The 67138-nt window shown below is 61.6% G+C and overlaps 3 protein-coding genes across 4 annotated transcripts in view; 2 read left to right on the top strand and 1 right to left on the bottom strand.

Annotated features, from left to right (window-relative positions):
• The window catches only part of CGN (cingulin), an 18836-nt gene extending 8924 nt beyond the window's left edge, over positions 1 to 9912 (top strand). For both annotated transcript variants that reach the window (XM_032713164.1, XM_032713166.1), the window contains exons 4-21: positions 233 to 302; positions 475 to 570; positions 821 to 942; positions 1139 to 1280; positions 1357 to 1569; positions 2439 to 2587; positions 2848 to 2989; positions 3089 to 3268; positions 4528 to 4734; positions 4813 to 5070; positions 5430 to 5600; positions 5860 to 6021; positions 6500 to 6589; positions 7670 to 7753; positions 8985 to 9103; positions 9189 to 9297; positions 9381 to 9544; positions 9648 to 9912. In XM_032713164.1, coding sequence (XP_032569055.1) covers positions 233 to 302; positions 475 to 570; positions 821 to 942; positions 1139 to 1280; positions 1357 to 1569; positions 2439 to 2587; positions 2848 to 2989; positions 3089 to 3268; positions 4528 to 4734; positions 4813 to 5070; positions 5430 to 5600; positions 5860 to 6021; positions 6500 to 6589; positions 7670 to 7753; positions 8985 to 9103; positions 9189 to 9297; positions 9381 to 9544; positions 9648 to 9792 — 2623 coding nt within the window. In that variant the 3' untranslated portion in view covers positions 9793 to 9912. The remainder of the gene's footprint in view (positions 1 to 232; positions 303 to 474; positions 571 to 820; positions 943 to 1138; positions 1281 to 1356; positions 1570 to 2438; positions 2588 to 2847; positions 2990 to 3088; positions 3269 to 4527; positions 4735 to 4812; positions 5071 to 5429; positions 5601 to 5859; positions 6022 to 6499; positions 6590 to 7669; positions 7754 to 8984; positions 9104 to 9188; positions 9298 to 9380; positions 9545 to 9647) is intronic.
• A 3187-nt stretch (positions 9913 to 13099) lies between these two features.
• TUFT1 (tuftelin 1) lies at positions 13100 to 32434 on the top strand. Its single transcript, XM_032713163.1, has 13 exons — positions 13100 to 13242; positions 17575 to 17649; positions 17732 to 17836; positions 18624 to 18710; positions 22503 to 22583; positions 22817 to 22888; positions 23940 to 24056; positions 25705 to 25833; positions 27620 to 27714; positions 29193 to 29298; positions 29438 to 29521; positions 30461 to 30561; positions 31491 to 32434. The coding sequence occupies exons 1-13, from the start codon at positions 13183 to 13185 to the stop codon at positions 31543 to 31545; spliced, it is 1167 nt and encodes a 388-aa protein (XP_032569054.1). The 5' UTR covers positions 13100 to 13182; the 3' UTR covers positions 31546 to 32434.
• A 2611-nt stretch (positions 32435 to 35045) lies between these two features.
• On the bottom strand, positions 35046 to 64302 carry KIRREL1 (kirre like nephrin family adhesion molecule 1). The gene is made up of 15 exons (XM_032713162.1): positions 64149 to 64302; positions 43546 to 43695; positions 42647 to 42796; positions 41827 to 41984; positions 41598 to 41748; positions 40429 to 40534; positions 39888 to 40036; positions 39683 to 39810; positions 39472 to 39598; positions 39124 to 39224; positions 38819 to 39017; positions 37944 to 38051; positions 37693 to 37832; positions 37138 to 37215; positions 35046 to 36126 (listed from the first exon to the last, which is right to left on the bottom strand). Exons 1-15 carry the CDS (start codon positions 64207 to 64209, stop codon positions 35629 to 35631), a joined length of 2304 nt encoding a protein of 767 aa, XP_032569053.1. The 5' UTR covers positions 64210 to 64302; the 3' UTR covers positions 35046 to 35628.
• Between the last annotated feature and the right edge of the window lie 2836 nt (positions 64303 to 67138).

Here is a 67138-nt window from a genome sequence, read left to right as displayed (position 1 = left end):
CCCCGAGCTTAGGATTTTGGGGGGGTGGTTTGGGAGCAGGGATGGATTTTGGGGGTGGTGGTTTGGGAGCAGGGATGTCCCCAAGCTCAGGATTTTGGGGAGGGTGGTTTGGGAGCAGCTCAGGATTTTGGGGGGGGGGGGGTGAGCAGCAAAGCACCGGGGTGTTCACACCCCTCATTCTGTGCCCCCCCCCCCCATTCCCAACTGCTTCCCACAAATCCCACACCCCCAGGAGCAGTGAGAGTGAGATCTCCCTGAAGAGGAAAACCTCCCGGCTGCTGGAGAAGATGCAGGAGCTGGTGGTGAGTCGAGGCCCTCCCGGTGCTGCCCCATTCCCAAGGATCCCCCAATCCCCCCTGGGGGCTCCTGCCTTCCCAGCACCGTGTCCTGACATCCCAGGGGTGGGATCCAGGTGGTTCTGGAGGGGTTGCAGGACCCCAAACCCACCCAGTGAACCTCGGGGTGTCTCTCCAGGTGCCCCCCAAGGATGGGGCGTGTTCCCAACCCCAGCACAGGGAACTGGCCAGGAAGGTGGAGGAGCTGCAGGAGAAGCTTGATGAGGAGACCAAGGTGAGGCCGAGCAGGTTGAGGGGGGGGCTTTGGGGTCCCCAAATTACACCCCTGGGGGAGGGGGGAGGCACAGCAGGTCCCTGCTCTGACCCTCCTTCACTTGGGTGCCGGGTGAGGCCGAGTCTGATTTCCCTGCTGGGTACTCTGGGGGATGTTGGGGTGCAGGTGTCCTTCCCGGGGTGGGGAGGGGGGTCAGGAGCCCCCCAAGGAGGGGGTGTCACCAGTGTCCCCTTGTCCCCTCGTCCCACAGCTCCGCCAGAAGCTGGAGCTGCCCGGGGGCCCCGCCCGGCTCCGCGAGGCCGAAGCGGAGACCCAGCAGCTCCGGGGGGCTCTGGAGAAGAAAAACCAGGAGCTGCAGAGGAGCCAGCAGGAGTAAGAGCTGCCCCAGGGTGCTGGGACATCTGTCTGTCCCCGGGGTGGAGGGGTCTGTCCGTCCCAGGGGTGGGAGCTCCGACGGTGGGAGGTCCGTGGGGTCATCCCGGGATGAGCTGCCCGCGGATGTCGGTGCCCGTGGACGGGGTCCGGAGCAGGGAGCGGGTTCCTGAGGGATCCCCACGCCTCTTCCCAGGCTGAAGGAGGTGAAATCCTCCAAGGAGCAGCTGGAGAGCCGGCTGGGGGACTGCGAGGAGCAGCTCCTGGCCACGCGCCGGGAGCTCGAGCGGCTGCGCCAGAGCTCCGGAGCTTCCCCGGACGCCGAGTCCCTCTACAAGGTACGGGCCCGGTGGTGGCCCCAGGGGGTGACTGTCCCATTGTGCCACCACCCTGGGCCTCATCCCACCCCTGCAGGAGCTGCTGGAGGCCCGGGAGGAGCTGGAGGAGGCCCTGAGCTCGCGGCAGAGGCAGGAGGAGCAGCTGCGGCTGCGGGAGCGGGAGCTGACGGCGCTCAAGGGGGCCCTCAAGGAGGAGGTGGCCACCCACGACAAGGAGCTGGAGAGGGTCAGGCAGCAGTGCCAGAGCGACATGGACCAGCTGAGGAGGAGCATGGAGGGCATCTCGCAGGTCTGGGGGGCTGGGGGGCGGCTGGGGAGGGGGGCTGGGGGTCCCCAAATCCCCCCTTTCAATGAGTCAGGAACGGGGTTTGTGTCCTGCCCCAAACTCACCCCATCAGAGAGTCCACCTGCTCCAGGGTGGAGGTGCTGGGGAGGGTCTGGGAGCCCCTAAATTCCCCCTTTTAAGTGGCCCAGAACTGGAAACAGGGTCTGTGTCCCACCCCAAACTCATCCCATCAGAGAATCCACCTGCCCTGGCTGGAGGTGCTGGGAGGGGGATCTGAGACAGTTTGTGGAGTTTTTGGGGCTCCCCAGACTGCTTTGTGGGCTCCCCTGGGTGGAGGTGCTGGGGAGGGTCTGGGAGCCCCTGAATTCCTCCTTTTAAACAGTTTGGGGTCTGTGTCCCACCCCAAACTCATCCCATCAGAGAATCCACCTGCTCCAGGATGGAGGTGCTGGGGACGGTGTGGGAGCCCCTGAATTCCCCCTTTTAAATGATCCAGAGCTGGAAACAGGGTCTGTGTCCCATCCTAAACTCATCCCATCAGAGAATCCACCTGCTCCGGGGTGGAGGTGCTGGGGAGGGGGATCTGAGGTGGTTTGTGGAGTTTTTGGGGCTCCCCAGACTCCTTTGTGGGCTCCCCTGGCTGGAGGTGCTGGGGAGGGTCTGGGAGCCCCTAAATTCCCCCTTTTAAACAGTTTGGGGTCTGTGTCCCACCCCAAACTCACCCATCAGAGAATCCACCTGCCCCAGCTGGAGGTGCCGGGGGGGGATGATCCCAGATGGTTTGTGGAGTTTTTGGGGCTCCCCCAGGTCCTGTCCCTGCCGGGTGGGACCTCAGCATGGCCTGAGCATCCCGTGGTGGTTCTTCCCTGCAGGATAAAGCCAACCTGGAGTCGGAGAGGCAGAAGGTGGGCGCCGTGGTGAGGAACCTGCAGCGGGAGCTGGAGGAGAGCGCGGAGGAGACGGGGCACTGGAGGGAGATGTTCCAGAAGAACAAGGAGGAGCTCAGGAACACCAAGCAGGAGTAAGTGGGGGAGCTGTGGCTGAGCCAGAGGCCGCCAGGAACCTTTGGGAAGGTCCAGCTGCTTGGGATTGTCCAGTGATTTCACTCCAAATCCCGTTAAAACGGGTCGGGAGTGTCAGGTTCGGAGCCTTCCCGGTGCCATTCCCGGTGCCATTCCCGGTGCCATTCCTGGTGCCATTCCCGGTGCCATTCCTGGGAGCTGGGGGGGGGGGTTTGGGACACGGGGCTGGCTTTGGTGGCCCCATCCTGCCCCTCCCCAGGCTGCTGCAGGCGAAGCTGGAGCGGGAGGAGTTCGAGGAGGAGCTGCGGGAGCTCCGGGAGCGCTTCCAGGCCGCCCGGGAAGAGGCGGATCAGGCCCGGAGCAGCGCCGTGGATCCCGGGGAGCTGGAGGCCCTCAGGAAGGTGAGGGATGAAGGGATGAGGTCCCCCCACCCGTGCCCAGTGTCCCTGAGCCCCCCGTGCCCCCCTGATCTCCCCTGATCCCCCCGTTTCCCGTGGCAGGAGCTGCGGGAGGCGCGGCAGGAACGGCAGGAACGGGAGGAGCGGCTCCGGGAACGGGAGCGGGAGCTGCTGGAGCTGAGGGGGGCCCTGAGGGACACGGAATCCAGCCGGGCTGGGGAGCTGGAGCAGCTCCGAAGGGACCTGCAGCGGCTCCGGGAGGAGCGGGACGAGGCCGCCGAGGTGAGCGCCGGGAAGAGCCGCCCGTTCCCGAGGGAGCGATTCCCGAGGGGGGATTCCCTCCGTCCTGCCCGGGTCTCGTGGCCACGGGATGCTGGGACAAAGCTGCAGCCCCCAGACCTGCCATGGATGATCCCAGGCACCAGGGGAGGGGAAGGTTTGGGAAGGGAAGGTTTGGGAACTGTTGGCTTATCCCAGTGGATGCAGCCCAAACGAACTCCCTGGATGATCCCAGGCACCAGGGAAGGGGAAGGTTTGGGAATTGTTGGTTTGTCCCAGTGGATGCAGCCCAAATGAACCCCTGGATGATCCCAGGCACCAGGGAAGGGAATCTTTGGGAACTTGGCTTATCCCAGTGGATGCAGCCCAAGTGAACCCCCTGGATGATCCCAGGCACCAGGGAAGGGGAAAGTTTGGGAAGGGGAAGGTTTGGGAACTATTGGCTTATCCTGGTGGATGCAGCCCACATCAAGCCCCTGGATGATCCCAGGCACCAGGGAGGGGGAAGGTTTGGGAAGGGAATCTTTGGGAACTTGGCTTATCCCAGTGGATGCAGCCCAAATGAACCCCCTGGATGATCCCAGGCACCAGAGAAGGGGAAGGTTTGGGAAGGGAAACTTTGGGAACTGTTGGCTTATCCCGGTGGATGCAGCCCCAGTGAACCCCCTGGATGACCCCAGGCACCAGGAGAGGGGAAGGTTTGGGAAGGGAATCTTTGGGAGCTGTTGGCTTATCCTGGTGGACCCTCTGGATGATCCCAGGCACCAGGGAAGGGGAAGGTTTGGGAAGGGGAAACTTTGGGAACTATTGGCTTATCCCAGTGGATGCAGCCCAAATGAACCCCCTGGATGATCCCAGGCACCAGGGAAGGGAATGTTTGGGAACTGTTGGTTTATCCCAGTGGATGCAGCCCAAATGAACCCCCTGGATGATCCCAGGCACCAGGGGAGGGGAAGGTTTGGGAAGGGAATCTTTGGGAGCTGTTGGCTTATCCTGGTGGACCCCCTGGATGATCCCAGGCACCAGGGAAGGGAATGTTTGGGAATTGTTGGTTTGTCCCAGTGGATGCAGCCCAAACGAACCCCCTGGATGATCCCAGGCACCAGGGAAGGGAATCTTTGGGAACTTGGCTTGTCCTGCTGGATGCAGCCCAAATCAAGCCCCTGGATGATCCCAGGCACCAGGGGAGGGGAAGCTTTGGGAACTGTTGCCTTATCCCAGTGGATGCAGCCCAAATGAACCCCCTGGATGATCCCATCCAGGCAAAGGCATCCCTGGAGAGCGCCCGGGAGGCGTCGGAGCAGGCGAGGAAGGCGGTGGAGTCCAGCCTGAGGGAGGTGCAGGAGCAGAACGACGACCTGAGGAGGAAATTCCTGGGCCTGGAGACGAAGCTGAAGGAGTACGAGCGCCTGGGGGAGAACTGGGAGGGCTCCCAGGCGCGGCTCAAGGACAAGGTCGCCAAACTGGAGGTACCTGGGGCGTTCCCAGAGATTCCCTGAGCTGTTCCCGAGCTCGGGGAAGGGGTTGGAAGAGCTCCTTCCCCGCAGGCCGAGCGCAGGCTCGTGGAGGAGTCGCTGGGAGAGGCCACGGAGCGGGAGCAGGAGCTGCTCTTGGCCAAGAGGTCCCTGGAGACGCGGCTGGAAGAGGCCGAGAGGGGCCTGGCCCGGCTGGCCCAGGAGCAGCAGGACCTGAGCCTGTCCCTGCAGGAGGAGCAGCGGCAGAAGGAGCAGCTCAAGCGCTCCAAGAACGAGCTGGAGGAGCAGAAACGGCTCCTGGACCGAACCACCGAGAAGCTCAACAGAGAGGTCGGGGCTGGGAACCCCCTTCCCAAACCTTCCCAAACCTTCCCAAACCTTCCCAACCCTTCCCTTCCCAACCCTTCCCTTCCCAACCCTTCCCTTCCCAACCTTTCCCTTCCCAACCTTTCCCTTCCCAACCCTTCCCTTCCCAACCCTTCCCTTCCCAACCCTTCCCTTCCCAACCCTTCCCTTCCCAAACCTTCCCTTCCCACTCCCAGTTCCTGGGATCATCCACTCCACTCCAGCCGGGTTTTCACCCCATGCTGTGACATTCCCAAGCCCTTGCCCCATTCCCACGGGATTCGTCTCCCCCCTGGAGCCTCCCACCAGCTCAGGATTCCCGATCCGCCTCCCCTCTCCCGCAGCTGGAGCAGATGACGGCGGAATCCCAGAGCTCCCTGAGCTCCCTGAGGTCGCAGCTGGAGGAATTCAAGGAGAAATCCCGGCGGGAGATCACGGATTCCCAAAAGCAGGCCAAGGACCGCGGGGCCGAGGTGGAGAAGATGCAGTTCAGCGTCGGGAGGCTGCAGGACGAGGTTCGGCTTCCAGAGGGACACTTCCCACCTGGAAAAGCCCCTTCCCTGCTTCCATAGGGACACTTCCCACCTGGAAAGGCCCCTTCCCTTCTTCCCTGGGGACAAATCCCACCTGGAAAGGCCCCTTCCCTTCTTCCCTGGGGACAAATCCCACCTGGAAAGGCCCCTTCCCTTCTTCCCTGGGGACAAATCCCACCTGGAAACGCCCCTTCCCGGCTTCCCTGGGGCCAAATCCCACCTGGAAAGGCCCTTCCCGCAGGTGTCCCGGCTGAAGCAGGCTCTGCAGGAGAGCCAGGCCGAGCGGGAGAACGTCCTGCTGGATAAGGAGGTGCTGCTCCAGCGCCTGCACAACCTGGAGCAGGAGATGGATTCCCGGAAGCGCTCCCAGGACGATCGATCCCGGCACGTCAAGGCGCTGGAGGTGGGAGCGCCATCCCAAAAAAAACTCCCAAAAAAATCCCTCCCTCTCCCCGGCCCTGCAGTGCCCGGTGCTGACAGCGAGGGGCAGAGCAGGCCTGCCTGCCATTCCATCATTCCTGCTGCCTGGAAGTGCTGGGATGGGATCCTATTCCCGATTTTATTGGTTGCCGGCGCGGCCGCTCTTCCCGGCTTTTCCCGGCTTTTCCCGGCTCTTCCCGACTTTTCCCGGTGCCTCTCCAGGGCTCAGTGGGGGATTCTCCCCCCCGGGGTGGTGGGTCATATCCCAGCATATCCATGTCTCATATCCCAGCGTTTCCCCCTCTCCCAAATCCCGGGATGCGTCGGAGCTTCCCCGGCTTTGCGTTTTCGGAGCGGATCCGTTTCCTCTGGAATTCCCGCGCCTTTCCTGCTTCCCATCGTTCATCCCACACCCCCCCCCGTGGCTCGAACCGACCTTTCTCATCCCGAATCTTTCTCAGGAGAAGTCCAAGCGGCTGGAAGTGGAGCTGGATGAGGAGAGGAGCACGGTGGAGCTGCTGACGGAGCGGGTCAACCGGAGCAGGGACCAGGTGGGATCCGGGATAACTCGGGATAACTTGGGAATCCTGGAATTAACACCACACTAACGACTCCTCAACGAGCAGCTCCGTCACTAAATTCGATGGGAATGACGATGGGAATGAAATGTTGGGAAAAGTTTGGGCATGAATGGGAGTTATATGAGTTTAGGGAAAAAAGAAAAAAAATCCAAAAGAAATTCCCAGGAATTTACGGGGCAAGATTTGGGGTTGGGGTGGGAATTTGGGGGCTTAAATCCTCTTAAATCCCGGACTCTTCCCTCTCTCTGACCCCACCTGGTTATTCCCTCAAAGCTGGAGCTGTTGGAGCCTCCTGGGATTCACCAGGATCCCAATGGAGCCTCCTGGGATTCACTGGGATCCCAATGGAGCCTCCTGGGATTCACCGGGATCCCAATGGAGCCTCCTGGGATTCACCGGGATCCCAATGGAGCCTCCTGGGATTCACCAGGATCCCAGTGGAGCCTCCTGGGATTCACCAGGATCCCAATGGAGCTTCCTGGGATTCACCAGGATCCCAATGGAGCCTCCTGGGATTCACCAGGATCCCAGTGGAGCCTCCTGGGATTCACCAGGATCCCGGGATTGGCCTCCTACCCCACAGGGATCCAGCCTGGGGCTTGGAAAGGGAATTCCCTCCCCTCAGGCTCTGACAAGGGGTGGGTTTCCCGCTTTTCCATCTGGGAAACATCCCAGGGGATGCTTTTCCCACAAACCCTGGAGGTGCCCGGGGCAGTTCTGGTTTGTTCCATCCGTGGATCGAACCCATTCCCGCCCCCGAGTCCCCAAATCCCGGTTCAACCAGTTAAAACCCCGCAGTGGGAAACTCCAGCCCCGGAGCTCCGGGCTGCTCGTGGAATTTAGTTTGGGAAGGACCCAAAAATCCTCTTAAGATTTGGAGTTTTTGGGTGTCCCGTGGGATGGGGCACCCGAGCCCGCCCGGGCTCTGCGGCACTGCTTTCCCGGCGGGAATTCCGGCGGGAATTCTGGTGGGAATTCCGGCGGCTCCCGCTGTCCCACCTGGCAAAGGAGGTGGCAAATCCCAACCCGGAGCCGTGTCCTCCTTCCCAGATCGACCAGCTGCGGGCGGAGCTGCTCCAGGAACGCTCCAGCCGCCAGGACCTGGAATGTGACAAGGTGTCCCTGGAGCGGCAGGTAGGGATGAGCCCCGGGAGGGATGGATCCAGCTGGATCCAGCACCAAATCCCTGGATCCCAGGGGCAGCTGGATGGACCCTTTGCCCAGCGAGGCACTCAGGGAAAAGCCTCTTGGAGCATCCTTTGGGAGAGAGGCCGCATTCCCAAGGAGCTCTTCCTGCTGTCAAATCATTCCTCCTCCGTGCTCCGGATCCATCCCATCATTCCCATTCCCCATCCCTGGAGCTCTCTGCCACCTCCCAGAGCACCTTTCCCCACGGAATTCCCCCTTTTCCCTCGTGATTCCCACCTGTCCTGCCGGGACTTGCTCTCCCAGCCCTTGGTTACTTAACGAGCTGGCTCCTAACGAGCTGGCTCCTAACGAGCCGCATCGATGGGAACCGACCTCCCCGAGCTGGGCTCGTTCCCACTCTGGAATTGCCACTTCCAAGGAAAACTCGGGGCTCCTGTTGACGCCCGGGAGGAGGATTTGGGGGAATTTTTTGGCCGACAAAGGGGTTCAGGAGCAGGAATTGGGGAGGTGAAGGGGGACGAGCGTCGCGGGGTTGTCGCACTCGGTGTTCCCAGTGTATCCCAGTGTATGCCAGTATATCCCAGTATATCCCAGCACATCCCAGTCCCCTCCGGCCTCTCCTCGTGCCCAGGCCGGTGCCAACACGTTAATTGGTGTTATATAACCCGGCTCCTCCTTGGAAAAGGGTTTCTGGGCCCTGACTCACCCCGGGCTTTACATAAGCCAGGCCTGGGAGCTTCCCCGCCCAGCCCGGAGCCCTGGGGGGGGTGACAGGGATAAAATTTTGGGGGGATTTTGTAGAAGTGTTTGGGGTGACAGGGATAAAATTTGGGGGGATTTTGCAGAAGTATTTGGGGGGTGACAGGGATAAAATTTGGGGAGGGGATTTTGCAGAAGTGGGGGAGTGGCAGGGATAAAATTTGAGGGGGGGATTTTGTAGAAGTGGGAGGGTGAGAGGGATAAAATTTTGGGGGGATTTTGCAGAAGTGGGGGGGGACAGGGATAAAATTTTGGGGGATTTTGCAAAAGTGTTTGGGGGGTGACAGGGATAAAATTTTGGGGAGGGGATTTTGCAGAAGTGGGGGAGTGACAGGGATAAAATTTGGGGAGGGGATTTTGTAGAAGTGGGGGAGTGACAGGGATAAAATTTTGGGGAGGGGATTTTGCAGAAGTGTGGGGGTGTGACAGGGATATAATTTTGGGGTGGATTTTGCAGAACAAGGAGCTGAAGAACCGCCTGGCCAGTTCCGAGGGGCAGCACCGGCCCAGCAGCAACGTGTCCCAGCTGGAAGCGCGGCTGGAGGAGCTGCAGGACCAGCTGCAGGCCGAGGAGAGGTACCAGGAGTATTCCCCCAGGTTTTAGGGGTGCCTTCCCTGCCCGGGGTGGGGTCCCACGATCCCCTCTGTGGCTCTTCCCCAGGGAGAAGAACGTCCTGCTCTCCTCCAACCGCAAGCTGGAGAGGAAGGTGAAGGAACTCACCATCCAGATCGACGACGAGCGGCAGAACGTCAGCAACCAGAAGGACCAGGTTGGGTGGGGACGGGACCCTCGGGGGCGTCCAGGGGGGGCTCTGGGGGACCCTTCCCGGCCCTAATCCCACGGGATTCGCAGCTGAGCCTGAGGGTGAAGGCCCTGAAGCGGCAGGTGGACGAGGCAGAGGAGGAGATCGAGCGCTTGGAGGGGGCGCGGAAGAAGGCGCAGCGGGAGCTGGAGGAGCAGCACGAGCTCAACGAGCAGCTGCAGAACCGTGTCAAGGCGCTGGAGAAGGAGGCCTGGTAGGGAATCCTGGGGGGGTCCAGGGGGGTCCTGGATCAAGTTCAGGGGGTCCTGGATCCGTGACAGGGCGAGGGCTGAGCCGGAGTTTTCCATGTCCCCCAGGCGCAAAGCCGCGCGCTCGGCGGCCGCCGACTCGTCGCTGCAGGACGAGCAGCTGAGCTCGGACGAGGAGTTCGACAGCGCCTACGGCCCGTCCTCCATCGCCTCCCTGCTCAACGAGCCCAACCTCCAGACCAGCTCCTGCTGACACGCAGGAGTGGGGCCAGTTCCCCCTTCGGATGCTGCTGCTGCTGCTGCTCGAGGGGAAAAAAAAAACTCTTCCGAGGACATGAAGGAAGGAGGGGTGGGAACCCCTTGGGAATCTCCTGGGAACCTCCTGGGGACCCCCCAAGGACCTCCTGGGGACCTCCTGGGAACCCTTGGGACCTCCTGGGGACCTCCTGGGGACCTCCTGGGATCCCCCTGGGAACCCCCTGGGAACCTTCTGGGGACCCCCTGGGAACCCTTGGGAACCTCCTGGGGACCTCCTGGGAACCTCCAGGGGACCCTTGGGGACCCCCTGGGAATCCCCTGGGAACCTCCTGAGAACCCTTGGGAACCTCCTGGGAACCCCCTGGGAACCTCCTGGGGACCTCCTGGGAACCCTTGGGGCCCCCCTGGGAACCTCCTGGGGACCTCCTGGGAACCCTTGGGGACCCCTTGGGAACCCCCTGGGAACCTCCTGGGAACCCCCTGGGAACCCTTGGGGACCCCCCTGGACTCTGTTCTCAGCTCTGTATCTTCACACGGGTCTCAGGGTGTGTTCTGGGGGTCTCAGGGTGTGTTTTGGGGGTCTCAGGGTGTGTTTTGGGGCCGGGGGGACCTGCTGGCCACGCTGGTGTCCCCCGGGGGAGGGACCCACTCGCCGTCCCCGCTGTCCCCTCGGTGGCCACGGGGGGTTCAGGGTCCCCGTGGGGGTGTCTGTGGACCCCCCCCCGGTTTATTTTTCTATGCAGCCCCTCCTTGCCCCCTCCAAGCGCTGTTTTAAATAAACCCTCCCATTTTAGCGCCGGGGGTGGGGGGGAACATCGCGTGTTCCGCTGCCTCTGGCCTGGAGATAAACCTTTGTTATCGCTAATTAACGAGCGCGGGAGCCCTGCCAGTCGCTAATTAGCGGCTGATTGGCAGGTTCTTCCCGCAGTTCCCCTCGCGGGGCCGAGCTGGCACCGTCCCCAAACCCCGGGGGGGGGACACCCCACCCTGCCAAACCCGGCGTTTCTGCCTCAGTCTCCCTTCCCAAAATCCCGGTGCTGTTCCACCCGGGATGCATCCGGCGGGGAAGGACACGGTGCCACCGGTGCCACCCCCCCAGCGCTGCCCGTGTCACCGCGTGTCCCCCCACACCCCGCCCAGGGCCGTGCCCGCGGCGGCCCCGTTGTGGTTCTGCCAGGACCTGCACGACCGGTCCTGCCCTCGGTCCTGCCCTCGGTCCTGCCCTCGGCTCCTCCGGGTCCTGCCCTCGGCTCCTCCCGGTCCTGCCCTTGGTCCTGCCCTCGGTCCTGCCCTCGGCTCGCGTGGCCAGGGTCACCTGCGGGCCACACCCTCTGCCTCGGGGTCCTCCCGTGCCTCAGTTTCCCCCCGTGCCTCAGTTTCCCCCCGTGGGTGCTGCAGAGCTCTGGGGGGGCTCAGGGGGGTGCCCACGGTGCCAACTCCCACCGTGGCCCTGACTTTGGGGGAGCCACATCCTCCATCCTGCAGGGAATCCATCCTCAATCCCGCTTCCCAAACCCCTCTGGGTCAGCCCACGATGTCCCCAGTGGCTGCTTGACCCCTTCTGTGCCTCAGTTTCCCCCCCGGGTGCTGCAGAGGTTTGGGAGGCTCCGGGGTACCCGCAGGGAGGAGGTGGCACAGTTTCAGCACTCCCAGTGCTGGAGTTTGCCAAGTTCTGGACTTTACCGGCCCCGAGGGAGCCACATCCTCCATCCCACAGGGAATCCCACTGCCCAAACCCCTCCAGGTCAGCCCTCGGTGTCCCCACTGTGCCTCAGTGTCCCCCCAGGCACTGCAGAGGTTTGGGGGGCTCTGGGGTGCCCGCAGGGAGGAGGTGGCACAGTTTCAGCCCTCCCAGGGCCGGAATTTGCCAAGTTCTGGACTTTACCGGCCCCGAGGGAGCCACATCCTCCACCCCACAGGGAATCCCGCTTCCCAAACCCCGCCGGGCCCGGGGTGTCCCGGCCCCGGGGCTCCGGAGCGTGGCCCCGGTGACCGCACGGGGCTGGAACGTGGCCCCGGCCCGGGCCGAGCCCGGGGCGAGCTGAGCTCATCCCGCGGGAATGCGGCAATTAGGGACGGAGGTGACACTCCCGGGCCACCCGCGGCAATTAGGGACGGAGGTGACACTCCCGGGCCACCCGCACACGGTGCAGGAGCAAGGGCGGGGACACGGGCAGGGATGTGGCCACCGACCCCACCGGGCCGGCCCCCCGGTGCCAAACGGCCCCTGGGCGCGGGGGGCCGGTCCCTGGCGCGGTTTGGGGCACCCTGGCACGGCTCGGTGTGGTTTGGCACGGCGTTGGCATCACCACGGCCCCCACGGCTCGGTTTGGTGAGGCTGGACGGGGGGGGGGTGGAGGGGCTTGGGGTGGGTTGGCACAGCTTTGGCACAGCTGGGTACATCTGGGTTTGGCTTGGCACGGCTTTGGCACGGCTGGGTGTGTCTCTGAGCATGGCTTGGCACAGCTTGGCACGGCCGGGCATGGCTTTGACGTGGCTCAGCGTGGCTTTGGCACATCTGGGTTGGGCTTGGCATGGCTTTGGCATGACTGGGCACGGCTTTGACCCGGCTCAACACAGCTTTGTCACGGCTCTGGAATGGCTGGAACAGCTTTGGCATGGCTCAGCACAGCTTTGGAACGACCGGACAGGGCTTTGGCACGGCTCTGGAATGGCTGGCACAGCACTGGCACGGCCAGACAGGGCTTTGGCACGGCTCAGCACGGGTTTGGAACAGCTGGACAGGGCTTTGTCATGGCTCTGGAATGGCTGGCACAGCACTGGCACGGCCGGACAGGGCTTTGGCACGGCTCAGCATGGGTTTGGAACAGCCAGACAGGGCTTTGGCACGGCTCTGGAATGGCTGGCACAGCACTGGCACGGCCGGGCACGGCTTTGGCACGGCTCAGCACAGCTTTGGAACGGCCGGACAGGGCTTTGGCACAGCTTTGACGTGGCTCGAGACGAATTTGGCACGTCTGGGCCTGGCTAAACGTGGCTTTGGCACGGCTGGGTTTGGCTGATCAGGACGTGGCAGAGCTCGGCACGGCTTTGGCACAGCTTTGGCACACAGCTGGGCACGGCTTTGGCGTTGCCAGACTTTGCCTTGGCACAGTTTAGGCGCGGTTTTAGCCCGGTTTTTGGCACCGTTTCCCCGCGGCTTTGGCGCGCCCGGACCCGCCTTTAGTCACCTGGGGATGCGACGGGCGTGGCCACCTGGGGGTGGGCGTGACCCAACCCTGGGGCGTGGCCACCTCCCAGGCGGGTACCTGTGCTGGGCGTGGCCCTGGGCGTGTCCCCGCGGGTGGGCGTGTCCCCTGCGGGCGGGCGTGTCCCCTGTAGGCGGGCGGGCGGTGGGTCGCGCCCGGGCAGTCTCGGCGGGGCCATGAACGGGCTGAAGGGCTGGTGCGCGGTGCTGGACGTTCGGCCCCACGGCGAGAGCCCGGTGAGGACTCCCCCCTTCCCCCGGAACCCCCTCCCCGTGACCCCCCGTGTGCCGCGACCCCGCGGTGGGGAGGGGGACGCGCCCCCCCGGCCCCGGGGAGCGCTGCCCGACCCTCTCCCCTCTCGCCCCGCGGAGCTTCGGGGGGTCCCCGGGGGGCTCGGGGGGGGCTCTGGGGGGTCCCCGAGGGGCTCTGCGGCCTCGCCTTCCCCCGGGGGGGTGTCGGGGTCGCGCCCACCATCCTTCGGACGACCCCCGAGGGACCCCCCGGCGTTGGCGCTGGGCTCCCACCGTCCTCCCCCGCAGATCCCGGGAAAGCGCTTCCCGAGGGATCCCGGGAATGCCGGCCGGCACATGGTGCCGCGGAGCCATCGGGCCGCCCCCAAAAAACGTGGCTTTTGGGGGGGGGTTGGGGGGTAACGCGCCCCTCGAGCGGCTCCCGGGAAGGAAGGAGGGGTTGGGGGGCGATGGGAACAACGAGCAGCGGCTTCTCCCCCCCTGGAATTCGAGCGAATCGTCCCGATTTTTTCTTCTTTCTCTTCCTCGTCTCCTCGGGTTTTCCCCGGCGCCGTCCGCGGCCGGGACGGGCCCTGGGTGGGGCTGGCGGCGCCCCAAAAACCGGCCCCGCGCCGTCCTGGCGCCCCGGATTCCCGGGAATGGGGCGAAGCCGGCGGCGGTGCCCGGGAGAGCCCGGCTCATCTCGGCTTTTGGGGGGCCGGAGGGATCTCCCCCCTCCAAAAAAAATACAGAGTCGGGCCGCCTTTTTTTCCCCCGTGCCGGCTGCGGGTGACTCAGCTCTGAGTCTCCTCAAGGAGTCTCCTCATTCCCGGCAGCTTTTCCAGCCTTATAAGGAGCGATCGCGGCGTTGGGCTCGTCGGTTAATGGGGTTGGGGCAGATAAGCGGCTCCAGCGCCGGCGATCCCCAAAATTCCGGCTGCTGATCCTCCCAGATACCCCCCTCCCCAGCCTTGGCTCAGGTCAGGCCTGTTCCCGGGCGGGACAGACAGACGGACGGACCTTCCCGAGGGTTGCAAAACATCGGGATCGGCGGCCGCGGGGCCCTCGGATGTGGTTGGGATTCGTGTGGTTCCCCCTTCCCAGGAGCCTCCTCCCTCCAGAAGGTGTTGGACGGTGCAGAATAGGCCGAAATGTTTTAAAACTGGCTTCGGAATTCCTGAAATCCCCCTCCTGGTTGTCCTCGTTTCCGCGGGGATTCGGCTCTCGGGGGTTGTTTGGACCCACGGGGGTTTTGGGAATGTCTCCTCAAATGAGCTTCCTGCCCCAAAACCCTCCAACTGCTGGAGCTTCCCTGCAGCCCAGACCCGGCCAAACTCTTCCCATCCCGGTTAATTCCCAAGGAAAAGCCGTAAACACACACGGCCAGGCTGGAATAACTCCCGGGATGCACAGCTGGGGGGGGGTTAAGGAAGGATTTTCTGTCCAAGGTGGGTTTTTTCCCAAGCTGGAGCCCAGCGTGGGGCTCTCCATTGTCCTGGAAAAGCCTCCTGCTTCCCTGGAAAATCATGGAGGAGGCCCCAAAGCCGCCTCCCCTCAGCTCCAGGGCTGGAAGCGGGAGGGGGGTGTTGGATTTAAGGCCAGGCAGGAGGGACAGGAGCAGGGCAGGATTTGGGATTTGGGACCTCGGAGCTCCGGCTTGGCCCTGGAGGAGCCACTGAAACTTTGGGAAAGCCCCCAAAATCCCCAAATGAAGTGTTTCTCCTCCTCTCCTCCATCCTTCCTCGCCGGAGCCGAGGCAAGAAGGGGGCGGCTCCATCCTGGCCTCCTGCACCTGCCTCAGCTTCCCTAAAAAAACATTCCCTGGAAAAAAAAAAAGCCGGATTTCTTCCCTGGCGATCCAGAGGGTGTCCCTCAAAATAGGGAAACTCGTGTCCTGATGGAGCTGGGATTTGCATGGGCTGGTTTCCTGCTGAGTTGAGCCGGGATTTGGAAGTGCCGGTGCTGGTTTAGTGCTGGTTTAGGGCTGGTTTAGGGCTGGTTTAGGGCTGGTTTAGCGCTGTTTTAGGGCTGGTTTAGCGCTGGTTTAGTGCTGATTTAGTGCTGGTTTAGCAGAGAGTGGATTTGGGAGGGTCGAGTGTGGATTTGGGGGAATGGAGAGATTAGCGCTGGTTTAGCGCTGGTTTAGCACTGTTTTAGCACTGTTTTAGTGCTGGTTTAGCACTGGTTTAGTGCTGGTTTAGTGCTTGGCTCCATGGTGGTTTTATCCAAGAGCAGGTTGGGTGGTGATGGTGTTTTTTTTGGGATGGGAAGTGTCCACGTGTGGAAGTTTTGGCTGCAGGGATGGAAATCGCTCCGTGCTTGTTCCTCATCGGGGCGAATCTTCCCTGGGAGAGAGAATTCCTTGGCAGATCGATGGGATTGGGAATGATGGGATTGGGAACATGCAGGATCCCGGTGCTTGTAAACAAAGCTGGCAGTGAGGATGTTTGGGGGAGGCCTTTCCCTGGATCCCACTGGATTCCGGCAGCAGGGAGATGCCGAGTGGTGCCGCCCTGAACCCTTTGCCTTCCCTAAACCCCCCTAAATCCCAAATTACCCCCCCAAAACCCCCCCAAACCCACAGAGCCTGCTGAATCCGGCTGCTCCCGAGGCTCCCTGACCGAATTTTCCAAACTTTGCCTGGGAAAACATTCCCTGGAGGAAGAATCTCCCCGGGAGCATCCGGTTAAACAATCACGAGGGGGAGCGGATCCCGAGCGAAGATTTTTTGGGATCAAAGAGAGGGATTGGAGGGGTCTGGCCCCGGGTGGGCGTGAGATCCAGGGGAGCGGATTCCCGAGGATTTGTGGGAGTTCACACACGGAGTATTTGGGAAACAAACTCGGCTTGTTGGGACTTGGAGGGAGCCTTTGGAGGCGGGAACACCCCGCCGGGGCCTCGGGAGGAGGGTGACGTGGCCCAGGGCGTGGCCCAGGGCGTGGCCCGGGGCGTGGCCCAGGGGAGGGATCCATCCACGGAGCTGCCTCTGGAGAGCCCGCGGGACACGGAGCAGCTCCGGGATTCGGGATCCTTTCCCAGGATCCATCCGGGAGAAGGACGTCGAGGTTTTTGGGTGACCCCCCCCGGAGCATTTTTGGGTGCCAGAAGCGTCTCTGGGAGCCCCAAAACTCCCCTGGGTGTGGAGCATCTCTTGCACACCTCCTGGGATTGTGGGATCACGGAATGGGATGGGTTGGAAGGGCCTTGAAGCCCTCCCAGTCCCACCCCCCCTGCCAGGGACACCTTCCACGGGAGGAGGTCGCTCCAAGCCCTGTCCTGATCCTGGCCTTGGATCAGCTCAGTGGATCCTCCAGTCCCAAGGGGTTGGATCCTTGTCCTGGATCACTCCTTTAACCCCAGCAGGATCCACTCCTTTAACCCCAGCAATGTTCACTCTGATCCCAGCAGGATCCACTCCTTAAATCCCAGCAGTGTTCTCTCTGATCCCAGCAGGATTTTCTTGTCTAATTCCAGCAGGATCCACTCCTTAAATCCCATCAGTGTTCACTCTGATCCCAGCAGGATTTGCTTGTTCAATCCCAGGAGGATTTTCTTGTTTAATTCCTGCAGGATCCACTCCTTTACTCCCAGCAGTGTTCACTCTGATCCCAGTAGGATTTACTTGTTCAATCCCAGGAGGATTTGCTTGTCTAATTCCAGCAGGATCCACTCCTTTACTCCCAGAAGTATTCACTCTCATCCCAGCAGGATCCACTCCTTTAATCCCAGCAATATTCACTCTGATCCCAGTAGGATTTACTTGTCTAATTCCAGCAGGATCCACTCCTTTACTCCTGGCAGTATTCACTCTCATCCCAGCAGGATTTGCTTGTCTAATTCTATCAGAATCCAATCCTTTAATCCCAGCAATATTCACTCAAATCCCAGCAGGATCCACTCCTTTAATCCCAGCAGTGTTCACTCTGATCCCAGCAGGATTTGCTTGTTCAATCCCAGCAGGATTTTTTTGTCTAAGCCCAGCAGGATCCACTCCTTAAATCCCATCAATATTCACTCTGATCCCAGCAGGATCCACTCCTTTAGTCCCAGCAGGGTCCACTCGTTTAATCCCAGCAGGGTCCATTCGTTTAATCCCAGCAGGACCCACCCCTTTAATCCCAGCAATATCCACTCCTTTAATCCCAGCAGGACCCACTCCCTTAATCCCAGGTGAGCTCCTCGTCCGCGGCGACACCGACCCGGGCCAAGACTTCCAGGGAGCCCCAAAACCTGAATTTGCACTTTAAACTTAAACTTTAAATTTAAAACTGGGAAAAAGGCCGAAGTTAAGCCTGGGACCGAGCCTAAGGTGGGACTAAACCCTGGTCTGTGTTGCAGGAGAGTGTGAAGGTGCTGCGGCTGACGCTGCCCCATGAGCTGCCGGGCGAGCGGCGCGAGCAGGCCAAGCAGAAGGTGGGTGAAATCCCGGCTCCAGGGAGGAATTCCCGGGATTTTGGGGGTGCTTGACTGATTGGGAAATTCCCCCCCCCTGCAGCCAGTGGGAAAAGCCTTCGCCATGGTGGCCAACAGGTCCAGCAACGGGCACTCCCTGGCCTCGGAGTGCGTCAAGTCCAACGAGGGCGACGAGGAGATCATCAAGGTGCCGCCTCGGGATCCCGAGGGAATGGGGCTGGGGAGGGGGGTTGGGGCTGGAAAGTGGGGGGTTTGTCCGGGAAAAAGGGTCCCAGGGTCGGGTGGGAAGGAGAGGGGTTGGGGTGGAAGAGGGTGGGGGGGATGGAGTGTGGATTTGGGGGGATGGAGAGTGGATTTTCAGTGTGGATTTGGGGGATGGAGTGAGTGTGGGTTTGGGCGGGATGGAAAGTGAATTTGGGGGGATGGAGTGTGGATTTGGGGGGGTGGAGTGGGAATTTGGGGGATGGAGAGTGGATTTGGGGGGGTGGAATGTGGATTTGGGGGATGGAGTGGGAATTTGGGGGGATGGAGTGGGAATTTGGGGGGATGGAGTGGGAATTTGGGGGGATGGAGTGGGAATTTGGGGGCATGGAGTGGGAATTTGGGGGCATGGAGTGCAAATGTGGGGGATGGAGTGTGGATTTTCAATGTGGATTTGGGAGGATGGAGAGTGGATTTGGGGGGATGGAGTGGGAATTTGGGGAATTGAATTAAAAATAAAATTCAGACTAAACCCCATGTGATGGACAACCTGGAAAAAGACTTTCAGGGAGCTTAAAAACAAGCTTAACTTTAAGCTTGGAATTAAGTTTGGGGGTCACACAGGAGGGGGAACAGCTCTTAAAAACCCCGGGGATGTTTAAATCCGGAGGGAAAGCACACGGAGAAGGTGCTTTGGGATGGGATGGGATCCTTGTGCCATTCCCAGGATGGATTTGGGATGGGTTTATCTCAGTCTGGGCCTCTCTGGGCAGGTTTATCTCAAGGCCCGAGGCGAGGGCAGCACAAACCACGAGGAGAAGGTGACCCAGCTCAAGAGCGAAGTCCGGTACATCCAGGAGGTAATTCCAGGCCCGGGGGGGGGAAATTCCCATTCCAAAGGTGTCTGGAGTGCCCTGATTCCCTTGGGAGCATCCCGAGGTAATTCCCATCCCAGGGGGTCCAGGATGCCCCAATTCCTGAGGTAATTCCTATCTGAGGGTGTCCAGGATGCCCCAATTCCCTTGGGATCATCCCGAGGTAATTCCCATCCCAGGGGGTCCAAGATGCCCTGATTTCCTTGGGATCATCCCGAGATAATTCCCATCTGAGGGTGTCCAGGATGCCCCAATTCCTGAGGTAATTCCCTTCCCAGGGTGTCCAGGATGCCCCAATTCCCTTGAGAGCAGTTCCCAAGGTAATTCCCATCCAAAGGTGTCTGGGATGCTCCGTTCCCTTGGGATCATCCTGAGGTAATTCCCATCCCAGGGGGTCCAGGATGCCCCAATTTCTTTGGGATCATCCTGAGGTAATTCCCATACCAGGTGTCCAGGATGCCCCAATTCCCTTGGGAACATCCCGAGGTAATTCCCATCCCAAGGGGTCCAAGATGCCCCAATTCCCAAGGTAATTCCCATCCCAGGGTGTCCGGGATGCTCCAATTCCCTTGGGATCATCCCAAGGTAATTCCCATCCCAGGGTGTCTGGGATGCCCCAATTCCCTTGGGATCATCCCAAGGTAATTCCCACGCCAGGGTGTCCAGGATGCCCCAATTCCCTTGGGAACATCCCATTCCCTTGGGAACATCCCTTGGGAAGAGTTTGTTGCCTCTCCAAGGCCCCGCTCTAATCAAGGCCATCAATTAGTCCCCGCCTGACTAATTGCTCTGCTCCAGGGCGGAATTGTTCGGGAATTGCTCGGGAATTGCTCGGGAATTGCTCGGGAATTGCTCGGGAATTGCGGTGCCTTTTCCCCCCCAGGGTGATCCCGGCCCCACCCAACGGTTAAAGGGCAGTTTCCTTGGAATGTTCCCTTGGAATGTTCCCTTGGAATGTCTTGGCTCCCAAAGGGAACTGGAGGAGGAGGAGGAGGACCTGGGAATTTTAACCCTTTCCTTGGCTCCTGCTGGGAATGGTTTTGGGAAAAGGGGGAAGTGTCCTGGGATGGGATCGGCCTTAAAAACGTGGGAAATAAATCAGTTTAAATTGGAATGTGGGAGCAGGTCCTGGGATGGGCAGATTGGCCTTAAATATGTGGGAAAAATGGAAAATAAATCAATTTAAATTGGAATGTGAGAACCTGTCCTGGGCCAGGCAGATTGGCCTTAAATACTCGGGAAAAATGGGAAATAAATCAATTTAAATTTAGGAGGAGAATGTCCTGGGCTGGGCAGTTTGGCCTTAAAAAAAATGGGGGAAAAGGGGAAATAAATCAATTTAAATTGGAATATGGGAGCAGGTCCCGGGATGGGCAGTTTGGCCTTAAATATGTGGGAAAAAGGGGAAATAAATGAATTTAAATTTAGGAGAAGGAGAATGTCTTGGGCTGGGCAGTTTGGCCTTAGAAAAAAAAGGGGAAAAAGGGAAATAAATCAATTTAAATTTGGAAGGGGGAGAATGTCCTGGGATGGGCAGTTTGGCCTTTAAAAAAAAAAAGGGGAAAAGGGGAAATAATGAAATTTAAATTTGGAAGTGGGAGCAGGTCCCGGGATGGGCAGTTTGGCCTTAAAAAAATAGAAGGGGAAAAGGGGGAAATAATTTAAATTTGGAAGGAGGAGAATGTCCCAGTTTGGTCTTAAACACATGGGAAAAAGGGGAAATAAATCAGTTTAAATTTAGGAGGAGGAGAATGTCCTGGGATGGGCAGTTTGACCTTAAAAAAAAGGGGGAAAGGGGGGAAATAAATCAATTTAAATTCAATTTAAACTCCCGTCAGAGCCATTTCTGAGCCCCAGGGGTTGATCTGAGAGGGCGTCTCCAGATTTTTTAGTCATCCTTCCGACTCCTCTGCCAAAAAACTGGATTTATTTTTTCCCTAATCCAAGAGAAAACAGTCTGTTCCTGCCCGGGGCTGCTCCGGGGTGTTGCCACCCAACCTTTATCTCCCCTGCTTTTTATCCCTGAGCTTTCCCATTCCCGGGGTTTTTGGGGCTTCAGCTCCTCCAATCCCGAGTTTTCCGGTGCAGGAATTGGGTTTAAAAGGGCTGGAGAAGCAGGAATTGGGTTTAAAAGGGCTGGAGAAGCAGGAATTGGGTTTAAAAGGGCCGGTTTAGGACGAGTCGAGCGGGATTTTGGGATTTTCCGGCTTGGAACAGCTGGAAAAGTCGATTTTGCCTGGGAAAAACAGGAGAGGAAGAGCCCAACCAGTTAAAAGTCAAGGTGGTGGCACCGGTTTTTGTTGGCATCCAACTGGGGGGAAAACCCTGGGAATGTCTCGATCCGGCTGGTTGTTGATCCAAGAGCTCTGGAAAACTCCTTTATCCCGGCCAAAATCCGGGGGTAGGGGCTGATCCGAGCACTGGGAATGCTTGGAGGAGGTTTTCCTGGGAGAGGAGTTGGTGGCCAGGGCTGGGAATCCTTCCCTGGCCCGGGAGAATCCAGGAGGAGAATCCAGGTCATGGCTGTTGTGACCTTGGGGAGCCAGGAATGAGCAGCCAGGACAATCTCCAGAGGATCCCTTTTTTTTTCCCTCCCTCTGATTCGGATTCCTTTGGATTCCTGTTGATTTATCTCTTGATCTCTCCTGGTCTCTCCTTGATCCACTCCCCCCCATTTTCCCTCAATTCCTCCTTGATATTCCTCTTGGTTCCTCTTGCTTCCCCTTGATTCCTCCTGCTTCTCTTTGATTCCTCTTGGTTCCTTTTTGGTTCCTCCTGCTTCCTTTTGATTCCTCCTGCTTCCCCTTGATTCCTCCTGCTTCCTTTTGATTCCTCCTGCTTCCCCTTGATTCCTCCTGCTTCCCCTTGATTCCTCCTGCTTCCCCTTGATTCCTCCTGCTTCCCCTTGATTCCTCCTGCTTCCCCTTGATTCCTCCTGCTTCCCCTTGATTCCTCCTGCTTCCCCTTGATTCCTCCTGCTTCCCCTTTATTCCTCCTGCTTCCCCTTTATTCCTCCTGCTTCCCTTTTATTCCTCCTGCTTCCTCCTGCTTCCCCTTGATTCCTTTTGTTTCCTCCTGCTTCCTCTTGGTTCCCCTTGATCCTTCCTGCTTCCCTTTGATTCCTCTTGATCCTTCCTGCTTCCCCTTGGTTCCTCCTGCTTCCCCTTGGTTCCTCCTGCTTCCCCTTGGTTCCTCCTGCTTCCCCTTGGTTCCTCCTGCTTCCCCTTGATTCCTCCTGCTTCCCTTTTATTCCTCCTGCTTCTCCTTGATTCCTCTTGGCTCCTCCTGCTTCCCCTTTATTCCTCCTGCTTCCCTTTTATTCCTCCTGCTTCTCCTTGATTCCTCTTGGCTCCTCCTGCTTCCCCTTTATTCCTCCTGCTTCCTCTTGTTTCCTCCTGCTTCCCCTTGGTTCCCCTTGATCCTTCCTGCTTCCCTTTGATTCCTCTTGATCCTTCCTGCTTCCCCTTGATTCCTCCTGCTTCCCCTTGATTCCTCCTGCTTCCCCTTGGTTCCTCCTGCTTCCCCTCACTCCATCCTGCTGTATTTTGATTAATTTGGGACCTGCTGCCTCCCCTCCAGCCCAGCTGGGGCAGCTGTAGCCCAACTGGATCAGCTGTAGCCCAACTGGATAAGCTGTAGCCCAACTGGATCAGCTGTAGCCCAACTGGAGCAGTCATAGCCACCCCCAAGGCTCGGCCGTGGTCAAGGAGGATTTTTTGGGGGGGCTGAGGGACCCTTTCCAGGCCGAGCCAGCTGAATTCCCGTTGCCTTTGCCAGGCTAGAAGTGCTTTGAAGAAGCTGCGGGAAGACTTCAGCAGTAAACTTGAGAGCAGACAAGGAGCTCGGGAGCACCCACAGGTAACGGGGGCGCGGAATCCCCTTTCCGGGCTGGAAAACGCTCCCCGAGGGGGTTTGTGGTGGATTGAAATCCACGGTTCAGAGGCCAGAGTTGCACGAGGAGTCAGGCAGGGAAGGGCTCTGGGCCGGGCAGGGGAAGGTTTGGCTGCAGGAACCTCCCCCCCCCCGGGGTTGGAGCGACCCCAGAGGTGCCGCCGGAATCACGAGGTCTCCGTGTCCTTGGAATTGTGCAGGTGGAGCTGGAGCAGCACAACGGGAGCTGGAAGTGCCCCGAGAGGCTCCGGGGGGACTCCTGGGAGGAGCAGGTATGGAAGGGGAAAAGGGGGGATTTCGGGAATTTCAGTGTCATCCCCGGGAATGTTCGAGGTCGGGTGGGAGACGGGGCTTGGGGCGACCCGTGATGGGCTCAGTGACCTGGGAAAAGCCCTTTCCCACCAAATATTCCATGATTTTGGTTTAATTTGATGTTTTCATCCTGGCTTTGAGGCTGAGCCTGGTCCCACAGCAAACAGGGTCAGGTTAGAAATTCCATAGATAGAATTTCCATAGATAAAAATGCACTTTTGGGGGGTTTTACCCCTCCTTAAAAAGCAACCCGGAGTTTTTGAGCACCAGGGGATGACAGGAACCTCCCTGGACATCCCTCCAGCTTTTCCAGGGGGAGATCACAGAGCCAGGGAATCCTTGGGGTCGGGAAAAGACCTTTTGGGATCATCCAGTCCAAACCAGAGGCTCCAGGCTGGGATTTTAGGCTGGGATTTTAGGCTGGGATTTTAGGCTGGGATTTTGGGGCTGGGATTTTGGGGCTGGGATTTTTGGGGCTGGGATTTTTGGGACTGGGATTTTTCGGGCTGGGATTTTTAGACTGGGATTTTTGGGGCCGGGATTTTTAGGGCTGGGATTTTTGGGGCTGGGATTTTTCGGGCTGGGATTTTTAGGGCTGGGATTTTTGGGGCCGGGATTTTAGACTGGGATTTTAGGCTGGGATTTTGGGCTGGGATTTTAGGCTGAGATTTTTAGGCTGGGATTTTCAGGCTGGGATTTTCAGGCTGGGATTTTCAGGCTGGGATTTTCAGGCTGGGATTTTCGGGCTGGCATTTTGGGGCTGGGATTTTTTTGGGCCGGGATTTTTTTGGGCTGGGCCCGCTCTTGGGTTTCAGGTTGCCCAAGTGGCCTCCTCCTCCTCCTCCTCCTCCAAAAACAAGGGCTGGCAATGCCACGGGGATCCCGAGGAGGGCTGGGAACTGGAGCTGGAGCGTGGGAGGCGAGGAGGGGAGCGGGGCAGGGGTGTCACCGGGGTGTCACCCACGCCAGGGTGGGGGACCCTTTTGTACCTCCCGACTCATCCCTGCCCAGGAGGAGGAGAACTGCTCCAGCCAGGACGTGGAGACGCTCCAAGAGACGGCCAGGAGGCTCCTCAGGAGGCTGCAGGAGGCCGAGAAGCGCCATCAGTTGGAGAGGAAAGCCTTCGAGGTGACCCAAAAACGGGGAATTTTGTCTTATTTTGGTGTTTTTCGAAGCTTCGCAGGAGCCCTGAGGGACACGTTGGGGCTGCTGGAGGTGTCCACCTCCTCTTCCTGCTGCTCCCCTCCCTTCCTGCTCCCCAATTAAGGGGGTTAATTGTCCCCTTCGGGGTGTTTTTTGGTGCCTGCTCACGGCCCGGATGGGCAGGGCCGGGCTGTGTCACCCCAGGGCCGGTGACAGCGGTGACACCCCCGCTCCCAGTCCCGTCCCACAGGCCAAACTGGTCCCTGGCAACCTGAGGGGGGATCCCCAGGAAGTGGGTTTGAGGGGTGACACAGAGGATGCCCCGGGGACGTCCGTCCTTCCCCGTGGGAAGTGGGGTGGGTTTGGTGGCATTTCGGGGGCTCTGGTCACCCGTGGGGGTGACATCTCCACCCCGGGGGGGGTGTGTTCCAGGGGGCCTTTGATCCTGCCACGTGTTGGACCTGCTCTGCAGCTGTTGGGGGGACCCATGGGGGCACCTTGGTCCCCTCTGAGCTGCTGAGATGTCAGTGGGGGTGTGAGGTCACCCTGGGGCTGGTGGTCCATCCTTGTCACCTTTGAGCTCCTGAGCTGTTCCTGTCGGTGTGGGCAGTGGCTGAGGTCATTTCCTTGGACAAGTGACCCATCCTGGGGCTGGTGACCCATCCCTGTCCCCTCTGAGCTCCTGATGGTGGCCAAGGTCACCCCTGGGGCTGGTGGCCCATCCCTGTCCCCTCTGAGCTCCTGATGGTGGCCAAGGTCACCCTGGGGTTGGTGGCCCATCCCTGTCCCCTCTGAGCTCCTGATGGTGGCCATGGTCACCCTGGGGCTGGTGAACCCATCCCTGTCCCCTCTGAGCTCCTGATGGTGGCCAAGGTCACCCTGGGGCTGGTGGCCCATCCTTGTCCCCTCTGAGCTCCTGATGGTGGCCAAGGTCACCCCTGGGCAGGTGACCCATCCCTGTCCCCTCTGAGCTGTTCCTGTCAGTGTGGGCAGTGGCTGAGGTCATTTCTTTGGACAAGTGACCCATCCTGGGGCTGGTGACCCATCCCTGTCCCCTCTGAGCTCCTGATGGTGGCCAAGGTCACCCCTGGGGCTGGTGGCCCATCCTTGTCACCTTTGAGCTCCTGAGCTGTTCCTGTCGGCCTGGACAGTGACTGAGGTCATTTCATTGGACAAGTGGCCCATCCTTGTCCCCTCTGAGCTCCTGATGGTGGCCAAGGTCACCCTGGGGTTGGTGGCCCACCCTTGTCCCCTCTGAGCCCCCGGAGCTCTCCCGAGTCCCGGGGCTGGAGGCAGTGGCCACATCCCAACCTGGGGCTGGTGGCCCCGTGGGCAGGTGGTCCCAGAGGAGCCTGAGAACCCCCTGGAGCTCCTGGAGCTTCTCCCTGCCCTTTGAAGTGCTTTGAAGCCCCAGAACCTTCCGAAGGGCTCCTCGTCTCCGAAGCACCGTCGGGGTGTTGGGGCCGGGATTTTTGGGGCCGGGATTTTTGGGACCGGGATTTTTGGGGCCGGGATTTTTGGGGCCGGGATTTTTGGGGCTGGGATTTTTGGTCTGGGAGCACCCACAAGGCTTGGGAATGTCACCCAATGGCTCTGGTGTTCCCAATAAAGCCTTTCCCATCCTGTTTTCCAGAGGAAGGTGGCCCAGTACCAGGAGGAAGCGGAGCGGGCGAGCTCTGCCCTCCGGAGAGCGGAGAGGGACGTGGAGCAGAAGGAGGTGCAGGTGGATGAACTCCAGAGGCTCCTGGCCGGGATGGAAAAGGTACCAGGCACCTCCAGGGGGGTCAGGATTAGTGGAGCCAGGCCTGGGAATCAGACCCAGGGAATCAGTCCCGGGAATCAGACCCAGGAATCAGACCCAGGAATCAGACCCAGGAATCAGACCCAGGGAATCAGACCCAGGAATCAGACCCAGGGAATCAGTCCCGGGAATCAGACCCAGGAATCAGACCCAGGAATCAGACCCAGGGAATCAGACCCGGGAACCAGACCCAGGGAATCAGACCCAGGAATCAGACCCAGGGAATCAGACCCAGGGAATCAGTCCCGGGAATCAGACCCAGGAATCAGACCCAGGAATCAGACCCAGGGAATCAGTCCCGGGAATCAGACCTGGGAACCAGACCCAGGGAACCAGACCCAGGGAACCAGACCCAGGGAACCAGACCCAGGGAATCAGACTCGGGAACCAGACCCAGGGAACCAGACCCAGGGAACCAGACCCAGGGAACCAGACCCAGGGAATCAGATCCAGGAACTAGCCCAGGGAATCAGATCCAGGAACCAGCCCAGGGAATCAGATCCAGGAACCAGCCCAGGGAATCAGACCCAGGAACCAGCCCAGGGAATCAGACCCAGGAACCAGCCCAGGGAGCCAGAACCCTCCCCGCAGGGCTCGACTTCCCAACCAGGTCTAACCCGATATCCAGCTGCTGGGAACCCACTGGTGGGATGGGAAGGGGCCTTTCCCAGGTCCAGAAGAGCTGGTTGCTCCGTGCAGGCTCCCCCAGGTCTCCTGGAAGCGCCGTCTAGACAGTTGTGCTCGTGGGGCATTCCCACAACCTCCAGCATTATCCTGTTATTTTTTTGAGCTCCTGACACGATTAAAGTCCTGAATGTGACAATGTGGGATGAGCTGAGCTCTGCTCTTGGGGCAGAGCCCGAGGGAAGGGCTGCAGCTGTGGCTTGGGGGGGGGGTTAGAGGGGTTTAGGATGGGTTTTAGGGGGGTTTAGGATGGGTTTTAGGGGGGTTTAGGATGGGTTTTAGGGAAAGGTTCTTCCCCCAGAGGGTGGTCGGGCACTGGAGAGGGAAATGGTGATGGCACCAAGATGCCAGATGGTTGGGAAGGGTTTGGGAAAGGCCCTGGGGCACAAGGGGACGTGTTGGGGGTGTCCTGGGCAGGGGCAGGAGCTGGGATGATCCAAAGGCTTGGGCTCGATGATCAGGGGTGGGATTGGGGGATCAGAGGTGGGATTGGGGGATCAGAGGTGGGATTGGGGGATCAGATGGAATTGGGGGATCGGAGGTGGGATTTGGGGGATCGGAAGTGGGATTGGGGGATCAGGTGGGATTGATCAGAGGTGGGATTTGGGGATCAGAGGTGGGATTTGGGGATCAGAGGTGGGATTGGGGGATTGGATGGAATTGGGAGATCAGAGGTAGAATTGGGAATCAGAGCTGGGATTTGGTGATCGGAGGTGGGATTGATTGGAGGTGGGATTGGGGGATCAGAGGTGGGATCAGAGGTGGGATTGGGTGATCTTGCAGCCCTTCCCCAACCTCAGTGATCCCCTCCTTCCCTGATCCTTCCAAATGGGGACATCCCCCATCCCTGTGATGGATCTGGGGCCGGACTCATCCCGTATCCTTAGGGGGGGGTGTGAAAGCAGCGGGACATCCGTCTGTCTGTCCATCCCTCAACTCCATCCTGGTGCAACCCCCCCCCAGCAGATCCTGGGTGGCCATTCGTGCCCCCCTGTGCGTATCCCGGTGTTTTCCACGCGGGATAACTCCCATGACTCCCCCCTGGCTCTCTCCTCCTCCTCAGGAGCGCCGGGGTTTGGTGGCCGAGCTGAGGGACGGGGAGGCCGAGCTGGGGCGGCTGCGGAGCCTGGAAGGGGAGAAGCTGGCCCAGCAGGAACGGTGAGTCCCCTGGGGGCCCCCCTGGAATGCTGCCAGCTCCTCTCTCCTTGGGAATGCTGCCAGCTCGGGGAATCCTGCCAGAGCCGCCCCGGGTCGGGGTGTCACTCACTCACTCACTCACACACACACACAGAGCTCCGTGCCCTGGCACATTCCTGGGCAGGGCAGGGCGTGCTGGCCCTGCCTGGCCTTGCAAAACACCTTCCCTGCACCCCCAGAGGTGATTCATCCCCCCCCAAATAAAAAAAACCCTGGAATTCTGCCTGGCTCCCGGAGATCCCGGAGGTTTGGGAGCCCCGGGAGGCTCCGATCCCGCCCGGCTCCGCCGCTCCAGGGGCTCATTGGGGACGGGGTGGTTGTTCCCCTGGGAGCCCTCTGGGTTTGTGGTGTGGCTCTTCCTGCTCTTCCTGTGGTTTCCAGGCTTTGTGGCTCTCCTGGGATGGGGTTTGTCTGTCTCTCCCCTTCTGCTCAACCCCAAAAAATCCCGAGGCTGGAGAGGAGAGACCACAGGGCTCCAAGTTTTTGGGGTGGGTGTTCCCACCGGGCTGCAAGTTTTTGGGGGTGGGTGTTCCCATAGGCTGAGTTTTTTGGGGTGGGTGTTTTTGGGGTGGGTGTTCCCACAGGCTGCAGTTTTTGGGGGTGGGTGTTTTTGGGGGTGGGTGTTTTTGGGGGTGGGTGTTTTTGGGGGTGGGTGTTTTTGGGGTGGGTGTTTTTGGGGGTGGGTGTTCCCACAGGCTGAGTTTTTGGGGGTGAGTGTTCCCAGTGTTCCCACAGGCTGCAGTTTTGGGGGTGGGTGTTTTTGGGGTGGGTATTCCCACAGGGCTGCAGTTTTGGGGTGGGTGTTCCCACAGGCTGAGTTTTTGGGGGTGGGTGTTCCCACAGGTTGTGTTTTTGGGGTGGGTGTTTTTGGGGGTGGGTGTTCCCAATGTTCCCACAGGCTGCAGTTTTTGGGGTGGGTGTTTTTGGGGGTGGGTGTTCCCACAGGGCTGCAGTTTTGGGGGTGGGTGTTTTTGGGGTGGGTATTCCCACAGGGCTGCAGTTTTGGGGTGGGTGTTCCCACAGGCTGAGTTTTTGGGGGTGGGTGTTCCCACAGGTTGTGTTTTTGGGGTGGGTGTTTTTGGGGGTGGGTGTTCCCAATGTTCCCACAGGCTGCAGTTTTGGGGGTGGGTGTTTTTTGGGGTGGGTGTTCCCACAGGGCTGCAGTTTTTGGGGGTGAGTGTTCCCATAGACTGAGTTTTTTGGGGTGGGTGTTTTTGGGGTGGGTGTTCCCACAGGGCTGCAGTTTTTGGGGTGGGTGTTTTTGGGGTGGGTGTTCCCACAGACTGAGTTTTTGGGGGTGAGTGTTCCCAGGGTTCCCACAGGGCTGCAGTTTTGGGGGTGGGTGTTTTTGGGGGGGTGGGTGTTCCCACAGGCTGTGTTTTTGGGGTGTGGGTGTTCCCACCCATCCTGGAGGTTTGTCCCCGTGTTCCCTCTCCCAGGGTGGCCCAGCTGGAGAAGGAGGTGGCCACGCTGAGGGAGAAGATCCACCATCTGGATGACATGTTGAAGAGCCAACAGCGCAAAGTGCGGCAGATGATCGAGCAGGTGAGGGCAGGAGGGATGAGGGGAAGGGCTGGGAAGGAATTCCCAAAAAAGAAAGAGCTCCCTGGGTGCTTCTCCAGCCCCATCCATCCATCCACGGGAAGGGGTTCCCAAGAACCCTTCTTAACTTGCCTCCCTGCAGCTCCAGAACTCCAAGACAGTGATCCAGGCCAAGGATTCCACGATCCAGGAGCTGAAGGAGAGGGTCTCCTACCTGGAGGCTGAGGTGGGTCCCAGAGGGTTCGGGGGGGGTCGGATCCGAGCTCCTTCCCATACCTGAACATCCTTTTCCATGGGGAAATTCCTCCTGGTGTCCAGCCTGACCCTCCCCTGGCACAGCTTGAGGCTGTTCCCTCTCATCCTGTCCCTTGTTCCCTGGGAGCAGAGCCCAACTCCCCCCCCGGCTCCCCCCTCCTGTCAGGGAATTCCAGAGCCAGAAGGTCCCCCCTGAGCCTCCTTTTCTCTGGGATGAGCCCCCCCAGCTCCCTCAGGAGTCCTCCAGCCCCTTTTCCTGCTGCTCCAGCCCCTCCGGACACGCTCCAGCCCCTCAGCGTTGTCGTGAGGTGCCCCCAAAATTCCCCCCTGGAATGGGAGCTGTGACCCCACCCGTCCCCAGCACGGAGGGACAATCCCTTCCCTGCTCCCCCGGGGCTGGAAAACCCACCTTGCTCCCAAGTCCTGCTCCCAAGTCCTGCTCCCAAGTCCTGTTCCCAGTTCCTGTTCCCAGTTCCTGTTCCCAGTTCCTGCTCCCAGTTCCTGCTCCCAACTCCTGCTCCCAACTCCTGCTCCCAACAACTCCTGCTCCCAACAACTCCTGCTCCCAACAACTCCTGCTCCCAACAACTCCTGCTCCCAACAACTCCTGCTCCCAACAACTCCTGCTCCCAACAACTCCTGCTCCCAACAACTCCTGCTCCCAACAACTCCTGCTCCCAACCACTCCTGCTCCCAACAACTCCTGCTCCCAACAACTCCTGCTCCCAACAACTCCTGCTCCCAACAACTCCTGCTCCCAACAACTCCTGCTCCCAACAACTCCTGCTCCCAACAACTCCTGCTCCCAACAACTCCTGCTCCCAACAACTCCTGCTCCCAACAACTCCTGCTCCCAACAACTCCTGCTCCCAACAACTCCTGCTCCCAACTCCTGCCCCTTCTCCTGCAGAACCTGGAGATGCACGACCGGATCGAGCACCTGATCGAGCAGCAGGTCAGCCGGGGCGGGCACAGCGCCAGGGCCCGCTCCAAGTCGGAATACGTGAGCAGGTACGGGGGGGAACACACGGAATTCCGACCGGGAAGGGGCTGCTCCGCGGGTCCACGGCCGGGCTGGGAGGTGCTGCTGGGTTTGGGGGTGCTCCTCTGGGCTTGGGGGTGCTCTTGGGAAGCAGGGATGCTCTAATGGATCAAGGGATGCTCTTGGAGAGGAGGGAGGCTCCTGTGGATTTGGGGATGCTCTCCTGGACTTGGGGATGCTCTTGGGAAGCAGGGAGGCTCCTCTGGATCTGGGAATGCTCTTGGATAGCAGGGAGGCTCCTCTGGATTTAGGGATGCTCTTGGATAGCAGGGAGGCTCCTCTGGATTTGGGGATGCTCTTGGGAAGCAGGGATGATTTAATGGATCTGGGGATGCTCTTGGGAAGCAGAGATGGTTTAATGGATCTGGGGATGCTCTTGGGAAGCAGGGGTGCTCTAATGGATCAAGGGATGCTCTTGGATAGGAGGGATGCTCCTCTGGATCTGGGGATGCTCTTCTGGGCTTGGGGGTGCTCTTGGGAAGCAGGGAGGCTCCTCTGGATTTGGGGATGCTCTTGGGAAGCAGGGATGGTTTAATGGATCAAGGGATGCTCTTGGATAGCAGGGAGGCTCCTCTGGATTTGGGGATGCTCTTGGATAGCAGGGATGCTCCTCTGGATCTGGGGATGCTCTTGGGAAGCAGGGATGCTCCAATGGATCTGGGGATGCTCTTGGGAAGCAGGGATGCTCTCCATGAATTGGGGATGCTCCAATGGATCTGGGGATGCTCTTGGGAAGCACACCCCTTTTTTTCCCACATCCCCATTCCCTCACCCCTCCCTCAGCAGAGCCCAGGGCAGCCGAAATCCCTTTCTAGGAGGGGACCATCACCCCTCAAGCCCCTTTTCCTGCAGTTTTTTCCCCTTCCTCCGGCTGAAAACCCCCCTTTTCCTCCCGCAGCAAGAGGCTGACGGGCCCCAAACCGCTGCCTCTGATCCGAGTGGTGGAGACCTGATTCCCAGGGGGCCCGGGCCGAGCTTGGACTCTTCCCCTTGGCACGGTTGGCTCTGGATTTTTCCCTGCTTGGCTCTCGTGCTCCGGCCTCGGGACCCTTCCCGGAGCCTCTCCCGGAGAGCAGCCGAGGGCGGGCGGAGCCCCGGGGCGCTCCCGGCGCGAGGAAAGGAGGTTTGGGAAGCAGCGTTCCTGCGGGATCCCAGCCCAGCTCCCGGGGCTGGAAGTCGGGATAATCCCCCCTCCTGAGGTGGATTCGCCAGTCCCCTGGGTGTCCCAGCAGGGCCCCCTCCCCTCCGGATAAACCCGGGGAGATTCATCCGTCGCTTTTGGGGTTGAAAACTCTCCAGACGCAAAGATTCCGCCTTCCCAAAGAAATTCCTCCCCCATGAGTCGGGAGCCTCCCACCTCCCACCTCCAGCCCCCACCTGGACCCGGCCAAAGCCTCACCCTTCCCAAAAATCCGCCTCTTCCCGTGCTTTTCCCTCCCAGTTTAGACCCCCGGGGCTGAATTCCCAGTATTTATTTCCAATAAATTATTGGTGTCTCCCGAGGATGTGGAGACGGGCACAGGCTGCTGGGAATTCCCGGGAATGCGGCCCAGGACTGCCCATCCCACGTTTGACCCGGGAAACACCAACCCAGCTCCCCCCCTGGAGCTGGTTTTTATTCCCTGTTTTATTCCCTGTTTTCCTATAAAAATACATCGTCTGCCTCCGATCCCGCCGGCTCCGGGTGGTTGGAAGGTGGGAACAGCGGGAATCTGGGGGGGTTCCTGTGCTTCCAGGTACTCCTGGATGGGGGTTTTCCAGCCTTTTTGTGTCCCAGCCCGGCTCTGGGGCCTCTGGGTTGGAATTCCACCCAGAGTTTGGGAAGAAGGAGGGAAAAAGGTGGGAAGGAAAAGTGGGAGGAGGAAGGAGAGGAGGGAAGGGAAGGTTTGGGAAGGGAAAGGAAGGTTTGGGAAGGGAAGGTTTGGGAAGGGAAGGTTTGGGAAGGGAAGGTTTGGGAAGGGAAGGTTTGGGAAGGGAAGGTTTGGGAAGGGAAGGTTTGGGAAGGGAAGGAAGAAGGAGGGGAAAAAAGAAGGAAGGAAAGGGAGAAAGAAGTAGGAGGGAATGGGAGGAAGGGCAAAAGCCAGGGAGAGAGAGGAAGGTGAATATTCCTGGGGAATAAATTAGAATAGATCCCGGGAATAAATCAGAATATATCCCAGGAATAAATTAGAATAGATCCCGGGAATAAATTAGAATAGATCCCGGGAATAAACCCTGACACATCCCAGGAATAACAAATTATCCAGATGACAGGGATGGGAGGTTTGTTTCCCTGGGAATTGAGGCAGAGGCTCCTCCGGGGCCGGAGCAGATCCTTTGGAATTAGAGGAGTTATGGATGGAGAAGGAAAAATCCCTCCCTCCCTCCCTCCTTCCATGTCCCTCCATCCCTGGATCCGAGCTCCAGGAGAACCATCAGGAATGACAGAGCCCCACATCAGGAATGACAAAGCCCCTCTGTGGTGTTAAGGATGAATCCCTGGAGCAGCGGGAATTCCCGGGTTCATCCATAACAACCCCCCCCCCCGAGGAATAAATGGGAATAAAACCTCCGTTGGCAGGGAATTCTGGGAAAAAAATCCCAAAATATGGATCTCAAATAAAGCCTGGAAGGGTCAGGAAGCCTCCCCTGCTCCTCCTGGCTCCGGATAAACGCTCCAAGTGGGAATTAGGGGGAGGTCACTGCAGGTCTCCACCCCCTTTCCCAAAGATCCCACGGGAACATAAAAAAAAACCAACCCCGTGGCCCCTTTTTATTTTGGTTTTTTTTTTTTTTTAACCGTTTATATTTATATATATATATATAAAAAAATTAAATATATATAATATATCGTGTTTAAGACTAAAAATATAGTACAGAATATTTAAAAAAAAAACCCCAAAAAAACAAAAAAAAAAAAAGGAAAAACGGAACGTAAAAAAAAAATAAATGGGAAGGTGGGGGGGGAGTTGGGAGGGGTGTCAGAAATTGGGGAGGGGGGGGTCTGAACCAGCCCGTGCTGAGGGGGGGGGCCCCGTTTTCAGCCTCCCCCCCCCCGGGAGGGTTGGAATTTTGGGAATTTTGGAATTTAAAGCTTCGGCTTCGCTTCCCGGTGCCTGGGGGGGGGTTAAGGGGGGGTGGAAGGGGATCCCCCCTTCCCGTGGGATATTGCTATTGGTGGGGGGGTGCAGCACCTGGAGAGGGACCCCCACCCTCAGAGCCGGGGGGCGGATTTTGGGATGGGGAGCGGGGGGGAATTTTCAATCAGGCACCTTGGGAATGGTCCTGGCTCAGCACCTTTCCAGGCTTTTTTTGGCCTGTCCTGGGAGTACCTTTTGGAGGGGAAATCCTGGGAAAAGGAGGGGGGCAGGAGACCCTTCCCGGCCCCTCCCAGTGTCGTACCTGCTCCTGGTGGGACCCCCAAACTCTGAGATGCCAAACCCTGAGACCCCCAAACCCAGGGACCTTCAAACCCTGAGATCCCAAATCTGAGACCCCCAAACCCTGGGACCCCCAAATCTGAGACCCCCAAACCCTGAGATCCCAAATCTGAGACCCCCAAACCCTGAGATCCCAAATCTGGGGACCCCCAAACCCTGAGATCCCAAATCTGAGACCCCCAAACCCTGGGACCCCCAAACCCTGAGATCCCAAATCCAGGGACCCCCAAATCTGAGACCCCCAAACCCTGGGACCCCCAAACCCTGAGATCCCAAATCCAGGGACCCCCAAATCCAGAGATCCCAAATCTGAGACCCCCAAACCCAGGGACCTCCAAACCCTGAGATCCCAAATCTGAGACCCCCAAACTCTGGGACCCCCAAACCCTGAGATCCCAAATCCAGGGACCCCCAAATCCAGACATCCCAAAATGTCCCCCCATCCCCAGGACAGACAGACCCCCCCAGGGGGTGTATGTGTGGGGGGGTGTTTCGTACCTAATCCTAAATCCTGATCCCAATCCACTGTGGGAATCGGGGCTGGGATAACCTGGGAATTCTTTACCTTCCCTCAAAACTCATCCAGAATCCCCCCCCCTCGTCCCCCACTCCTGAGGGGGGGGAAAGTCCTCGCTCCAGGCAGTGAATTCGGGGTCCCCCCGGTGTCTCCCAGTCCCTGGAGCTCCCGATCCCGACTGGGTTTGGATCCTCCCGGCTCCCAACGTTCCTTGGGAGCACTCTGGGAATGCAGGACGGGGGCTGGGTGGGGCTGCCCCCCCTTTTTTCCCCTATATTGTCTGTACATTCACAAAAGGGACCCCTCCCCATGTCCCTGACCTTGGGGACAAGGTGACAGCCCGGAGAGGAGGGGGCTGAGCTGGATTCCCATCCCCGCCCTTCCCGTGGGAATGAGTGTGATGGGAATGAGTGTGCGTATGGAGGGCTCCAAATCCCCCAAATCCCCCCCATCCCGGTCCCCTGAGACCACTGGGACACCCCCCAGGAGCAACTCCGAGCCCCAAATCCCCCCAAATCCCCCCAAACCCCCCATCCTGGTCCCCTGAGACCACTGGGAAAACCCCCGGGAGCTGCTCCGAGGGGGCTGTGGGGGATAGGGAAGGGGAGGGGATGGAGCTGGCCCGGGAGGGAGGGCTGGCCCCAGAAATCAAGGCACAGGGAATGGGAATGGCTGGGATGGGGCTTTTCCTGGTGTGTCCATAGGGATGGACGGACACGGAGCCCCCCCCACACCTCCATCCCATGGGATTCCAGGTGGGTGCTGGGGAGAAGGATCTGGCCCTGCGGAGCTCGGGGGGGCTGGGAATTGGGGGAAGGTGGGGGAAAAGTGGGAATGGGGGTCGCAGGGTGGGTCCTTCCTGCCCCCATCCCAAACCCTCTCCCTCCTCCAGGAAGGTACCGGAAAAAAAAGAACGGAATGAGTGGAAGCTCAAAGACACTCGGGGGGGGGGGTGAGGGAGGAGAAAAAAAACCCGGGCAGGAGGGTCGGGGATGAGCCCCTGAATATCAGGGGACAGTCGTGAGGTACCTGCGGGGTGTGTGTGTCCCCCCCTTCTCCCCCAAGTCAACCCCCAGAAAGTTTTCGGCGGCCCCACCGCCCTAAACGTGCGTCTGCATCCGCTGCTGGAAGCGCTGCCCGTAGTCCGAGTGCTGGGAGGTGTAGGAGAACCTGGCGGCGCTGGCGAACTTCCCCATGGCCTCGTAGGCGTCGTAGGGCCCCCTGTCCAGGCCCGGGGGGGGGTTCCCGTAGCCCAGGCGGTACGTGGCGGCGGTGGTGGCGTAGCCGGGGCCGGCCGGGAAGGCGGCGGCGGCGTGGCCGCCGTAGTTCTCGTAGGACAGTTGGCTGGCGGTGTCGCCGGCGGCCGCGCCGGGAGCGGGGCCGGCGGTGCCCGGGGGGGCCTCGGAGCCGTAGTCGGAGGCGGGGCCCCCCCGGGCGTAGGTGCTGAGCTGGGCGTAGCCGCTGGAGTGGGAGAGGCGGGAGGGAGGGCGGGTGTCGTAGCGGGCCGGGCCGGGGGCGCGGTAGTCGGCGTAGAGGACGGAGCGGGACGACGGGCGGTCCTCGTGGGCGCGGACGTTGTAGTAGCCGTTGGTGGGATCCTGTGGGAGGGGGGAAAGAGGGTGGGGGACGAGCGTTGAGGGGAGGCGGGGGGTGTCCTGGTGGGGAGGGACCCAAAGGGGTCACCCAGGCCGTGGATGGATCTTGGAGGATCAATCGTGGAATGTCCTGGTGGGGAGGGACCCAAAGGGGTCACCCAGGCCATGGATGGACTGGATGGGATTGAGTCCATGGATGGAACTGATGGGATTGAGTCCATGGAATTGATGGGATTGAGTCCATGGATGGAACTGATGGGATTGAGTCCATGGGTGGACCTGGTGGGATTGAGTCCATGGATGGACCTGATGGGATTGAGTCCATGGAATTGATGGGATTGAGTCCATGGATGGACCTGATGGGATTGAGTCCATGGGTGGAACTGGATGGGATTGAGACCATGGATGGATCTGATGGGATTGAGTCCATGGAATTGATGGGATTGAGTCCATGGATGGAACTGATGGGATTGAGTTCATGGATGGACTTGGTGGGATTGAGTCCATGGATGGACTTGGTGGGATTGAGTCCATGGATGGACCTGATGGGATTGAGTGGGAGGGCCTGGGAGCGGCATCTCATAGAATCAATCATAGAATATCCTGGTTGGAAGGGACCCACAGGGATCATCCATCCGACCCCTGGCCCTGCACAGACACCCCAACAATCCCACCCTGTCCCTCAGGGCATTGTCCAAACCCTCCTGGAGCTCTGGCAGCCTTGGGGCCGTGCCCACTGCCCTGGGGAGCCTGGTCAGTGCCAACCACCCTCTGGGGGAAGAATCTTCTCCTCAAATCCAACCTGCCCCTGCCCTGGCACAGCTCCAGCCCTTCCCTGGGTCCTGTCCCTGATCCCACCAGAGCAGGGATCGGAGCTGCCCCTCCTGAGGGAGCTGCAGCCCCTCGAGGTCTTCCCTTCCTCTCCACGCTGAGCAGACCAAGCCACCCTCCTCCTCCTCCCAGTCTGGGGCAGAATTGGGACCTGTCCCTCTCCTTCTGCCCCCCAGAGCAGACCTTGAGCTCGTACTCCTCGCGGGTGTCGATGGTGTCGCAGCGAAGGTCCTGCTTCAAGTCCACGTCGTCCTTGAACGACTGCGGGACAGGGGGGAGAGTCATGGGATCACGGGATGGTTTGGGCTGGAAGGACCTTAAAGATCACCTTGTTCCACCCCCTGCCATGGGCAGGGACACCTCCCACGGGCAGGGACACCTCCCATGGGCAGGGACACATCCCATGGGCAGGGACACCTCCCACGGGCAGGGACACATCCCACTATTCCCAGGTGGCTCCAAGCCCCGTCCAGCCTGACCTTGGACACTCCCAGGGATCCAGGGGTAGCCACAGCTTCTCTGGGCAACCCATGCCATGCCCTCCCCACCCTCACTTCCTCCTCAAATCCCATCTAACCCTCCTCTCCCTCAGTTTGAGCCCATTCCCCCTCTGCCCAAGCTGTTGCCACAAGTCCCTCTCCGCGTTTCTCGTCGGCTCCTCCAGCTCAGAAGGCCGAGCTGGGAGGGACCAGCTCGCCCTGCTGGGCATGGGGTGGGCTCTGGGGGGGTGCCCCTCACCGAGTAGATGGCCTTCATGACCCGGGTGGCCGTGGACACGCTGGCCGTGTCCTCCTCCCGGTCCGTGTGCAGCGTCAGCGGCTCCCGGTTCACCGTCTCCACCTTGATGTCCAACTTCCGCAGGGTCACGTCCTTGCGGCCTGGGGGGGACATGGAGGGCGTGGAGGTGGCCCCGGGGGCCACCCCCTCCACGGTGGCACCCCCCTGGTGCCCTCTGACGCGGTTGGGGACCCCCAGGACCCCCCACTCACTTCCTTTGCGGCGCCGGTAGAGGAAGCAGGCGAGCGCCACGAGGAAGGTGACGAGGAGGATGCTGGCGCCGATGGTGGCACCCGCGATGATGCCCACGGGCAGGACCTCTGTGGGGGACAGGGGGGGTGTTATCTGAGGGCGGTGGCACCGCCAGGACGGGGCCAAAGCTGTGCCACACCCCAGAGGCCTCGCGGGGCTCTCCGGCAGTGAATTCGGGGTTCCCCCGGTGTCTCCCAGTCCCTGGAGCTCCCAATCCCGACTGGGTTTGGATCCTCCCGGCTCCCAGTGTTCCTTGGGAGCACTCTGGGAATGCAGGGCGGGGGCTGGGTGGGCTCTGCCCCCCCTTTTTTCCCCTATGTTGTCTGTACATTCACAAAAGGGAGCCCCCCCCCCCACCACCGTGTCCCTGACCTTGGGGACAAGGTGACAGCCCGGAGAGGAGGGGGCTGAGCTGGATTCCCATCCCCGCCCTTCCCGTGGGAATGAGTGTGATGGGAATGAGTGTGCGTATGGAGGGCTCCAAATCCCCCAAATCCCCCCCATCCCAATCCCCTGAGACCACTGGGACACCCCCCAGGAGCGGCTCCGAGCCCCAAATCCCCCAAATCCCCCATCCTGGTCCCCTGAGACCACCGGGACACCCCCCAGGAGCGGCTCTGAGCCCCAAATCCCCCAAATCCCCCCAAATCCCCCCCATCCCAGTCCCCTGAGACCACCGGGACACCCCCTGGGAGCGGCTCCAAGGGGGCTGCGGGGATAGGGAATGAGAGGAGGTGGAGCTGGCCCGGAGGGAGGGCTGGCCCCAAAAAATCAAGGCCCAGGGAATGGGACTGGCCGGGATGGGGCTTCCCGGCTCTTCCCACGGCGCTCCCACCTTTCTCCTCGAGCTGGATGATGGCGGTGCCCGGCCCGAAGCTGTTCCAGGCCGTGCAGTTGTAGCGGGTCTGGAAGTCGGCGTCCATGACGTTGTTGATGGTGAGGGTGGACAGGACCCCACTGCCCGTGTTCGTCCTCTCCACCGTGTACCTCTCCAGCGTGCCCGCCTCCAGGATGTTCTCCTTCCACGCCCACGCCTTGGGGAGGGGGTGGCAGAGCGGGGATGGGTGGGTGAGCCCCTGGAGGGCTCAGCATCACCCCTGGGACCCCCCCTTTTCCCCCCGGGGTGCTGGTGGCACTCACGATGCGGTCTGGGGGCGGGGTGCTGCCGATGAAACACTCCACCTTGCCGCGGTCGCCACGCACGGCGTACTGCACCGCCTCGCTCGAGATGATGGGGGGCCCTGCAGGGGGGGAAAAATGGGGTGAACGGCCCCAACCGGGGCCTGTCCTGCCCGGGAAGGTGCTCAGGGAGCAACCCCAGCTCAGGAACCTTCGGGGTGTTTTGCTCTGTCCGGCCGAGAAGGGCGGCGACGGAGCGGCTTTGGGGGGTTCCTGCTCCACCCACCACAGGGAGCTTGACCCAGCGACGCCCAGGAGGTGTGTGGGGGGCACCAGGGGGGGTCCCTGGTCCCGTGGGGGGTCACTCACCGTTGACAAAGAGCGTGACCTCCCTCTCTCCCACCCCGATGCGGGGCACGATGGCTTTGCAGACGTACTGCCCCGCGTCCGCCTGCGTCACCGACTTGAGGTACAGCTGGTTGCTGTTGCTCAGGACCTGGGTGTGAGTGGTGGTGGACATCAGGGAGGGGTCACGGGGCTCCCCGGACCACCCCCAGCAGCTCAGCTGGTCGGGTCCTACCATGTTGGACTCCTTCTTGGTCCAGGTGAGGGTCAGCGGGGGGTTGCCCGACCACACGCACGTCAGTGTCACGTCGGAGCCGATGTCGGTCACCGTGGGTTTGGGGTCCACCACGATGCGAGGGGCGACTGGGGGAGAAGGAAGTGAGGGGTAGGGCCAAGGGGGGGTGGTTTGGGAGCGGGGAGAGGGGGCTGCCCCCACTCACAGTGCACATCCACCAGCGTGCTGACGTTGGTGCTGCCGATGTCGTTGTGCACCTCGCAGGACACGGGCTCCGTGAAGAAGGTGTAGTCCACCTGCGTGTCGTACCTGTTCTCCTTGGCGTCCTCGATGATCACCCCCCCCTTGGCCCACCTGGGTGGGGGCACAGAGCCGGGGACAGGCGTGATCAGGGGGCCTGTTTGACCCCTTCCCACCTCCCAGCAGATCCAGGACCCACCAGGTCCCACGAGCACCTTCAGGGGCCCTGTTTGACCCCTTCCCACCTCCTGGCAGATCCAGGACCCACCAGGTCCCACAGGGACCTTCAGGGGCCCTGTTTGATCTCTTCCCACCTCCTGGCAGATCCAGGACCCACCAGGTCCCATGAGGACCTTCAGGGGCCGTGTTTGACCCCTTCCCACCTCCCGGCAGATCCAGAAGCCACCAGGTCTTCAGGGGCCCTGTTTGACCCCTTCCCACCTCCCAGCAGATCCAGGACCCACCAGATCCCACGAGGACCTTCAGGGGGCAGGGGGGACTCTCACCTGTAGCCTTTGATCTCGGGGTTGGCGGTGGCCAGGCAGGTGAACACGACCCTCTCACCCTCCTGCACCGTCTGGGGCTGGATGGACAAGGTGACGGTCGGGGGATCTGTGGGGAGGAAGGATGGAGCTGTCACGGGCAAGGACAGGGGCTCAGAGTGGCTCAGGGTGGCCCAGGAGGTGCCCAAAGCTCTGGTGATCCCTGTGGGCACCCAGCACCCCCGTCCCTGGTGGGTGCTCATGGTGGGCACCCTAAATCCCTTCCCAGTGTGGGCACCCAGCGTCCCTGCCCGTGTGGGCACCAAGGATTCCCCCTGGCATGGATACCCACTGTCCCTGGAATGGGTGCCCAGCATTCTCAGGGTGGGCACCCACCATCCCTGGAATGAGTACCCACCACCCCTGCCCATCCCTCTCTGCATCCCTCCCTCGTCCCTCTCTGCATCCCTCCCTCGTGGCGCTTTGGCGAGGCCGGTGTGGAGGAGCCAAGCTTTCCCACAGCAGCCACTGGAGGTCGGTGTTCAACACCAGAGCTCCACATCCAACACCAGAGCTCCATATCCAACACCAGAGCTCCATATCCAACACCGGAGCTCTATATCCACCACTGGAGGTCAGTGTTCACCGCTGGAGCTCCACATTCACTACCAGAGCTCCATATCCACCACCGGAGCTCGATATTCACCATCGGAGCTCCGTATTCACCACCGGAGGTCAGTGTTCACCACCGGAGCTCCTCATTCACCACCAGAACTCCCTATTCACCACTGGAGGTCAGTGTTCACCACCAGAGCTCCACATTCACTACCAGAGCTCCATATCCACCACCGGAGCTTGGTATTCACCACCGGAGGTCGGTGTTCATCACCAGAGCTCCACATTCACCACCTGAGCTCCTCATTCACCATCGGAGCTCCACACTCACCACCTGAGGTCAGTGTTCACCACCGGAGCTCCATATCCACCACCCGAGCTCCATATCCACCACTGGAGCTCGTTGTCCACCCCCGAGTCCCAGCCCAGCCTCCTCCTCCCGCCTCCCTCAGCCGGGACCCAGCGAATCCCCCGCGGGCACATCCCCCATCCCACCCCGGCGCCCAAACACCCCAAAAACTCCCGTGTGTCTCCCTCCTGGTGCCACCTCCCCCCTCTCCGCCCCCGTCCCGACTCACGGTGAACGTTGAGCTTGACGAAGGTCTCCTTGCCGGCCGGGATGGCCTCGTTGGAGCTGCGGCAGGAGAAGACCCTGCCGATGTCCAGGTCGGTGGGGTTGATGGCCAGCAGGCTGGTGGTCGTCTCCCTCTTGCCGTCGGCCAGCACCTCCTGAGGGGGACATGGGACGGTCTCTGCCGGCTCCGGGGGCACCCCAAGGGCGGATATGGGGTGGGGGGGTCCCCATACCGTGGTGGTGACGGCTCCATCCTGCTGGAGCCCGTCCCGGAACCACACGATGGTGGCGGCGGGTTTGGCGCTGCGGGCCCGGCACGTCAGGTTGTAGGGGGTCCCCGCCCTCAGCAGGATCTCGGGGGCTCCGTCGATGGTGGGGTCCTCGGGGGGGACTGTGGAGGGCACAGGGGACGCCGGGTGGGTGTGGGATTCCTGCCCACGGATCCTGCCCCGCTCCAGGCGACGCTGGAAAATTGGTGGTGCTCCGGTGGAGGGAGGGGGAGCAGGGGCGGGGTTGGGGTCGCCAGGGGAGCTGAGGGTTTAATCCTCTTGTGGAGCCAGAGCTAAAGCCTCGCTCCTGACCTGGAGAATCTCTGAATTCCCGAGTGGGAAGGGACCCACGGGGACCACCCAGTGCCAGTGCAGCTCCTGGTCCTGCACGGGACACCCCAACAATCCCACCCTGGCCCTGAGAGTGTTGTCTGAACGCTCCTGGGGGACATGGGGGGACACAGGGGACACAGGGGATGGTGAGGGGAAACGAGAGGCTGTGGGGGGCACAGGAGATGGTGAGGGGACACAGGGTGCAATGAGGGGACATGGGATGAGGAGGGGACACAGGGTGTAGTGAGGACACACAGGGTGCAGTGAGGGGACACAGGGGATGGTGATGGGACACAGGGTGCCCCCGGGGGACACAGGGTGCAGTGAGGGGACACAGAATGCCCCCAGGGGGACACAAGGTACAGTGAGGGGACCCAGGATGCCCCCGGGGGGACACAGGGTGCAGTGAGGGGCCCCAGGATTCCCCCAGAGGCCACGGGTGTGCCCTTACTGAGCACGGTGAGCCGGGCCCGGCGCGAGCGCAGCGCGGCCTCGGTGGCCTGGCACTCGTAGGCGGCGTCATCGGAGAGCTCGGCGTCGCTGATCTCCAGGTTGTACTGCCCCGAGTCCGCCGTGCCCACGATGCGGTACCGGGGCCAGGCTGCAGGGGGGGCACAGAGGGTCATGCAGGAGGGGAAAACCCCAATTCCCCAGGGCCCACCCTGGAAGGGAACCCCCTGTTCGGGGGGAAGAAGCTCCTGCCCCTCTGGGGGTGGTTTGGGCGGTGCCAGGGGGGGTCCTGGTGGTGCCCGGTGGCACCAGTGGGGATGGGGACAGTTAGTGGGGCCCTGGTGCTGTGGGATCCCCTGGCACACGTGAGATCCCTGGCACACATGGGATCCCTGGTACACGTGGGATCCCTGGCACGTGTGGGATCCCTGACACATGTGGGATCCCTGACACATGTGGGTGATCCCGGCTCCCCTCGGGATGCTCGGTGCCCGCAGGGACCGGGAGGAGCTGGCACAGGGCACCATCCCAAAGCCGGGAATGCTACACAGGGAACTGGGAACCAGGGAGGAGGGAAACCTCTGCCCCCTGTGGTGACATCCCCTGTCCCATGTGACACCCCCTGTCCCATTAGGCGACATCCCCGCCCTATGTGGTGACATCCCTGCCCCCTGTGGTGACACCCCTGCCCCCTGTGGTGACACCCCTGCCCAGTGTGGTGCCACCCCCTGTCCCATTAGGTGACATTCCTGCCCCCCGTGGTGAATTCCTGCCCCATGTGGTGCCACCCGTGTCCCGTGTAGTGTCACCCCCTGCCCCCCGTGGCGAATCCCCGCCCCTCGCGGTGACATTCCCGGCATTCCCAGACATTCCCGGCATTCCCAGAGCCGCCGCGGGTACCTTTGAGCCCCTGCCCCATCCCCAGGGCCAGCCCGTCCTTGGTCCATTGCACGATCCCGGAGTAGTTGAGGACGACGCAGGAGAGGACGATCCTCTGCCCGGCCACCACCGTCTGGTCCTCGGGCTCCTCCACGAACCGCGTCTGCACCACTGCGGGATCAGCCAGGGATTGGGATTGGGATCGGGATTGGGATGGGGATTGGGGCGCCCGGCACGCCGGCATTCCCTGCTCCATCATCCCGGCGGCTCCCCGGGAGCTTCCCAGGGGCTGCCGGGGGTGCGGGACCCCCAAACCCGGCCGGAGGTGCCCCCGAGCCGTGGCAGCAGCGGCAGCGGGGATCGATCCCTGTGTCCCATCACGCGGCCCAGCGGGAATCGACCGGGATGGGGCGGGAGGGAGGCGGCTCTGCCTGACACGTGGGGGGTGGTGACGCCCCCGGGGCAGGGAATGGGCAGCGGGATCCCCGGGAGGGCACTGGGAGAGGGGCATCGCCTCGGAGGAGCCGCTTCTCCCGGCTAAAAACCCTCTTTTTTTTTATTTTCTGGAATATTCTAACGGCTCGCGCCGTGGAGCGGGAGAGAGGGAGGCACAAATCCCTTTTGGGGATAACGGAGCGGCTCAGTCCCCACAGGGCCTCTGCCTGCCTGGCCTGGATGGGCATGGGATGGCATGGGATGGCATTCCCGGCACCCCAGCATCTCTGGGACCCCAGGATCCTCAGGGCAGGGCACCTCAGGATCCCTGGGATGGGGTGCCCAGGGATCCCTGGGATAGGACATCCCCAGATTCCTGGGACCTGGTACCCCAGGATCCCTCAGGATGTGGCACCTCAGGATCCCTGGGATGGGGTGCCCAGGGATCCCTGGGATAGGACATCCTGGATCAGGTGCCCTGGAATCCCCAGGATAGGGTGCCCAGAGACATCCCTGGATCCCTGGGACCTGATACCCCAGGATCCCTCAGGATGTGGCACCTCAGGATCCCTGGGATGGGGCACTCAGGGATCCCTGGGATAGGACATCCTGGATCAGGCACCCTGGAATTCCTAGGATAGGGTACCCAAGGATCCCTGGGATAGGAAACCCCCGGATCCCTGGGACCTGGTACCCCAGGATCCCTCAGGATGTGGCACCTCAGGATCCCTGGGATGGGGTGCCCAGGGATCCCTGGGATAGGACACCCCTGGATCAGGCACCCTGGAATTCCCAGGATAGGGTGCCCAGGGACATCCCCAGATCCCTGGGACCTGGTACCCCGGGATCCCCAGGATGTGGCACCTCAGGATCCCTGGGATGGGGTGCCCAGGAATCCCTGGGATAGGACACCCCTGGATCCCCGGGATGGGACACCCCAGCAGCAAAGAGGCCTCGTGCTCCGGGGCCCTGCACCCCTCGATTTGGGGACAGTCCCAACTCCAGGTCACTCCCCCCTCCCCAGCCCTGTGGGAAGGGAGGGAAAAGCGAGCAGGGATCCAGGGAAGGAGGAAGATAAAGGGAAGGAGCGATCCAGAGGCGGGGGATGGAGCAGGAATGGGGAGGGGGGGGGGGGGCGAGGGAAAGGGGGGGAAGGAATAAAAAGCGGAGCGGGAGATCAAAGAGGAAGGTGCCGGGAGAGAGGGAGGTGGGAGGGAAGATCAGAGCGGGGAAAGGGGGGGCGAGACAGGTGGGAGGAGGAGCAGGGAGAGCCGGGGAGGGGAGGGGGGAACCCGCAGCCCTCGCCTGCCCGGCGGGCACGGGGGGTGGCACCGGGCTGGCACAGCGCCGGGCTGGGACGGATATTTTGGGCAGATAAAGGTGCCGCCAGCATTCCCGGGGATGCTCCCCCCGCCCAGCCCCGGCTGCTGATCCCGGGGGTTTCTCCTCTGGAGCTCCGCGGGCAGCGGGAAGGGCGGGATGAGGGCGAGGATGCCCGCGGTACCCACGGGGCGTGCGACCCCCCCGTGCCCGTGTCCTCGACCACCCAAACACCACCCACCCGCGCCCCGGGGGTCTCCCCGGTGGGTGCCAATCCCTCCCCTTCCCCGGGTGGGCGCCAGCGGTTGTTTGGAGCGGGGGATCCACCGGCGCTCCAGGGTCGCCTCCCGCCTCCCGCCCTCCAAAAGCAGCGGGACGGGGGGGGTTTGGATGTCGCCCCCCACCCCTGCGCCCCCCCTCCGTGCCCGTCCTGCCGGGCCAAAGGGGCTGTTGAGTCTGGCGGAGCCGCGCCGGGGGCGGGGGAGGCAGCGCTGAAAGGCTGAAAGGCTGAAAGGCTGAAAGGCTGAAAGGCTGAAAGGCTGAAAGGCTGAAAGGCTTTTCGTGTCGCGGGGCCCCCGGTGACACCGCGCCGGGGGCACGGCCGCGTCCCCGGGGCGGGGGGAGAGCGGGGAAGAAGGGCCGGTTCCCCCCCCTCCCTCCTTGCTGTGTCCCCCTTGTCACCGTGCCCTACTTGTCACCGTGTCCCCCTTGTCACCCTGTCCCCCTTGTCACCCTGTCCCCCGTGTCACCGTGTCCCCCTTGTCACCGTGTCCCCCTTGTCACCCTGTCCCCCGTGTCACCGTGTCCCCCCCTTGTCACCATTGCTCCCTCACCACCGTGCCCCCCCCTTGTCACCGTGCCCCCCCTGGATGGGAACACGCCTGTGCCCATGAGATGTTCCAGAGAACACACGTGTGATCATGAGAACACGCCTGTGCCCCTGGGATGTTCCAGGGAACACACTTGTGTGCACGAGAACATGCCTGTGCACATGGGATGTTCCAGAGAACACACGTGTGATCATGAGAACACGCCTGTGCCCATGAGATGTCCCAGGGAACACACTTGTGTGCACAAGAACACGCCTGTGCACATGGGATGTTCTATGTTCCAGGGAACACATGTGTGCACAAGAACACGCCTATGCCTCTGGGACTATCTCATGTTCCAGGGAACACATGTGTACATGAGAACACACCTGTGCCCCTGGGATGTCCCGTGTTCCAGGGAACACATGTGTGTGCATGAGAACATGCCTGTGCCCCTGGAATGTCCCGTGTTCCAGGGAACACACGTGTGTGCATGGGAACCCATGGGATGTTCCAGGGAACACACGTGTGTGCACGAGAACACGCCTGTGCCCCTGGGATGTTCCATGTTCCAGGGAACACACATATGTGCATGGGAACCCCTGGGATGTTCCAGGGAACACACGTGTGTGCACAAGAACATACCTGTGCCCCTGGAATGTCCCACGTCCCAGGGAACACACTTGTGTGCACAAGAACACGCCTGTGCCCATGGGATGTTCCATGTTCCAGGGAACACATGTGTGTGCATGGGAACCCATGGGATGTTCCAGAGAACACACGTGTGTGCACGAGAACACGCCTGCGCCCCTGGGACGTTCCATGTTCCAGGGAACACGCGTGTTCCCTGCAGGGCTTCCCGTGGCTCGGCGCGGCCCCCCCGCGCCCCCTCTCCCGGCTCCGTTGCCCCTTCCCGGGCTGTCTCCCTGTATTTATCCAGCGCGGGGCTGATTAAGCCCCGGGGCCGGAGCCGCGGCCCCTCCCTCTCCTCTCGCTATTAAACTCCGGGTTCAAAGAAAAGCTTTTTATTCGCGCTGACAGCTTTCAGATGGAGCCAAATCTCTCTCCGCGCTGGAGGTTTTTCTTTTTTTTTCCTCCCCTTGGTTTTTTATTTTTTATTATTTTTTTTATTTTTTTTATTTTTTTACTATTTTATCTCTCCCTCCTCCCCTTTCCTCTTCTGGTCGCTTTTAAATTTAAGCCTTTACTGCCCCCCTCCCCCCTTCTTCCCTCTTCCCTCTTTCCAAGTTGTTCGTTTCTATTTATACGGGGGAAAAAATAAATAATAAAAAAAAAAAAAAATGGGCAGGGAAGGGAAAAAAAAAAATAAATAAAAATACCCTCTCTCTGTCTCTGTCTCTCTGCTGGTTTTATTCCGAGGGAGAGAAAAGAGGATTTGGCTTCCTTGGGGCCCTGCCCGGCGGAGCGGAAAGATGGGAGAGGGAAGGGCGGGATGAGGCCGGGGACGGGTCCTGCGGACAGGGCACGGCGCTGGCGCTGTCCCCGGAGCTGCCGCTGTCCCCAGCGCGGCCACCACCCCCGGGGCCGCCCGTCACCCGCTGCGGCAGCCCTGGAATAACCCCGTGGAACAACCTCACGGAATAACCCCGTGGAATAACCCCGTGGAACGACCTCACGGAATGACCTCGTGGAATAACCTCACAGAATAACCTCACAGAATGACCTCGTGGAATGACCTCACGGAATAACCTCGTGGAATAACGCCGTGGAATGACCTCGTGGAATAACCCCGTGGAATGACCTCACGGAATAACCCCGTGGAATAACCTCACGGAATAACCTCACAGAATGACCTCGTGGAATACCCTCACGGAATAACCTCGTGGAATAACCCCCTTGGAAAAACCTCACGGAATAACCTCACAGAATGACCTCGTGGAATAACCCTGTGGAATGACCTCGTGGAGCCGTCGGCGGCTCCGGGGGGGAAAACCGAGGCAGGGACGGGGTTGAGGGTCCCGTCCCTCGCCGGGTGCTGGCGCGGCGCTGCCCGAGTGTCGCCGGCGGGATGTGCCGGCGCCGAGACGTGATGAGCCCTGGCACATCCAGCGCCCTCCCCCCTTCCCGCTCCCGCCGCCGTCAGGGGCTATTTTGGGAGCCGCCGATTCGGGGCTTTCAGAGCTAAACCCGGCCTGGGCTGAGGGGTGAGGGGGGGACACACACACACGAGGCCACTGAGCCCCCACCGTGTCCATCCCCGCGGGTCCTGGGCCCCAGCGCCACCCCGGGGTTGGCAGCACAACCTGAGGGTCCTTAATTGCACCTTAATTGGACCCGTTGGGATGAGGAGCCTTAATTTTGGGATGCTCCGACCACCCCAAAAATCCCCCCCCGGCGCGGTGGGGACGCACCAGAGCAGCTCCCGGGTTGATGTTTCCCGGGGAAGGTCCCTCTTGCCATCAACAATTTATGATCCTCCTTTTCCACGACAACCCCGGGAACAGGCTGAGCCGGGAGCTCGGGAAGGAGCTCGGGAAGGAGCTCGGGAAGGAGCTGGAAGGAGCTCGGGAAGGAGCTGGAAGGAGCTCGGGAAGGAGGAGCAGCTCCTGCTCCCGTTGGGAATCACTCAGTGCCCTCTTCTATTCTCTTCTCTTCCCCCCCAGCTTTGTGACTCTGACAGGGATGGACGGCGGGTGGAAAAGCTGGAGCAGCTCTGGGAGGAGGCCTGGGATCACGGAATCCCGGGATCACGGAATTCTGGGATCACCAAGCTTGGAAAAGGCCTCTGAGCCCATCGAGCCCGACCTTTGGTCACCGCCCTGTCAACCACGTCCGGTCATTCCATGAAGGCTGGGATGGTGATCCCGGACTTCCAGTCATTCCATGAAGGCTGGGATGGTGATCCCGGACTTCCAGTCATTCCATGAAGGCTGGGATGGTGATCCCGGACTTCCAGTCATTCCATGAAGGCTGGGATGGTGATCCCGGACTTCCAGTCATTCCATGACCCCTGGGATGGTGATCCCGGAGGTGCTGGATGCTGGGGTTCCATCACCACAGAGCCACCGACCCCGTTTGACCAAAACCTCTCTTCCATAATCCCTCCTGCATCGACATTAATTAAATATTACCATCCTTTAATTCCTTATTAATTGAATCCCGTCGCCTGAATCCACGATCCGGGGGGGAAACTGGTCACGCCCCCGCTGTGCCAGTTGTCCCTGTCCCCATCCCCGTGTGCCAGCAGTCTCAGAGACTGGCTGTCCCTATCCCTGTCCCCATCCCTGTCCCCATCCCTGTCCCCATCCCTGTCCCCATCCCTGCCATCCCAGCATCCTCAGTGGCCAGTTGTCCCTGTCCCTGTCCCCATCCCTGTCCCTATCCCTGTCCCCATCCCTGTCCCCATCCCTCTCCCATCCCCGCCATCCCAGCATCCTCAGTGGCCAGTTGTCCCTGTCCCTGTCCCCATTCCTGTCCCTGTCCCCGTCCCTGTCCCTGTCCCTCTCCCTGTTCCCATCCCTGTCCCTCTCCCCATCCCAGTCCCCATCCCTCTCCCCATCCCTATTCCTGTCCCTGTCCCTCTCCCCATCCCCATCCCTGTCACTGTCCCCATCCCCGCCCCTGTCTCTCTCCCCATCCCTGTCCCTATCCCTATTCCTCTCCCCATCCCTGTCCCCATCCCTGTCCCCATTCCCATCCCTGTCCCCATCCCTGTCCCCATCCCTGTCCCCATTCCCATCCCTGTCCCCATCCCTGTCCCCATCCCTGTCCCCATTCCCATCCCTGTCCCCATCCCTGTCCCCATCCCTGTCCCCATTCCCATCCCTGTCCCCATCCCTGTCCCCATCCCTGTCCCCATTCCCATCCCTGTCCCCATCCCTGTCCCCATCCCTGTCTCCATCCCCATCCCCACCCCAGTCCTCATCCCTGTCCCAGTCCCTCTCCCTATCCCCATCCCCATCCCCATCCCCATCCCCATCCCCATCCCCATCCCCATCCCTATCCCCATCCCTATCCCCCTCCCTGTCCCCATCCCTACCCCATCCCTGCCCCATCCCTGTCCCAGTCCCTCTCCCTCTCCCTGTCCCCATCCCCGTCCCTGTCCCCATCCCTGTCCCCATCCCCATCCCCATCCCCGTCCCCATCCCTGTCCCAGTCCCTCTCCCTATCCCCATCCCTATCCCAGTCCCCATCCCTGCCCCATCCCTGTCCCCATCCCTGTCCCTATCCCCATCCCTGTCCCCATCCCTGCCCCATCCCCATCCCTGTCCCTATCCCCATCCCTGTCCCAGTCCCTCTCCCTATCCCCATCCCTATCCCAGTCCCCATCCCATCCCCATCCCCGTCCCCATCCCTGTCCCAGTCCCTCTCCCTATCCCCATCCCTATCCCAGTCCCCATCCCTGCCCCATCCCCATCCCCATCCCGGTTCCTCCGGACTCTCCTCCCTGGCCCCTCTCCCGGGTCCTCCCCGGCCCGGCAGCAACGGAAAGTATTTCACCACCCTCATATGATGCCAACGCATCTCTGGCAAATTCCCAGTGCCCGGGCCTCGGGAGGCACCGGGACGGGGCCACATCCAGCCTGGACACCCCCCTCCATCCCGGGGGGGTCACTCTGCCCCTCAGAGCGTCCCCAGGTGCCACCGTCACCGGGACCGGGGTTGTTTGAACCCAAATCCTCCTCCCGAGAGGGAAATCCAGGGCTGGGGGGCACAGGAGCCCCCCCAAACCCGCCCCCGGCTCTTCCCAAGGCCGTGTCCCGGTTTCCCCCGGGGTTGGGGACACGGGGGTGTCCCCGGGGGGGCTGGTGGGGGCCGCTCCAAACCCCTCTCCCCCCCCTTTCTCTCCTCTCCCCGCTCCCGGAGCCGGTGGAAGCGAAGCTCTCCGGGGAAAGGATGCTCCAGTTATTTTCTCATTTTTTAAAAGGCAAAATTATAAAAACAAATGAGGAGGAGATTGGTTCCCCTCCCCCGGCTCCGCTGCCTCTCCTCACCCCCCTCCCAACCCCGCTCTGGGCACTGCCCCTCCCCAAAATAAAACTCCCTGTGCCCAGGCCGGGGTCACCTTGGCTCTGCCACCCCTGGGGAGGTGGGATGGGTGTGCACCGGGAGCAGGGGGGTCCATCCCTTCCGTGGGGGTCCACAGGGACTCGGGAGTTCCATCCCAGTGCCACTGGGATGTGGGATTGGTGCCCACTGGGTGTCCATCCCTTCCATGGCACAGGGAGGGACTCTGGGGTTCCATCCCGGTGCCACTGGGATGTGGGATTGGTGCCCACTGGCACCAGGGGGGGGAGTCTCCATCCTTTCCATGGCACAGGGAGGGACTCTGGAGTTCCATCCCGGTGCCACTGGGATGTGGGATTGGTGCCCACTGGCACCAGGGGGGGGGTCTCCATCCCTTCCATGGCACAGAGAAGAACTCAGGAGTTCCATCCCAGTGCCACTGAGAGGTGGGATTGGTGCCCACTGGCACTGGGGGGGGTCTCCATCCCTTCCATGGCACAGGGAGGGACTCTGGGGTTCCATCCCGGTGCCACTGGGATGTGGGATTGGTGCCCACTGGCACCAGGGGAGGGTCTCCATCCCTTCCATGCCACGGGAATGTGGGAGGGGTGCCCCGTCCCCACCTTGGCACTCAGTGCCACATCCAGTCCTTCCCTGGGCACCTCCAGGGCTGGGCACTCCCCCACCTCCCTGGGCAGCCCCTGCCAAGGCCTCACCACCTTTTCCAGCAAGAAATTCCTCCTGATGTCCAAGCTGACCCTCCCCTGGCACAGCCTGAGGCCGTTCCCCCTCCTCCTGTCCCTTGTTCCCTGAGACTTTGTTCCCCTGACCCCCCCTGGCTCCCCCCTCCTGTCAGGTCCATCCCCTCCAACGCCAACATTCCCATTCCCATTCCCAGCTCATCCCCCAATTTTCCACCTGAGCAGCCAGGTCGTGGTCGGGGTAAAAAATACAAGACACAAACTGATTTTCAATTAAAACCTCGCTGGGAAGGGACATAAAACACCCGGGGAGCTGAAGGGCTGGAATTGGGTTCTGGTTTGGCTTCCCCAGGAGCCTTAAATATTCCCTACCTAATAATAATAATAATAATAATAATAATAATAATAATAATAATAATAATAATAATAATAATAATAATAATAATAATAATAAATAAAAAATATTTTAAAAAGAACTCCCAACACATAAATCCCCCCCCCAGTAATTAGGGGACTTTCAGAGATGTGAAAGTGCCAATAAAACATAAACCAGGAGCAAATAAATGAGCTGACAGAGTTTGGGGGGGGGGGCAAACAAGGGGGTGGGACCCCCCCGGGGACACTGGTGGGAGCTCAGGGAATGTCCCCGAGGAGCTCAGGGAATGTCCCCAAGGACACCCAGGGAGTCCTGGGGAGGGGGAGGGAATCTTAGAGCCCAAAAACTCCCCCCCGGGGAGGGGTCTGAGGGTCGTGTGATGGGAAGGGGGGGTCTGGGGGAGGGTCTTTGTCTCGGTCCCACCCCCCCAGTGCCGGGGAAGGACCCCGGGATGCCCAAAATCGGTGGAATCGCGGCCCCTTTTGTGCTGAAAGGGGGCAGCGAGGCAGAAACACAAAAGGGCTCCGTGGGGCCCCAGAGGGGCTGAGGGGGGCACAAGGGGCTGAGGGGGGCACAGGGGGCTGAGGGGGGCACAGGGGGCTGAGGGGGGCACAGGGGGCTGAAGGGAGTACGGGGAGCTGAGGGGAGTACGGGGGGCTGAGGGGGGCACGGGGGACTTGTGGGGGGCACTGGGGGCTTGTGGGGGGCATGGGGGGCTGAAGGGGGCACGGGGGGCTGAGGGGGCACAGGAGGGCTGGAGGGGGGCACAAGGGGCTGATGGGGGGCACAGGGGCTGAGGGGGGCACAGGGGATTGAGGGGAGCACAGGGGGCTGAGGGGGGGCACGGGGAGCTGGAGGGGGGCACAGAGGGCTTGTGGGGGGTACAGGGGCTGATGGGGGGTACAGGAGGCTGAGGGGAGCACAGGGGGCTGAGGGGGGCACGGGGGGCTGAGTGGGGCACAGGGGGCTGAAGGGAGTACGGGGAGCTGAGGGGAGCACGGGGGGCTGAGGGGGGCACAGGGGACTTGTGGGGGGCACAGGGGACTAAGGGGGGCACGGGGGGCTGAGGGGGGCACAGGGGGGGCTTGTGGGGAGCACGGGAGGCTGGAGGGGGGCAAGGGGGCTGGAGGGGGGCACGGGGGGCTGAGGGGGGCACAGGGGGTTGGAGGGGCTCATGGGGAGCTGGAGGGGGGCACAGGGGACTGGGGGGGCACAGAGGGCTGAGGGGGGCACAGGGGGCTTGTGGGGGGCACCAGGGGCTTGTGAGGGGCACAGGGGGCTTGTGAGGGGCACTGGGGGCTGAGGGGGACAGGGGGGGTTGGAGGGGGGCATGGGGGGCTTGTGGGGGGTACAGGGGACTTGTGGGAGGCACAGGGGGCTGGAGGGGGGCACAGTGGACTGAGGTGGGCATGGGGGGCTCCTCCTCCCCCTCCTCCTGCCCGCCCCCCCCCCCCCCCCCCGCTGCCAAACAAAGGCCTGGCCTGCAGATGTTTGGGATGCTCCAGATGTTGCTCCTGCCCGGGATTCCTGGGGTTGCCCCCTCCTGCTCACCTCCCCCCCAAATAAATCCCCTCTCTGGGGTCCTGCCCGGCCTGGGGGTGCCCACCCAGCACATCCCACCCCCTCATCCCCCATCCCCAGGGACCCCCCCAGCTCGGAATTCCCCCAAAAACCCACCAGAGCCCCCCAAAAAACCACCAGAGTCCTCCAAAACCCCACCAGAGTCCCCCAAAAACCCACCAGAACCCCCCAAAAATCGACCTGAGGCCCCCAAAAATCGACCAGAGACTCCCAAAAATCGACCTGAGTCCCCCCCAGCCTGAGCCCCCCCCCGGGCAGGAGCTGGCACAGCCTCTCCCCCCTTGTTATTCCCTCTTCATTCCTTGGGCTGTCGGAATTCTGGAGCAGCCGCTGTTTATTGGCTCGAGTTTAATTAATTTGTGTAACATCCCTGGTAGGAACAATGTCTAATTAAGACTTTTGTTTGTGTGTGCACGCGGTGGGGGGGGTAGGGGGAGTGGGAGAGAAGATTTTCTTTGGGAAAAGGGCGAGGGGGGGGGGAGGAAAATAAAAATCCCGAATCGTTAATGAGGGGGAGGGGAAAAAAAAAAAAAAGAATATGGAAAGAGCTCTGGCATCCTTCCCCCCCCTCCCCGAGCTGCTGGTGAGCGCCCTCGTTACAGATGCCTTAATGAGACATCGCTTAATAATGGGATTATTGGTCCTGAATCCCGGGACGAGCAGCTGGGAGAAACAGGGAGGCTCCAACTCCAGCCTTCTGCGATCCCAGGGATGAGGGGAGAGGAGCAGCCCCGGCCTCGGCTGCTTCCAGAGGGGATGGGGTGGACCCCCCGTGCCTCAGTTTCCCTGTGGATACCGGGCTGGGACGAGCTGGGATGAGCTGGGATGAGCCGTCCCTGGAGGGACAGGGAGCGCCCGGGCCTCAGTTTCCCGAGGAAACGAGGATTTTTAAGGAGAGGAGGGCGAATTCCACACTTTCCGTGGAGTTGGCAGCTCGTTTCCATATTTCCATCCCCCGGCAAACGGGATTTCGTAAAGAAAGAAACCCTCCTAATCCGGGAGGAAACGGGTTGGAAGGGAGGGGACTTCAAACTGGTGGGACCACCCCGAGCCCGAGGGGGACCCCTCGTTGTCCCCCCCCTTCCGAAGTCCGGGCTCTCCCTTCCCCCTCCGCTTCCCAAGGCAGAACACGGCAGGAATTTTGGCTCCTTCCTCCCCGGCCATCGCCCAAACTTGGAGCCAGGGGGGTGTGAGGGGGTGTGAGCCCCCCGAGAGCCGCCCCCTCACCCCCTTTTGGCCCCCCCAGGGCGGATTTGGGATTTGGGGGTGGTCCAGCCCCCCAATCTCCCCATTCCTTGGAAAGGTACCCTCTGGAAGTTTGATCCCAAACAGCGGTCGGGTCACCCCAAACGGGTGCTGGGGGGTCCCCCCTCTCAAGGGGGGGGTCTGCGCTCACGGGGGACCCCCCCCAAAGCGGGGTGACCTCGGTTTTGGGGGTGGGAGTCCCCCGAGAGCCGCCCCCTCACCCCCTTTTGGCCGCCCCAGAGCGGATTTGGGATTTGGGGGATGACCCAGAGATCGGATCTCCCCCATTCCTTGGAAAGGGACCCTTTGGAAGTTTGATCCCAAACAACGGCCGGGTCACCCCAAAGCGGGGGCTGGGGGGTCCCCTCGTTCGGGGTGGGGGGTCAGCGCTCACGGGGCACCCCCCCCAAAGCGGGGTGACCTCGTTTTTGGGGGCGCGGAGCCCTCCCTCCCTCCCCGGCGGGTCCCGCTCAGGAGGAGCAGCCCCGGCTCCCTCCCGCTCCCTTTCCTGCGGTCAGAGCCCAGCAATGATCCCACACGCCTGGAATTTGAGGAATTTCCTGCCAAGGCTCCCTCTGGAAAGACGAGGGGAGAGAGAAAGAAAACGCAGAGTTTAACCCTCCGTTCCCCGCGAGGGGCCGGGGGGGGGGGGGGGGGGAGGCGTTCGACTTTGGGGACTTGTTCTCAGCGCTCCCCAAATTTTTTGGGGGGATGGGAGGCGGCTGGAGAGCCCGGGATCGACCGTGTGGGCGGGGAAAGCGAAGTTTCCCCGAGGAGCTTCTCCCAGTTCCCCCTCACCCCCCTGAGCCCCCCCAGCCACCCCGAGCCCCCCCGAACCCACCCCGGGGCCACACGACGGAGCTCTGCCCGCCCCAAACCCCGTTTGGCAGCGGCGGCGGGCGGGAAATCCCCCTTTTTCCACTGGAAATTTAACTCCATCCCACTTGGAAGGGCTTTTTATAAAATATATATATATATATGCATATATTTTTTAATTAAACCCCACCAAAAACGGGGGAAGGGAGGAAGCGAGACGGGTCCTGGGAGCGGCTCCCCCGGCTCCGTTCCCGACCCCGGGATGTTCCCAAGGCCGGGATGTTCCCATTCCCAGCCCCGCGGCGCTCCCGTGCCCTGCCCAGAGGGACGGGGGGGGTGTCCCTCCCCCCGGGCACGGGGGGCAACCCGGGTGCCCCCCAACCCCTCCGCGTTTTCCCAGGGAGAGACTCCAAGGCTGAGGCCGCATCCATCCTTCCTTCCTCCCGCTCCTCTGCCTCGCCCCCCCTTTGCACACCCACGGGCAAGCGGGGGGGGGGCTCCTTCACCCCCCCACCCCTCCCCGTGCCCACCGTGCCCTCCCTTGCACACCCGCACACACTTCCCCGGCTCCCTATTTTTTTTTCTCCCCCTCTTTCGCCGTTCCTATGGCAACCCCTCCAAGGCGCACAACCGCTCTCCGATTGGAAATAAAAGTTGTTTTTTCCCTCCCCTCCTCCTTTACTCCACTCTTTCGCTTCTCCTCTCCCTCTCCTCCTTCCTTCCCCCCCCCCTTATTTTGATTTCCATTTGGATCATAATCCTCCCGTTGCCATGGCAGCGCTGGCAGCCCTTTATGTCCCAGCCCTTGCAGAAAAAGGCCTCTCTCTCTCTCTCTCTCTCTCTCTCTCTCAATCTCTCTCTCCCCTCTTCTTTTTTTTCCCTTCCCTGCGCCTTCCCTTCCCTTCCCCGAGTGGGTTTCGCTCCTTAAATCCCTCCTTCCTTCCTGCCATCCATCCCTCGCCGGGATCCAGCGCGGCACCGGGGCCTGGCGTCACCGACTGCGCCGGGAAGGAGGAGGAGGAGGAGGAGGAGGAGGAAGGGGGGGGAAAGGAGCTGCTTTTCCAGCTCCCAGCCCCGCTGGATGCATCCCGGAGAACTCCAGCCTGGAATCCGGATCACGGCGCTTTTTATTTTTTTTTTTTTTTTCCCAGACCATCCCTTTTTTTTTTTTTTCCAAACGCCCTTTTAGCTCCTGGTCGTGCTTCTGGCTGGGTGTCCTCCCCTGGGGGGGCTCCTTCACTCCTGGGGGGGCTTCTTGTGCCAGGGAAGGTACCAGGGGGGTTCTTGTGCCCTGGAGGGTGCCAGGGAGCTCCTCGCCCTCCTGGGGGGCTCTTCACCCCCTGGGTTGGTCCTGGGGGGCTCCTCAACCCCTGGGCTGGTCCTGGGGGGCTCCTCAACCCCTGGGCTGGTCCTGGGGGGCTCCTCAACCCCTGGGCTGGTGCTGGGGGGCTCCTCAACCCCTGGGCTGGGACTGGGGGGCTCCTCAACCCCTGGGCTGGTCCTGGGGGGCTCCTCAACCCCTGGGCTGGGACTGGGGGGCTCTTCACCCCCTGGGCTGGTCCTGGGGGGCTTCTCACCGGGCATCCTCCCCGTGGGTTGGTACCCAGGGGGTCCTCTCTGAGCATCCTCCTTGTGGGCTGGTCCTGGGGGGCTCCTTGCCCCTGAGGCTGGTACTAGGGGGCTTTTCACCCCCTGGGCTGGTACTGGGGGGCTCCTCACCCCATGAGGCTGGTGCTGGGGGGCTCCTCACTCTGTGAACTGGTACTGGGGGTCTTCTCACCCCATGAACTGGTACTGGGGGGCTCCTCAGCCCCTGGGCTGGTACTGGGGGGCTCTTCACCCTGTGGACTGATGCTGGGGGGCTCCTCACGCCCTGGGCTGGTGCTGGGGGGCTCCTCACTCCATGAACTGATACTGGGGGGCTCCTCACCCCATAGGCTGGTGCTGGGGGGCTCCTTGCCCTATGAACTGGCACTGGGGGGCTCCTCACTCCATGAACTGGTCCGGGGGGGCTCCTCACCCCGTGGGCTGGTCCTGGGGGTTCTTCACACCATGGACTGGTCCTGGGGGTTCTTCACACCGTGGACTGGTACTGGGGGGCTCCTCACTCCATGAACAGGTACTGGGGGGCTCCTCACCCCCTGGGCTGGTACTGGGGGCTCCTTGCCTTGTAAACTGGTGCTAGGAGGTCCTCACCCCATGGGCTGGTCCTGGGGGGCTCTTCACCCCCTGGGCTGGTCCTGGGGGGCTTCTCACCCTGTGAACTGGTCCTGGGGGGCTCCTCACTCCATGAACTGGTCCTGGGGGACTCTTCACCCCCTGGGTTGGTCCTGGGGGGCTCCTCACTCCATGAACAGGTACTGGGGGGCTCCTTGCTCCATGAACAGGTACTGGGCGGCTTTTCACCCCGTGGGCTGGTATTGGGGGGCTCTCCACCCCATGGGCTGGTACTGGGGGGCTCTTCACCCCATGGGCTGGTATTGGGGGGCTCCTCACTCCATGAACAGGTCCTGGGGGGCTCCTCATCCCCTGGGTTGGTCCTGGGGGGCTCTTCACTCCATGAACAGGTACTGGGGGGCTCTTCACCTCTTGGGCTGGTATTGGGGGGCTCCTCACTCCATGAACAGGTCCTGGGGGGCTCCTCACCCCATGAACTGGTACTGGGGGGGTTCCTCACCCCCTGGACTGATCCCCGAGGGGCTCCTCGCCCCGTGGGCTGGTTCCCAGCGCTGCCCACTCGCCCCTGCAGAGGGTGAGGGCTGAGGGAAGTGCCCGTGGCCACCCCTGGCAGCACCGGGACGGTCCCTCCGTGTCTCCCACTCGCCACCTCCTCCTCCTCCTCCTCCTCCTCCTCCCACACCCGTGCCCGCTCCTGGCTGGGAGCAGGAGGTTATGAAAATGAGCCTCGTGCCCAGGAGACTGTAATTATCTGCTAAGTGTGAAAGCTGGAGTGATTAATTAAGAGATAATAAAAAGAAAAGGAGGCTAGAGAGGGAATAACGGATGCTTTGATGATAAAACCTGAGGTAAGGCGAGCAATTAGGGGAATCTTTATGGAGGGTTAGCTCTAATCCCGGCGTCGCCCACGCGGCAGGGGACAGGGGGGCTCCGGGAGGCAGGGATGGGCCCGGGATGCAGGGATGGGCCCGGGATGGACCCAGGGAAGCCGTGGATCCCCGGGATGGGTTTGCATCCCGGTGAGCCGGGCAGCAGGATCCAGGTGGGATCTAGGCCAGGAGGAAAGCTGGAAAGCTGGGATGAAACCAATCCTGAACGGAAGGATGGGAACATAACCAGTGCCACTCTGGGCAGAGAGGTGCCCGAGGAGCCCGGTGTCACCTTGGGGTGGTTGGGATGCCAGAGGTCCCTGGATGGCTCCAGGTCCTGCAGGGAACAGGGAGAAGCTTCCAGGGGCTCCCTGACGGAGAAACAGGCCCTGGCACCCCCGGGGTGATTCAGCCCTGGCACAGGATGCCCGGGCAAGTCCCGGCACGGCCCCGTGGCTGCCGTGGCAGGGCCCTTCCTGCCGGCCCCAAAAGCTCCTGCACCCCAGCCCCAGCTCCCACGAGAGGGTTGCAACATGTCCCTCGCTCCCCCGTGGAAAAATGGAGGGGGGGAGAGGGATGGAACCCACCCCGGAGGAGGGAAAAGCATCGGAAAATCCCCCCCTTGGAGCCACGAGCGCCGATTCCAGTCGCCAAAATGGTTTCTCCGGGGCTGCAGGGACCTGCCACGGCTCTGCCCCTTCCACTGAGGGGTTTTGGGGGTCCTGGGGGCTGGGGGGGGTGGCACGGGGGTGGCTGGCACAGGGAACAGGGAAAAGCGCAGGGAACGGGGAAAAGCCGCCACGGACACGGCGAGGTCAGCCCGGAGCCAGAGCTGGAGTCAAAACAGAGCCAGGGATGGATCAATTCACCCCAGAGAGCAGCTCCAGAGCGAGGGCTCCACGTGCACCGCGGGGTCATCCCGGGCAAGCGCCCGCAGGAAGCCCAGGGAGCCCCTGGATTGGGAAAATTCCGGGGGCCACCGACACGGCCAAAGGTCCCCGAACGCCCCCGGTCAGAGCATGATGCTGAACCACCCCCCCCGGCTCCAGCACAGCCCCCCCGGCTCTGGGGAGGGGGGTGAGGGCTGCTGTCCTCCCTCCCTGAGCCCTGAGGGGATTTTCTTATCCTGCAGCAGCCCATGGGCATCCCAGACCCCATCCTGGTATCCCAGACCCCATCCTGGCATCCCACATCCCATCCTGGCATCCCAGACCCCATCCTGGCATCCCAGACCCCATCCTGGCATCCCAGACCCCATCCAGGCATCCCAGACCCCATCCAGGCATCCCAGACCCCATCCAGGCATCCCAGATCCCATCCTGGCACCCCAAACCCCATCCTGGCATCCCAAACCCTGTCCAGGCACCCCAAACCCCATCCTGGCACCCCAAACCCAATCCAGGCATCCCAAACCCCATCCAGGCACCTCAAACCCCCTCCTGGTACCCCAAACCCCATCCAGGCACCCCAAACCCCCTCCTGGCATCCCAGAAGCCATCCTGGTATCCCAAACCCAATCCAGGCATCCCAAACCCCCTCCTGGCACCCCAAACCCCCTCCTGGCACACCAAACCCCCTCCTGGCACCCCAAACCCAATCCAGACACCCCAAACCAGCCCCCATGGGGAGCCCGGATGGTGCTGGAGGGAGGATGGGCAGGTGCCCGCTGCCATTCCCAGCGTCTCCCCGGCTCTGCCGAGACCAGCAGGACCCTCCCTCGCCTCCTTCCCCCTCCGGGAGTCACTGAGAGCATCAACACCCTGGCCCGGGGCCAGCCAGGGTGGCCTCGTGCCCTGGCACCGTCCCTCCCACGCCAGCGCCGAGGCTGGGGTCACGGGGCCACATCCCTCCATCCCAGATCCATCCCAGATCCATCCCAGATCCATCCCAGATCCATCCCAGCCCCATCCCAGATCCATCCCAGCCCCATCCCAGATCCATCCCAGCCCCATCCCAATCCCAGCTCCATCCCAGCTCCATCCCAGCTCCATCCCAGCTCCATCCCAGATCCATCCCAGCCCCATCCCAGCCCCATCCCAATCCCAGCTCCATCCCAGCCCCATCCCAGCCCCATCCCAGCTCCATCCCAGGCCGATCCCAGGCCGATCCCAGCTCCATCCCATCCACATCCCAGCCCCATCCCAGCCCCATTCCATCCCCATCCCAGCTCCATCTCAGCTCCATCCCATCCCCATCCCAGCTCCATCCCTCCTACTCCAGCGCTGTCCCTCCCACCCCAGCATGAAATTTGGGATCAAGGAACCACATCCCTCCATCTCAGCTCCTTCCCAGTTCCATCCCAGTCCCATCCCAGTTCCATACCAGCTCCATCCCTCCTGCTCCAGCAGGAAATTTGGGGTCAAGGAGCAGCATCCCTCCATCCCAGCTCCATTCCAACTTCATCCCAGCCCCATTCCAGCACCATCCCAGCCCCATCCCAGCTCCATCCCATCCCCATCCCAGTCCCATCCCATCCCCATCCCATCCCCATCCCATCCCCATCCCAACCCCATCCCAGTCCCATCCCAGCTCCATCCCAGCCCCATCCCATCCCCATCCCAGCCCCATCCCAGCCCTCCCTCACACATCACCAGCACAGGGACCAGCCCTGACCTCGAACCACCCGGTGCCACCACGTCTCCCCCCCCAATCCCAGCTGCCAGGGGCCGTGCAGCGAGTTTGCCAGGTCTCAGAGCCACGCTGGGGTGGCCCAGGAGCCACAGGGGACTGGCACAAAACCCCCCCTGACCCCCCCTCGGGACGAGTCCCTGCTGCCACCTCTCCATCGGCCCCCACCTCTCCTCTGCTGCTTCAGTTTTTGGGGAAGGAAAGGGAAGTGTTGGGGGGGAGGATAAAAAACCAAAACAACCAACCCAAAAACCAGCACAGAGAGAGAGAGAGAGAGAAAAAGAATCGCCCAGAAAATGAATAAATATTTCAATTTGAGGCGCAATCACGGCGAGTGATTGAAACGGGGGGGAAGAATAATGGGTTTCATTTAGATAAGATACAGAAAATTATTTAGTGAGAAATGAAGAGTGATGAAACCCATTCAACATCTTCGTGTGCAAGGACATGAATGGCACCAACCCCCCCCCCTCCAGACCCACCAGCACGGCCCCGGCTCGACGGGGAAGGGACCCAAAAGTCACCCCCAACCTTCCAGGGGGGAAGGAACCCCAAATTCTGCCCCTCTCCCCCAGCACCTCGGTTTGGCCTCTCCGAGGCCACGGGGAAACTTCGAGGGCTGGAGCTGCGCTGGGATGGACGGGGGGGGGGGGTGTCACTGATTTGTCACCCAGGGATGCGACACCCCCCCCCCTCCTCATCCCAAGGGATCCACCCGGGCGGGTCCAGGGAAGAGCCGGGCCCCTCTGGCCGCCGGAATCCACAAATCCACATGGCACCGGGGCGGGAGAGCGGCAGCTTTTGTTCCTGGGAGGGCAGAGGAGCCCCCGGCGCTTCGCCCAGCCCAGCGCGGGGGGAGGAGGAGGGGGGGTCCAGGCCCTGCCCCCCCGGCCCCTAAGAGGCTTTGCACGCTCCTTTTTAAACCCCCCGGGGCGACTCGATTTTTTTTTATGGTGGTTTTTTTCTTTCCCCCCCCCCCTTCCTCCTCTTGGCATCTTAGCAACGCCGCCCCCTTAATTAAAAATTAGATTGGATTTTTGCAGCTCGGGAAGGAGCCCGGAGGCCGCGCAGGGGGCAATGCCCGGCTCAGACCCCGCAAACTGCTGCGGGTTGGGGGGCACGGAAGGCCCTGGGGATGGAGGGAGGGGGACACAGAGGGGCCGGACCCCCCCCCTCCTCCTCTTCCTCCTCGTGACCTTGGCAGAGCCATTCCTGGCGCCTCAGTTTCCCCGGGAGGGCAGCGGGGGGGGTCGCGCAGGGACGTGGGAAGGGGGGGGCTCGGGTTGTGCCCCCCCCTCCCCTTCCCCCTCTTTCCGGCTGGGAGCCCTTAGGGGGGGAATGCGGGTGGGAAAAGGGGGGCCCGCGCTCCCCACGGCGCCTCTTCCGAGAGCCGGGGGTCCTGGCTGTGTCCCCCCCACGCCGGAGATGTCCCCTCCGCTCCCCGCAGACGGACGGACGGACGGACGGACAGCAGCCCCCCCCTCGCTTCCCGCTATGGCCGGGCCGGGTCCCCCCATCACCCTCACACCCCAGGGTCGAGGCCCCACTGCTGGGCACCTTCTGATCCCGGGGTTCCCCCCCCCAGCCCCCCAACCCCCCGACTGTGCGGTCTGGGAACCCCGCGGGACCGGGATGGGGGGCCCGGGATCCACATGGGAGCCGGGGGTGGGGGGCGATAAAACCTTGACCCCAGAGCGGAGTATCCAACAGGAGCAGAACGGGGGGAACAAACCGGCCCCGGGGGTGGGGGGAGAGAACCGGCCCCGACCCCATCGGGACCCCCCGGTCCGGGAGGGGGGAACCACGTGGAGCGGCCCCGGGGGCAGCGCGGCCGGGAGGGAGCCCCTCCGGGATGGCACCAACGGGGGAAGGGGACCTCAAACCCCCCGGGATCTCGGGGTCTGATCCCTCCGGTTCCCGGGATCCGATCCCTCCGGTTCCCGGGATCCGATCCCTCCGGCTCTGGGGGTCTGATCCCTCCGGTTCCCGGGGGCCGATCCCTCCGGTTCCCGGGGGCCGATCCCTCCGGCTCTGGGGGTCTGATCCCTCCAGCTCACTGGGTCCGATCCCTCCGGTTCCCGGGGTCTGATCCCTCCGGCTCTGGGGGTCTGATCCCTCCAGCTCCCGGGGGCCGATCCTTCCGGTTCCCGGGATCCGATCCCTCCGGCTCCGGGGGTCTGATCCCTCCGGTTCCCGGGGTCTGATCCCTCCAGCTCCCGGGGTCTGATCCCTCCGGCTCTGGGGGTCTGATCCCTCCGGTTCCCGGGGTCTGATCCCTCCGGTTCCCGGGGTCTGATCCCTCCGGCTCCGGGGGTCTGATCCCTCCGGCTCCGGGGGTCTGATCCCTCCAGCTCCCGGGGTCTGATCCCTCCGGCTCCCGGGATTCGCTCCCGGCCGGATCCGCGCTCATCCCAGCGGGGCCGGGCGGGACCGAGCCGAGCTCGGCTGGAGCGCTGCCCGAGGAGTTGGGAATCGCGCTCCGGGCGGCCCCGCGCTGCCGCCGCCCGGTGCCCGCTCCCCGCTCCCCGCTCCCCCGTCCCCGATCGCCGCTCCCCGACCCTCGATACCCGGTCCCCAGCACCCGGTGCCCGCTCCCCGATGCGCGATGCCCGGTGCCCGACGCTCCGGAACCCGCCTCCCGCCGCCCGATCCCCGCGCCCCCACCCCCGGTGCCCGGTGCCCGGTGCCCGGTGCCCACCTTGCCCGCGGGTCCCGGCGAGAGTCAGCAGGCAGAGGAGGAGGAGGAGGAGGCTCCGCATGCTCCCGTCCCGTGCCGGCCGCGCTCCGGGCAGGGCCCGCGGGGGGTGGTCGCCGCCCCGCTCGGCCCCTCGGCCCGGTACCGGCACCGGCACGGCTAAAGCATGGCCCCGGCCGGGCCGGGGCCGGGCAGGGGCCGGGAAGGGCCACGGGCTCCGCCGGCTCCGCTCCGCGCCGAGCCCCGAGTGCGCCGCGGGAGGGGCGGGGAGGGAGGGGCGGGACGGGGGAGGGAGGGAGGGGAGGAGGGAGGGAGGGGAGGAGGGAGGGGAGGGGGGATGAGAGGGGTGGAGGGGGAGGGAGGGGAGGGAGGGGAGGGAGGGGAAGGGGGGTGAGAGGGGTGGAGGGTGAGGGAGGGGAGGGAGGGGAGGGAGGGGAAGGGGGGTGAGAGGGGTGGGGGTGAGGGAGGGGAGGGGAAGGGGGGTGAGAGGGGTGGGGGTGAGGGAGGGCTCTGCGTGTGCGGGGGGGGGTCCGTGTGCGAGGGGAGGGAGGGAGGGAGGGGACGTGTCACGCGTGGGGTTTATGGGCGTGCGTGTGGTGGGTGTGTGTGCACATGAGTGTGTGTGTGTGTTGGGGTGTGCACATATATGTTGGGGTGTGCACATGCGTGTTGGGGTGTCTACATACATGTTGGGGTGTGCACATACATGTTGGGGTGTCTACATGCATGTTAGGGTGTGCACATGTGTTTTGGGGTGTGCACATGTGTGTTGGGGTGTCTACATACATGTTGGTGTGTGCACATGTGTGTTGGTGTGTGCACACGTGTGTGGGGCTGCAGACATGTGTGTTGGGGTGTGCACATGCGTGTTGGGGTGTGCACATGTGTGTTGGGGTGTGTACATACATGTTGGTGTGTGCACATACATGTTAGGGTGTGCACATACATGTTGGTGTGTGCACATGTGTGTTGGTGTGTGCACACATGTGTGGGGCTGCAGACGTGTGTTGGGGTGTGCACATGCATGTTAGGGCGTGCACATGGGTGTGGGGCTGCAGACATGTGTGTTGGGGTGTCTACATACATGTTGGGGTGTGCACATGCGTGTTGGGTTGTGCACATCCATGTTAGGGTGTGCACATACATGTTGAGGTGTGCACACGCGTGTTGGGTGCGTGTGTGCCCATCCGTGTGTCATGTATGCCCATCTGCACACGCGTGTTGACGCGTGTCATGTGCGTGTGTCCGTGTGAGATCCTCCAGCTCTGCGCTGCCTTGGTTTGGTTTTGGGGTTTTTTTTTTAAGTCCTTGTTTTTGCTTCTCTTCTCCTTTTTCCTTCCCTCCTCTTTTTCTTTTTCTTTTTCTTTTTTATTTTTTTTTTATTTAATCTTAAATAGAATTTCCAGCCCGGAGGGATTCCGAGGAAACATGGAAAACACCCGGGAAGCGGCGCCTGAGCCGGGCCCGGCCCCGCTCCACATCCCGGCTCTGCCAAGGGGGTCGGAGAGCGGCGGCTCCGGGACGGGATCAGAGGCCTCTGAGCCCCCCCCCCCCCTCCGGATTTTTTAGGCTCTCCCGGGGATTTCCAAATGTTTTTTCCCTCCCCTCTTCCAGCGGTTCCAGGCTGGCACATTCCCAGTGTCCCTGATGTGCCACGTGAGGGGCAATGGGCTCGGGAGGGGTTTTAGGCTCCCCCTTCTTCCTCGGAGTCTTCCTCCGGCTGGATCTTCTCTGGGGGGGACCTCCCAACTCCTGGGATTCTCAAATTCCCCCCCCGGCAAATCTTGGAGCTTCCCGCCGGCCGAAGGAGCCGAGATGGATGGTTGCAATAAGGAGGGATGAAAAGAAAAGGATGTTTATTAAACCCAAATCCCGCGGGTTGGGTTGGGAAGCGTCCACAGGGGGGGAAGCCGGGGCCGGGATGGATATTCCCGGGAATCGCCCCGGGTTTGGCTCCCAAACCCACCCAAACTCTTCCCCGGGCGCTGGAGGGTCTCCAGGGCCCCCCCCAGAGCTGCCCCCGCTCCGAGGAATTTGAGGAGGAGGGAAATGTGAGGGAGTTTGTGGAGCACGGAGAGAGGTCAGGGAGGAATTGGAATTTGCTGACGGCAGGAGAGGGAAAAGCCGCCGTGTCTGGGAGCGGGAGCAGCCGGGGATGGGGCTCCAGGGGGGCGGGGAGAGGCCCTGGGGACCCCCAAAACCTGGGAAAAGCCAGAGGGCAAAGCCACCACGGCCCGGCCAGCTCCGTGCTGGGACTGTTAGCCCACTGTTAGCCCACTGTCAGGCCCCTAATCCTGGAGTCAGACCTGTAATCCCAGCGTTGGGCCCCTCAGCCCGGGGTCAGACTCATTATCCCGGTGTTAGGCCCATAATCCTGGTGTTGGATCCATCATCCCGGCGCCAGGCCCCTTATCCCGGTGTCCAGCCCATTATCCCAGTGCTGGGTCCATTATCCTGGAATTGGATCCATCATCCCAGCCTCGGGTCCATCGTCCTGGAATTGGATCCATCATCCGGCATCAGGCCCTTTATCCTGGTGTCCGTCCCTTTATCCCGGCGTCAGGCCCGTTATCCCAGTGCTGGGTCCATCATCCTGGAATTGGATCCATCATCCTGGCATCAGACCCTTTATCCCAGCACCAGGCCCATTATCCCAGCACTGAGTCCATCATCCTGGAATTGGATCCATCATCCTGGAATTGGATCCATCATCCTGGCATCAGGCCCTTTATCCCAGTGTCGGACCCTTTATCCCAGTGCCCAGGCCCATTATCCCAGCACTGAGTCCATCATCCTGGAATTGGATCCATCATCCTGGAATTGGATCCATCATCCTGGAATTGGATCCATCATCCCAGCATTAGGCCCTTTATCCCGGTGTCCGGCCCGTTATCCCGGTGTTGGGTCCATCATTCTGGAATTGGGTCCATCATCCTGGAATTGGGTCCATCATCCTGGAATTGGGTCCATTATCCCAGTGCCAGGCCCATTAT

This window comes from Chiroxiphia lanceolata, chromosome 29 (genome assembly GCF_009829145.1).
Source record: "Chiroxiphia lanceolata isolate bChiLan1 chromosome 29, bChiLan1.pri, whole genome shotgun sequence".
NCBI lineage: Eukaryota > Metazoa > Chordata > Aves > Passeriformes > Pipridae > Chiroxiphia > Chiroxiphia lanceolata.
The sequence above is the reverse complement of the archived record's forward strand: the minus strand, read 5'-3'. Positions and strand labels throughout refer to the sequence as shown.

Excerpts from the sequence above, each read along its gene's own strand:
- KIRREL1 (XM_032713162.1), bottom strand. The coding sequence starts at position 64,209 with ATGCGGAGCCTCCTCCTCCTCCTCCTCTGCCTGCTGACTCTCGCCGGG. Across the intron at positions 40,535-41,597 it reads CGTCAAGCTCAACGTTCACC|ATCCCCCGACCGTCACCTTG; the intron begins GTGAGTCGGGAC and ends TCCTCCCCACAG. Across the intron at positions 40,037-40,428 it reads CCCGAGATCAAAGGCTACAG|GTGGGCCAAGGGGGGGGTGA; the intron begins GTGAGAGTCCCC and ends GCCCCCACCCAG.
- TUFT1 (XM_032713163.1), top strand. The coding sequence starts at position 13,183 with ATGAACGGGCTGAAGGGCTGGTGCGCGGTGCTGGACGTTCGGCCCCAC. Across the intron at positions 18,711-22,502 it reads AAGTCCGGTACATCCAGGAG|GCTAGAAGTGCTTTGAAGAA; the intron begins GTAATTCCAGGC and ends TGCCTTTGCCAG. Across the intron at positions 30,562-31,490 it reads AAGTCGGAATACGTGAGCAG|CAAGAGGCTGACGGGCCCCA; the intron begins GTACGGGGGGGA and ends TTCCTCCCGCAG.